Here is a 72089-nt window from a genome sequence, read left to right as displayed (position 1 = left end):
AAATAACATTCTGACTAAAGCCCATAATCACATCACTTTTTACATGATGAAATACAATGAGATGCCTGGAAGAAATCACTGTGGAACAAATGCACCCGATTTAATTCTATGGGAGAACAGTTCTTCTAGATGTACCCTAGAAATACATACGCTATCAAGGCAGCCAATACATTTTTGTGATCTACTAAGAAAACACATCTAGTAAAATGTGAAACAAAGCCAGTGATTAATATTTCCTTGTTCTTAGATGCTTGGAATCATGGCCCGCAAAGAATGCTCCAAAAGGCATTACAGTGAACAGCAAAGGGCTGGAGAAATATAGCAGTTCTGTGGTGTTTATGCTTTTCCCATTGGATATTACTTTTATATAATTCCTTATTTCAATTTCGTGTAAAAGATGTCTTCCAAGTTCAAGAAGGTCATAACACTAAATATGAAAAAGACAGACAGGAAAACTTATATTTTAAGTAGAACAGTGACTTTCACTCACCCCGTATTTTAATATTATATTATCCTTTCTAAAGCTGCAGTTAGCAAAAACTGAAGAAAAATGTGTGAATTCATACTGTTGAGGAACCTTATAAGCAGTAAAATATGAACACATTTATATTAAATAAGAGCCTTTTATGAATCATAATCCATCATGCAATGGCTTATTTGTTTATACAATTGCTGATACCATTTTTGTAGCTTTCTTGTTTGGGCTCTGTGGATTATAACCCCAGGTTATGCAAAGTTTCAGAGGGAAGTCAATCTCTTATCTAGCATTTAAATATGGGTAGGGACTTCCCTGGCGCAGTGGTTAAAAATCTGCCTGCCAATGCAGGGGACATCAGTTTGATCCCTGGTGCAGGAAGATCCACATGCCACAGGGCAACTAAGCCTGTGTGCCACAACTACTGAGCTCACATGTCACAACTACTAAAGCCCTCGCGCCTAGAGCCCATGCTCCACAACAAAAGAAGCCACCACACTGAGAAGCCCACGCACCACAACAAAGAGTGGCCCCTGCTTGCCATAACTAGAAAAATCCATGCGCAGCAATGAAGACCCAACACAGCCAAAAATAAATAAATAAATAAATATGGGTAGACAAGAAATAACGTTTTTCCCTTCTCCCATTCCCAATGAGCCATAGCCCCTTGACTCTATGAAGACTCTCATGGAAAATTTACTGTGAACAAACTCTGAGCTCTAAATTGGAAAATGGGTTTAACCAGGACATATGCATAATTATCGCATAGCCAAGCATGCACAGAATTTTGGAATAGTATGTGGTTGGTGGATACTTTACAAACATTATATTGGGTGCTATTACTTCTGCAATAATGGTAGTCAAGCACAGATCTAAGATATCATGGTAAACACAACTCAGAAAGTAGGAATCAGAACTCTTCCCATACTCTAGGCTTTACAATGAGTAGGAGACAGTGGTCATCTGCCATTGGAAGAGGGGCAGGAAATGACTGAGAGAGACTCCACTGGCACTGAGGACCTGGAAGACACTGAGTAGCAGCCAGTGGCCCTCTACTCCTGTGATGGGCAAGAGAATAAAGAGAGAACATCCCCATCTGCCAGGGTTCCAGTTTAGAGCCTGCTAAAGCCTGGGGTTAAGGAAGGAGAACAGAAACAAAGGGTCCAGGTATTCAGATTGAAAGCCCTGCTAAAGAGAAAGCTGTAATTCTGCTCTTAAATAAAGTGAAACCTATTGTGAATTGGACAGAACTACAGCAACAACAAAACTCAGCTCCAGATCAATCTAACAGTGTACTGAACCCAAACCAAATACTAATGGCCTAAGAGAAGAAAAGGTATTCCCATTTTTGGACATTGATATAATTTACCTCAGTTTCTGTTCTTTTACATATATAGTAACTTGTATTTGAATGGAAATTACATAAACAAACACAACAAAAGACTTACAAAAAAGGAAGAAAACAGGAAACATTCTCAAGAAATAAAGAGTCTATAGAACCAATCCCAGAGATGGCCTAGATGAAGGAATTACCAAATAGGGACTTTCAAGTAACTATGATAAATATTTTAAAAGATCTAGTGGAACAGGTGAGTAACGTGCATGAACAGAGATAGAACTTCAGCACTGAGATAGAAACTATGAATAGAGAAAGATGGAAAAGCTGGAAATAAAATGTAGACTATCAGAGATGATGGATTTGTTTTAAGGGGTTATCCGTTGACTGGCTATAGCAAAGAATGAAATTTGTGACTTGGATGCATATGACTATGAAGTATCTAAAAAGCAAAAGAAAGAAATAAAACAGCAAAAAAAAAAAAAGGAACAGAGCACCTGATATCTGTGGCACAATAGCAAAATCTGACATACGAGTCATTAGAGTCTCTGGAGAAGAAAGAGAGAAATGAGCAAAAGAAACATATGAGGTGATAGCAGCCAACAATTTTTCAAAATTTATGGAAAAACAACATCTTGACTATCCAAGAGGCTCAGAGAATACCAATCAGGATTAATACAACAACAACAAAAAAAACCCAGCTAGGCGCATCAGAGTCAAACTACTAAAGACACTAAGATAAAGAGACAATCTTGAAAGCATCCAGAAAAGAACAGAAATACTTCATACAGGGGAACAATGATAAGAATAACATATAACATCTCATCAGAAATGAGACAGAAGACAACGGAATAGCGTGTTATCCCCTCGCTGAAAGAAAAATAAAACCTGTCAAACCTGAATTACATAGCAGCAAAAAATATTTTTTAAAGATGAAGGTGAAATAAAGAAATTTTCAGGAAAAAAAAGAAGCTGAAAGAATTTTTATCCAGCAGAAATATGCTAAAATAAGCTCTTTATACAAAAGTAAAATTATATCACCTAGAAATCTAATTCTGTAAAAACAAATAAAAAAGCCAGAAGGAGTAAATATATTGGTAAATATAAAGAATCATTATTTTAAAAAAATAGTTATGTACATGATTATGTGTGTGTGTGCACACGCATGCATGCACACACAGAAATCACATCAAAGAATATTGACTGTTTATAGTAAAAATAATAGTAATGTAACAAGGGAGGTTATAGCATATATAGAATAAAACATATGAGAAAATGATCATAAAGGTTGTGAGTGGGATAACTGGAAGAATAATTCTGCAAATTTCTTACATTCTATGTGAAGTAATAGAATATACACTGAAAGGAGCAGAGATAAAGATGCTACTGTAATCTTGTGAAACTGCTAAAAATGCTATAAAGAATGTAATACAAAAATGTTTGATTCACCTCAAAAAGGCTGGAAAAAAGGAACAGGGGGCTGCAGAGAGATTGGACAAACAGAAATCAAGCACCCAAATGGAAGAGTTAAATCTGAATGTATCAATAATTATGATATAAATGGTCTAAAAACCCTAAATAAAAGGCAGAATTTGGGGACTGGAAGAAAAGAAATGACTCAATTATATGCTACTCAAAAACACACTTTAAACAACAGACACAAAGAGGATGAATGTCAAAGAATGGAAAATATGTATTTTGCAAACATTGAGCCTAACATTGGTGGTGTGGCTATACCAGTATCAGTTAAGGTAGGCTTGGTGGAAATGAATACCACCAGAGATAAAGAAGGAAATTTAATGATTATACAATGGTCAACTTGTCAAGAATATAAATTCCTATTTGTGTTTGCGCCTAACAAAGGTATTACATATCTGAAGCAAAAATTGATAGCAATAAAAGAAAATACAGATAAATTCACAATCATTGTTGGAGGTTTTAATAGTCATCTCCAAGTCAGATAGAATACATAGACCAAAAAGTCAGAGTACAGACTTGAACAACCCTATGGGTCAATTTGACCTGATATAAGCTTATAGAACACTGCACTAACCAATAGCAGGAAGCACATTCTTTTCAAGGGCACCAAGTAGGCTATGAGCTCAGTCCTCCAAATAGTTTAAATAAATGTCTAAAGACTAAAATCAAAGAGAATATGTTACCTGACTGCAACAGTATCAAGTTTAAAATCAACATCAAGAACATACACTAGGGGTTTCCTAGGTGGTGCAGTGGTTGAGAATCCGCCTGCCAATGCAGGGGACATGGGTTTGATCCCTGCTCCAGGGAGATCCCACATGCCGCGGAGCAACTAAGCCTGTGTGCCACAACTACTGAGCCTACGCTTTAGAGCCCATGAGCCACAACTATTGAGCCCATGTGTTGCAACTACTGAAGCTCACGCGCCTAGAGCCCGTGCTCTGCAACAAGAGAAGCCACGGCAATGAGGAGCCCGTGCACCACAATGAAGAGTAGCCCCCACTCACCGCAACTAAAAAAAAGAAAGCCCACGCACAGCAAAAAAAAAAAAGAAAGAAAAAAGAAAAAAAAGACCCAACACAGCTGATAAAATAAATATTTATTAAAAAAAAAAAAAAAGAACATACACTAGACCCTCCTCCCAAATTTGGAAATCAAATATCACATATTTAAATAAGCCATCGGTTAAAGAAAAATCTAAAAAGGAAGTTAGAAAATACTTTGAATTGAATGATAATTAAATACAATATATCAAAAAATGAAATAAGTCTAAAGCAGTCCTTGTAGGGAAATGTACAGCTGCTTTAAATGCCTTTACTCAAAAAGAAGAAAGTTGTAAAATAAATGATTTCTATTTCCACCTTAAGAAGCCAGAAAAATATCAAAAACCTTATTCTGGGTGAAAGGAGCCAGACACACACAAAAACACCTACTATCACGTTTCCACTTATATGAAGTTCTAAAGTAGCAAAAACAACCTATGGTGATAGAAATAAGTTCAAGGATTGCTTCTGGCAACAGAGGGGTGCTGACTAGGAAGGGGCATAAGGGAACTTTCGGGGGTGATAGAAATGTTCTCTATCTTGAATATAGATTACATGAGTGAATGCATTTTTCAAAACTGATCAAACTGTCTACTTAAGATTTGAGCACTTTACTGGATGAAAATTATACCTAAATAGCAAAAACAAACAAACAAACAAAAACTTTACAAAGTAATATACACAAATAATACACACTCAATGTCTTACGTATGGATGTGGGAGGCTGGTGAGGGAAGGACAACGATGGAGACTGGGAAGAGAGAAATGAGTGGAGAAGACTAGTTCCCGGAGGAATTCTCTAAGTGAGATATGTGTCTTCTTCCTGTTCCAGAATCACATGAAGTCCTTGTTAAAATGTATCAATAGATTCTTGGATTCCAACCATGTAAGCTGTGAATCGCCCATTTTAACCAGTTTCACAGAGGATACTGATGGCACACACTAAAGTTTGGGAACAGCTGGGTTACAAAATTTTCAGCCCAGAATACAGAATTTTACCATAGAGAACTAGTGTAGTTAGACAACACTGAAGCTAAGGCTCGAAATGTGATTTTGATATTTTCATGAGTGATGACTGTTATGTCAGCTTTCATATGTCTATAAAATCAGACTTTAATTTTATTGAGATGAGTTGACATTGTAATTTTTAGTGGGATGCTTGAAACTTTAGTTGGATGTTGAAACTATAACATTAACTGAGATTCTACATTTTCCTGTTATTGAGATGAATTGTCAATATGTATTCGTGTAAAAAATGTTTCAGGATAGTGAGTTACATTGTATCAAAACAATAATTTTGCTTCTATTATGCATAAAGCAGTCATAGAATTGCTATTGGAACAAAAAGACACCGGCTTGGGATTGATAGCAACCCAAGACTATCAGCCTCTGACATTGGCATTTTAAATACATAAAGATCTTGCAATCAGAATACTAAGAATCAGCCAATCAACAAAGCAATATTTGCTCAAAATTGATTATACCTGGGAAAGTACGGCATTACATGGACCTATTTTAAAGACTGGCTCCAATGTCCATGAAATGGGGAGCTTGGTCTCATTATTTACTTTCTCTGAGCCTCAGTTTTCTCAACAGTAAAATGAAGAAAATATTCACCTCCCTTGCAGGGTGGTTGTAAGAATAGAGTTATCACTGTACAGTATTTAAGCTGGGGGCTGGCCCACAGTTGATACTTAACAAATGGTAGCTGTTTTCTCTTGGTCACATAGCCTAACCACTAGGGTGATTATTTTAGCCTCTTTTTCTTTTTCTGCATTTTTTAAATTGAGGTATAGTTGTTGTACAATGTTGTGTTAGTTTATACTGTACAGCAACGTGAAGTAGAGTTCCCTGTGCTATGCAGCAGGTTCTCATTAGTTATCTCTTTTATACATATTAGTGTATATATATTAATCCCAATCTCTCAATTCATCCCCCACCCCACTCCTCCCACTTTCCCCCCAGGTGTCCATACGTTTGTTCTCCACATCTGTATCTATTTCTGCCTTGCAAACCAGTTCATCTGTACCATTTTTCTAGATTCCACATATGTGCGTTAATATACGATATAGCCTCTTTTTCTTAATGAGGAGGAAGAAAGAAACTGCTGATTAAGAACAAGGATCAAGTGGATCACATATTTAGAGAATGAAATAATACGGACAGGAAAAAAAAATAAGAGCCCGATTGGTTGTTTGTGGAGTGTTATGATCTATAGAGCAGCATCATGATGTGATTTAGGGAAAAGGGACCAAAAAGGTTTCTTGAGCGGCTACTAGACTATATATTCCATGGTTTGTACTGTACATCCAGAAGCCAGCACAGTGCCTGTAACATAGTAGGTTCTCAGTGCTTATCTGTTGAGTGAATGAATGAAAGGGGCCAAAAGGAATTGTCGCAGCTTGTATGCAGTCCAGGCTGGCTCAGCAATAGTGAATTTGACTAGTTGTATTCTATCTTGGTATTCTACTATATAGCAATGGTTAACTAAGAAGTCAAGGAATTCTCAGGACCCAAACAAAAGTTTTTTTGTTTTTGTTTTTTTTTCTTCACATAAACTACATTTTAAGTTACTATTGTGATTAGTCCTGTGCTATTGATTAGGGGGATAAAAAAAGGATTCAATATGAGCCTTGCCTCCAAGGAATTTATAATCCACTGGGGAAATGAGCACAAAGTTCAATACCAATGAAGGAGTCTAGAATGAGTGCCATATGACTGGTTTAGCCAGTAAGTCCTATGAGAGCTTTAGGGGTGAAAAAAATTGTATTTGTCTCGGGGAGGGCTTTGGAAAGGCGTCTCAGAGGACATGAACCAAGTCTCACACACATTCAAGTCCCTGGTTAAATTATACCTCCGCCGTGATGCCGTCCCAAATCCAGCCAGTAGAAGGCTGCTAGCCTAGTCCTGATCCCCTGTGGCTTTTTGTATTTCCATTACAGCACTTGTCACAGTATGTCTGGTGTTAGCTAGCTGGGCGACCAGCCTGTGCCTTCCTGGAAGGCAGGCCCTATGACTCTTTCATCCTGGCGCCTTACTCAGTGTGTAGCACGTCACAGAGAGCGTGCTGCGTGGAGAACACGTTAATGAACTGGACAAATTCCTCTCAGTGTAATGGAGGCGATGGGACTGATTGAAACAGGTCTTTTAGGTAAGGAAGGATGGAGATTGGACTGGAAAGGTATGCTGAGCCAGCCTGTTGTGGGCTTTGCTTACAGAATAAAGTCAACTACCCCCTGCCCAGAAGTGGCTGGCATACAGAATGAAGCCAGTGAAGGTTTTTCTAGAGAGAAGGAATATGAGGAATGTGGCATTTGAAGACCTCATCATGTTCCCTTATACTAGCTGGTATTAGAGCTGGAAAAATATCTTCTTACCCAAGTACACAGTTAAGCCCTAGTGGAACAATGAATAGTACAAAGAATGCCAGAGATGCGTGCACATAAGCATCCAAAGAAAGAGTCCCAGGAAATATCTCCAACTCCGACACCTCTGGAGCTCTAGTAATGCCTATTTGCCTAAATAACACCCATCTTGTCATGCAAGGAAAGGCTCCTGAATTAGAAGTCTTAGCCCTCTAAAAACAGAGTAAAGGATGGAGTATGTTGGGAAAGCGTTCATATTTGAACACTGCAGCTACGTGTTGAACCACACAAGGGAAATTGGCATAGGTGACAGATTAGAGCTTTGGGTCCAGGAGACACGCACATACCCCTCTTTAAATATGTAAATGACCATACCTGTTATTTACAACTCCCTTGAGTAAAGTTTTTAAAAAATTCTATTTTAGAAGGCAGCAGCATCATGTCATATCAGACAATTGCTGCTAAATCGCAGGAAATGCTAATAAATTATTCAGAAAATTGAAAAACAAAGTAAGCAGATTTAAATGCAACCATTTTTTAACATTCTCAAAAATGAGGCACCCTTAAAACACACTTTAGCAAGCCCTGGTCAAAGAATTCCTTCTTAACAGAACGTAGATATGTTTTCATTCTGGTATACAATATTCAGACTTGCCAATGGATAGATTAAAGAGTAATCCTTTCAATACATGTATTATTCGAGAAGTCTTCACTTCACAAAAACATACACCAAAAGGCTCCTTTCCTTACTCTACACCCCATGTGGATTTCAAATGGTACTTGATTTACATATAATTTTCTGGAAACAATTCAATGGTATAAAGCAAGACACACTTGTTCTGTAGCTTGAGATAGGCTTAAACTTATAGGCCATGCCAAGTGGCACTGCTGGAATTAGAAGAAACGTTATGGCATATTCATCTCTCTCCCACAGCACTGGTATTCCAAAGGGAACTTACAGAAGGTTTTCTACCCAAAAGGCACTTGCTTCCTGTGGATACTCTCCTCCCTTCTCAAGCACGATGCATTGTTCCACCACCCAAGATCTCTTCACTTCCAATAGTATTCATTCCCAACTCCAAGCCTCCAGTTTCTAAAGCAAATGGCAAAGGCAAATACTTTCACTATATATTTTAAAGACACAGTCTGAAGACAGTCTTTCTGGTCAGTTTTATAAGATCAGCTTAGATCGTTTAATTATTTGTCCAAAGCAAAGAGATTGAAATATTTTTGAGTGTTCTCTATGCAGCCATTGTCGAGATATTCATTGACTCAGCAAACACTGAGTATCTATTGGGTTGGCCAAAAAGTTCACTCGAGGTTTTCCATAACATCTTATAACATTCCATAACATCTTATGGAAAACCCCAAACGAACTTTTTTGGCCAATCCAATACTAAGCCCCAGGTCCAGGGCCAGGCAGGCAGAGCTGTGCATTCTAAGAAAGGCACTTTGAGGCACCGCCCCGGTAACAGTGAACTCAAGGTTTAAAATGAGTGATCTATGAAACAGCTGAAAGTACACATCTGCATCTCCTGAAAAATACACTAAGTGATCATTGATTAAAAAAAACACAACAATTAACATATGTCATTTCCTAAGTGCCTATGGATAAGAAAATGAAACAAATATACTGTTTCCTATAGTTCCCAACAAAGGGGAAATCTGTCTTTGTGTGTTCTACATTTTGGAAATTCTCACTCAACACGATATGTGGATGAAGGCATAGCCGTGAACAGAAGGCCCACAACCAGCTGGGCAAAGAAAAGAACACGAAGGGACCTTGAAAAGCTGAAAAAGTAGTCACGGGGACGAGCAGAAAGCAGCACAGCAAGCATATAAACACTTTGAGAAATAAATGGGTGAGCTACAACAGGATTGGTTAGACACACAACTTTTAATAGGCTAAAGACACTTAGAATCCTTAACGCCAATAAGCATGATCACGAGGCCATCCAAGCTGTGAAGGGTTACACAGAGCACAGCTACTGTCTGTTCTCTGGTTTCCCTGAGGACCAAATGAGAGGCACCAGACTTAATTAGAGGAGGGGGGATTTAGTGTTAATGTTCCTGCCTTGAGAGCTGTTGAAATGAATTCTTTAAAGAGCTTGTGGGCGTGGTGGCTGAAACAGCCTCCTCCGTATCAGAGAGATGAAGTGTTTTCCTGTCTAAAGGCAAAGAGATAAACTAACTACCTGACCTTTCTCGTCATTCTTCTGTTGCATAATCTTTTCTCCTGGTGTCATATGCACTGTGTTACCATGGACTCAGTGCTTACCCTACACCGCATCAGGTACTTTTAACTTTCCTTTCAAAGAGACACTGCAGCATCCTCGGTTACTGCCAATCTGTCCCTGAGTTTGCACTCATTTCTGCAAAGGGCCTTGGTTTGCCATGAACATACATCTATTTCAAACAGACACGTCTATTTATAACATTTCATCAATCAATCTAGAAGTCTTTTGTAAGCATAAAGTTGGTTTGTGCTTGAATCTAACCAAACAGCTTAGATGGCAATCTGATCGCTTCCAATTAATCTATGCACTTGTCAATGAAATAATTGTTTGGTGAAAATTACTCATGGCACAGACCTTGCTCAGCAAAGAATTAATGTACGCATTCCACTCAAATACTTTACAAGCAGAGCGATGAGTGTATATGTTTCTGCCACATGTACTATAAGGGGTGTGGAGTCCTTAGTCCCTTTAAGGATGATTATAAGCCATTTCCCATCGGAGTGGTGGAAACTCTGGTGGGTTTATCAGAGGCATGAGTTGTGAATACTCAGAAAATGAAATGCTGAATCCACCTCAAAGTCTATAACGATTTCCATCACTAATATTACCCGTGATGCCCTAACCGATCAAACAAGTTTTTTTTCTCCTTTTCATGAGCAGATTAATTGAAAATAACCAAACAAGCAATGCCCATGCAACATGACATATCAATCCTAACCTTCATCTGGAGATGCTCCAGGACCACTCCAAGTAGTTTGGGAGATCTGGCAAAGTTCTCAGAAGGGAAAATCTATCAGTTCTAGTCAATTCCGTGAATAAACACATACTACTCAGCAGTTTTTGAATGGGAGGAAGGATTTTGAAGAAACAAAAACTGCAAAGAGGAATCACTCATCTGGATGAAATGTCCTAGCAAAATAAAACATTTAGAGGGGTGAGCATTCTCCGGGGTCCTCTCGAGTTCAGTGATCAAGAAAGTGCAAAGGGATTGCAATGGAAGCGTAGCTTGATGAAGCTACTTTGTTCAAATAATATGAAGACTGGCAAAAAGTTTCCAGAGAAAATATGTCATTTTCCATTTAGTTAGTGTTAACATTTCTCATCAAAAAGTAGCCAGCGGAGAGACTGAAACCCTCCCTAAGAATCCCTGTCCTGCTATTTTCAGAGGCTGGAAAGTGGCCGCTCGGGCAACCTTGTCTCATCTTGTTTTCCTCCGTGAGCCGGAGGCTCTTGGGCGTTGGTTCCATTAGCTATCTGCCGCATCTCCCTGGCCGCCATGGAGGAACAGATCGTCTCCTAGTTTCGCTTAGATATGGAGTGCCTATCTTCTGTGATTTCCCTGAAGATACACCTAATAAAAATTCTCAGAATTAATATGTGATTGTACCCACCTCCCCTTAGCTCTATGTTGCCTTCTCTTTCCTTCCTTTCCTAAGCCAAAAGCAAAATACACTTCAAGCTGATTACAATTATTTATTCCCTTATCTTCCTGTAGAAATTCAAATGAATGTTTTGTGCTGTCTGCAGAGAGTAAAGGCAAATCTGGAGGTAGGAAATCTCTCTTGAACCAGCTCGTGTCATAGTTTTCTAAATACACACAGGGCTTTAAATAGACAAACATTCACTCTTCTATAACAATTAATATCTAAAATTCCTTAGGAAAAAAACCAAAATGAAACAAAGGAAGCATTTTTCAAAGAGTCTATGTTGAACAGCCACACATCATGGAGTACAGGGAAACTCAAGAACCCCTGTCCCATCCGGAAAGCAAAGATCTCAACAGAAAGCTCTCCGGCATAATTTTGTTAATTTCCACAAAGGCGTTAATGTCCAGGATAAGCTCTCAAATCTCTGTCCTTCAAAAACATTGCTTAAATATATCTTACCTGAATACGACTTCCTTAACAAAGCCATGCTTCTTTATAAGCTGGTACTACTCAGACAATTGCTGTCTACATTTGGAGCAGACACAGAGAGAGGAGATCAGAGAAAGTTTAAGGCATATCTAAAGTATTCTCCAAGGTACTGGCCAGAAACATCAAGCCCATACTCGCGGTATAGAGAGATCATTAATGGGCATTAGTGACAGACCATTATGACTCTCACAGATCATTAATGATTCATCATGCAGCAGTATTGTTCTGGCAATAATCAGACCATTGCTTGGACTCAGATATAAACTTTGCCCATACTATTTGCTTAAACTTCTTATTTCCAAGCATAAAATTTTATTTTGCCTTCTAGAATTACGAAAAATGGTCTGTAACAGGATCCCTCAGCACATTAGAGGAGTTTTTGGAGCTAGCTGCCTTCTTTGGTAGACGCTTCTCCCACGGTCAGAAATCTTGTTGTCTGAAAGGCTCCCAATAGCTTTTGGGATGTAGAAAATGTGTCTTTTGTTTGGAAATTCAATTACTGATGAGTTGAAAATGCTACAAGCAAAATCAACATTTATAAGAATTACAGTTGTTCAATCCTCTGTAACAATTACTTGTCAAATGTTGACATTTTACCTGAATTTTGAGTTTCTTGCCAAAAAATGCATTTTCATATTGAAGTCCTTTGTTAAAAATTCAGAGAATCTACTAGCAGCCTATGATGAGGCTTTCAGCTAATTATAACAAACAGCAAGACACACAGTCTATTTTAGCATGATGCCACACACGTTTCTGAAGCACTCAACGGTGTTAATATAGGAATCAAAATTTTAAGGAAAAGTGAAACCCCAAACCAAACTGTCATTCTTTTTTATTTCTGCCTTATGGAAGATCCACTATTTTGGTTAAAAATTCAAAGGAAAATGGAAATTTGGTTATTCCGGGAGCAAATGAGTCTTTCCTATTGAACAGATTGGATTCTCCTTCTGTGTTGCTCTGGGAAAATTTCCCTTGAGTCAGAAAGAAAGGAAATCTGTCTCAAGGTCTGAATATCATAACTATCAATGAATATTGAAGAATTACTGACACCCACAAGGAGCTATATTTATTGAGCCCATCACCCATACTCAGTGCTAGATGGAAAGGAAGATTATGTGTACCCCAAAGCATTCCATAAACTTACATAATTTTTTTCCCTTAAGCGTCTCTGCATAATCAAAATTGCCTTGTGCTCTCTCCCTCCACTTTTCCATCCAACACGAAGAATGTAACAGACAACAGCTGCAGACGGGAGCCCCTCCCAAAGGGATCCAGCCTCAAGCGAAATTGGTTTAGCTGTAAGGATGGGATTTCAGCAGTAGGCAGAGGATGGAGAAAATTTGTTCTGCCCTGAAATCAAGCATCCTCCCCCGCCCCCATCTGCCGCCCACATCCCAGGGGCCTGAGCACCAGGAGCCCTCAGAACCCACAGGGGCCAAGGAGTTGTTCCTCAGCAGGGAAGTGTGTCCCGGTTTCATAAGCTCTGCTGTCACTGTTGGTTTTTTTGTTTTTGTTTTTGTTTTTCTTTTTTATTCTTAACAGTTTTGGAACAAAGAGCAAACATTTTCAACATTTTCACTTTGCGCTGGGCCCTGCAAATTAGGTAGCCATTCCTGACCCTTGCCCGCCATTAGTCAGTCGTGCTAAGAGGGGCAGATGGCCAGCTTCAGAGTGTGGCCATGGGGTCTTCCCCATGGCTCTGAGTCTGGGAAGCTGAGCTAGTGCTCCGGCCACCACACACACACAATTGCCTACTCTCAGATCCCTGTTTGCAACCCAAAATGGCTAATGGAAGAATTTAGTCTTCAGTGAACTCCTTACACAGGAGAGATGCCAACTTCCTTCAAACAAAAATAGAAAACCCTAATACGCAGGCAGTCTCTCTTGGCCAATGGAAGAGCTTTTTTTAAAAGGCACTTCTCAAGGGGCAAAATTAAGTCATCTCCATCTGAGTGGTCTTATCAGGGCTAATCAAGAGAATCGGTCTTTCCTGTAGCTGTGCCACAGCTTCTGCTGGCCGAGCAGGGGCTGCACTGGTCAGTGCAGTGGAGAAGGAGGTCCCCTGGGATGAGAGCAACTCAATCCTCGGCTGTCTAGACGGCACAGAAATAAACAAAATGAGGGCTGACATGGAGCCAGATTGTGAGGCAGGTGAAATGTATTTCTGCTCTCCTTTCTCTCCTCCCCCCGCCCCCCCGCCGCCAACTAGTTGTCAGCCACTCAGGGCCTTGGTGCAGCTGTCCATCTGCTGGAACTCTACTGCAGAAGGAGACCCTGCTAAGCATGGCAGCCCCCTCCGTAGCCCAGGCCCTACCCTCTCTTGCATTCCATATCTCCCCAGCCTCCAGGTCCTCAATGTGGCTGTTTTTGGTCTGGCATTATGGAGAAAAGCATTCTGATTCAATTGATTTACACGAATTTGTGAATAAATGACAACTCTGACAAAGCTGCTTTCATTTAAAAAGGAAGTGTCTTGTTCTCTGATTGGCATACTCTTCGGTAGTGGGACCAATGGAAGGATTTCAAGCAACAGAAAGGTGCAGGGGATGCTACTGCTCACCTGTTCTATTTAGCCTTAAGTGGGGATGGACTTCGAAGTCTTCATCACTTCTTGGTTGATTTCAGTTTCTAAACCTTAGGGCTAAGGTCCTCTCGCCCTTTCAAAAGTAGCAAGGGTGGGGGAGTGGGGATAGGTTTGGGCTGTGGCTCAAGGTACCACTCCCAACCCCCCACGCCAGACTAGTTGAGGTCCCAGAATGCACCAGGCTCTTTCACACCTCGGCAGGTCTAGTTCAAGATCTTCCCTCAGCGTGGGGTGCCCTTCACCGTTTGTCTGCCTACTAATCTTTCAAGTAGGACATCTACTAGGAAGCCTTTTCTTCTGGCCTCTCCACACTTCTCAGTTGACCAAGGCCTCTTTGGTCCCTTCACCTTTCCCAACACAAATGGCTATCACTGGACTATTCAACTTGACCGCATTTGGCTGTTTACATTTACTGGCCTGTAAGTGGCTCGAGGGCAAGTGCCCCGTGTGACCTGACAAGCACCTGTGAACAAATGAAATCAACAGACAATGGGGTATCCTAAAAGGTGAATGCACTAGGAGTCTGAGCCTGTGTGGCTGTCATAATTGTGATAAACAGATTTGCAAGCTGTAGGGCCCAGTTTTGCATCAGTCAACTTAGGCAGGGGTTGCATGGGTGCCTTCACTTCCTTTACAAGGATTTCATCCAGGTAGAACTGATACTGGGGTCAGTGCTCAGTGCTGTGTCACTCACCCTCTTTTAAGAGATGCCATCAGCAACTAACTCTCTTTCTGCACAATGACTAACAGTACCCCTCCAAAGTCACAATCTATCATCTGCCCCTGCAGGCAAAGGCCAACTAAACAGAAGCTGACAAATCTAGTTAACTCTCTGGCGAGTGGCCTTTCATCCCAGCCCAAGAAGTTACAGATCTCCAAGCTTTCATCACATTGTGGTCCTGCAGCCCGAGTAAGCATCCTGCCTTCCTGGAGGCCCCAATCAATACTCTGCCCTCCTCTTAGAGCCCAGACACATCAAAAGCAATAATGCCTGATATTTAATCATTTCCCATTAAAATGCAAGGCTCTGTCTCCAGGCCCCCTTGACAGTTTAATTGTTTTAAAATGTCTGCAGAAGCCGATGTAAAGAGATTTGTAGTACATGGTTTACTTGCTGTGCCATCACGGCCTCTTGGCTAATTAATAAGAGCATCTTGCTGCAAATTGGGCATCTTGTCTGCACTGATGCCTAACGTTAGGGAAAAGTCATGGGAGAGAGAAATTTATGGGAGTAAGGACAGATATATTTTTCATTAAAAAGTACCAATGATTTGAAATTTTATGCCCACACGAAACCCTGCACGTAGATGTTTAGAGAGGCTTTATTCACCATTGCCCCAAACTTGGAAGCAACCAGGATGTCCTTCAGTAGGTAAATGGATAAATAACCTGTGGTACATCCAGACAATGATTAATCATCACTAAAAAGAAATGAGCTATCCTGCCACGAACAGACATGCAGGAACGTTCAATGCATATGACTAAGTGAAAGCAGCCAATCAGAAAAGGCCACATGCTGTGTGATTCCAACTCTGTGACATTCTGAGAAAGGCAAAATCTGACGACAGTAAAGTGGTCGCCAGGGACTGGGCAGAAGGGATGAACAGGCAGAGCACAGAGGATTTTTAGGGCAGTGAAAATACTCTGTATGATTCCATGATGCGTACATGTCATTATACATTTGTCCAGACCCACTGAATGTGTAACACCAAGAGCCAGCCCTAACCTCAGCTACGGACTTTGGGCGATTATGATGTGTCACTCTAGGTCCATCAAGTGTAACAAGCGTACCACTGTGGTAGGGGATGTGGATAATGGGGAAAGCTGTCTGGGGGAGGGGACGGGGTATATGGGGCGTCTCTGTAGCTTCCCCTCAATTTTGCTGTGAATCTAAAACTTCTCTAAAAAATAAAAATGAAAAGTACTGAGTACGCAGTATGTTCCGGGAGTGCATGTTTTCTCATCGAATTCTCAGGACAACTTGGGAAGGTTTTCTTTGTTGTGCTTTATGTAGATGAGGAAAGTCAGGCCAAGAGTGGTGAAGTTCCTTGCCCAAGGTCACATAGCGGGCAGCTGGCTGGAATCCTGGCTTGCTTGGTAGTTAAACTGGATACCCTTTATGGCTTCTCCCGAGCCAGAGTTTTCATGACCGCAAGTCCCTCCTCCTCCATAAAGCATTCTCCAGTGCATCGAACTGCTTGAAGTCCATCAGCAACTGCCCATGTCTCTCATTTCCCACGATACTAAAGAGGCCCAGGAAGGAAAGGAAATGCCCCACAGGCTGTCCCCACCCCCCACCCCCGCCTGCAGTCAAAATATAGAAACGGCTTCACTGCTGTCAACTGCCAAGGGCTGCACCTCCCTGTCAATTTCTCTGAGTGCAGCAGGGGCAGAGAGGCAGCCAGGGAGATGCACGCCTCCCTTACCCCCGTGAACACAGGAGTCAGCTTCAATAACTGCTCATTGTTTATTCTGCCCACCGCTCAAATCCCAATCAGCACCTGCACCGCCCTTAGGTACAAAAGGCGCAGATGACGCCTTGGCCACTCCCAGGAACGCCGCCTAATCGAGTATTTTCATGTAACAGTCACAACTGTGCAAAAAGCTAGGTGGTCGGATTGGGGGCGATAATCCTCTCTTCATTGGGCTACTGTAAGAATTAGATGAGAAATTCACGTAAAGCGCTTAGGGCTGTACCTGGCACACTGTGAGTGTTCAATGAAACAAGGTCTCTTCTCTTCCCCTCGGTCCCTTCTGGCCCATTTACTTGTATCCCCTGTAATCTCATCATTATCCTTGCTGACATTTTTGGCAGCATTTTTACGGAAACTGATCAATAAACAAGCAACCCATGAACACTGACTGAATCCTTACACTGTACCTTTGCCACGTGCAGGCGACACAGACGGAAAACACACATGTACACACGGAGTTGAGTCCAAAAGGATGAATACAATTTGAAACTATCACTCAGCATCCAAGGCCATCACGGATATGCTGAAGGCAGAAACTGGAGCTATGATGTTGAAAACAAGATTTGATTTGCCTAAGTCACTGGTTATACAAACTACAGCTTCTCAAATATTGATTATGCTGTCTGTGGTCCCCCATTACGGTCTTGTAAGAATCAAAACTGAACTACTGCACACAAGCTGGCACTGCTGTCTATGTGCTCTTAGTAACAAGAGCTGGCTGATACCCCATCTCGGACACTTGGACGGATCTTCTTCTAGAATAGTCTATTCTATGTCAGGGTTAAAAGCAACATTGCACATGCTTTGTTCTGCTCGATTCTGCTTCTGACATTGTAGTAAATAACACCTGAATTTGTCAATGAACAAATTCCAGATATACCACAAATCATACATTTTTAAACTTCATGCCTGATCTTTTAAAGGTGCTCCGGGGGGGTGTGTGTGTCTGTGTGTGCGAGCACACACATGCACGCATGAGCAGACAGGCACACATGTGCATCTCATTAGCAGGAAGACTTGTTCCAGGCATACGTGATTGTGAAGCATGATGGAAGAGTTATTCATTTCTTGCAAAACTGTATGCAATGCAGGGAAAATAGAAAAGTTATCTGGTTTCTGCAGTTTCTCTCTGAGGGAGAACAAATTAATGAAGTGTTCTCTTTGTGTTCATAGCACCCCCTGGTGGAGAGCTAGCATATTTTAGTTGCATGCTAATCCTCCCTGCTTCAATGATTTTTATTTTCCTCTCAAGATTTTATGGAGGGAGGGAGAAATTAAATATTTTGACTTTTCTAGATTCAGATCTCATGACAATAGGAATAAATGATAGTCCTCTTCGTTCACTTATTCTGAACATTCTCTAGGCTGAATTTAAAATTAATGTCAAATACTTATTTTAGGGAAACTTCTTTTTATTCACCACACATTTCCTGAGTGCCTATTATTGTGTGCTAGGCCTGTTCTGGGTGCTTGAGACACTACAAGAAGAAGCCCGGGTCACTGCTGGGGAGGAGCTTGTTCACAGCTGAGAGGAACCTTGGAAGGTCATTTTCAAAAGCACAAGATTGAGAGGCTGAACCGGGTCTGGTAAAACTCACAGACAGTGAGCAGGAACTAAAGAGGCTTCATAGGAAGGTGACAGTTTACCTGAGCATTGACAGTTGAATAACTGTTCGCAAGGCAGATGGGGTTGGTAAGGGAGATAAGGTATTCCAGGTAACATGGGCTGCAGTGTGTGGCATGTGCAGCAGGGGGAGGGTGTGGACACAAGACAGGGAGCTCTGGTAAGTGATACAGTGAGAGATGATGAGGGTAGAAATTGAAGTTGTAGGTTCCTTCTGAAGACCCCACCAAAGCCTGGATCATTGTCTATATTAGAAAACAAACAAACAACCCCACCCCCCCAAAAAAAAACCCACAACAAAACAAAACCGTAGTTCTCTTCACTACAAAACAATTGATTCTTGGGTTGGGGGAGGGAGCAGGCAGTGATTACTTCAAATAGTCATCTAAGCTGCTCTTCGATTTGGCCAACACCAGGCAGATGGGCTCCATTCCATCCGTAGATTTACAAGAAAGTGAAACCAAGTCCCCTTAAAACCAAGTTCTTCTGCCGAGTTTATGATTAACCTCTCTACCCAAAACATTATTCCATTTCTTGCCCCACCTCTGCTCTGCTCAGGATTGAGAAGAGTCAAAGAAAAGGAGGGATTGAAACTGAGCAGGACCCTGTGGGGTCCTCCCAGGTACAAAAGCTTTTCCATGTCCCTGGTTTTTTGCTTGTAGGAAAAAGGCTTCAGCCTCCTAGACCTTGCCTGAGTTCCAAAGGACAGATTCAAACAGTTATAATTAGAGGAGTGAGGGAATGCAGGAAGAAACATAGTGCAGCGATGGGGCAGGGTCCTAGTTCCTCCTGAGGGGTGTGCAAAACAATCTGATACATATCTCTGAGTTCTTCTATGGAACTAAGACCCCCGCCCAGGTGGAGGAATGGTAACTGCAGGCTGAGCACAAGCACATGACCGCAGATGGGTTAGAATCAGAAGGCTGATGACTGAGATTCCTAAAACACCACCCTCTTACCTCACCACCAACCAAACAGAGGAAGGCCACATACCCTACAGCCTGCTCCCCACCCACCACCAAATTTTGCATATAAAAACTCTTTCCTGAACACAATCAGGGAGTTTGGTCTTTTGGGGCACAAGCTACCCATTCTCCTTGCTTGGCCCTGCAATAAACCTTTCTCCGCTCCAAACTCCACTGTTTCAGTCTGTTTGGCCTCACTGCGCATCACGGCGAAGCAGTGAAGAGCACGGGCTCCAGGGCCAACATACAGAGACCTGAGTCCTGGCTCTGCTCTTCACTCAAAGCTATGCTTCCTTTGGCCTGTTTCCTCATGTCTCTGAGTTTCAATTTCCTCCTCTGTAAAATGGATGTAATAATTGTCCCTATCTCTCAGGGTGGTTATAAGAGCTCGATTAGGTAATGTATGTAAAGCACTTATCACAGTGCCTGGCACATAATAAACAGTTGATAAAGGTTAATGTACTTCCCCTTTCCCTTTCTCATTCAGCGGGCCCAGGGAAATGAGTCTTTTGTAAGATGCCAGGTATGCAAGTCCCATAGTACCTGCCTCGGGTAGTCTACCTTGGGCTGTCAGGAAAACCTCTATTTGAAAGGTATCTGATGAATTCAGCAGTTTGTTTCCTTCCTAACTAGGACAGACTCTAAGCTCCACAGGGAGAGTTGAGAACAAGCCAGGCTCTCTTGGTCCAGAGAGCCTGGTCTGTATACCTGCCAATTCTTACTGGAAAGCATGGAGCCTGGAAAAAAGGCTGGCAGCAGAATCCTATGGGATTTCTAAGTCAGCCAAGAAAGAGACAGGTGAACAGGAAAAGGCCCAGGCAAGATATGAGGACAAGTGGATGTGGCATTACTGGGAGCCGATGCAGAGAGGGAGACAGCACGGCTAGGCATGGAGGAATTCCTTGGGTCAAGGTGTGCCTCCCACAGTGGCTTTTTACATGACTCTCCCAGAGTTACACTCCTAAGAGTGAGTCCTCGGGAACAATAATCTGACCAAGACTCTGACTGAAAAGATCCTGTGATCAGTAAGTTTGGATAAGGCTGTTCACCATGCCCTGCTCTTGGGAATTCATATTATACATTTGGATGGCTGAAGGTTCTCATAAAGAAACCTATTATCTGTGAGAAACTCTGCGTTAAACATACTACTTTGCCCGCAGAATCCTCGATTTCCCACAATAACTACTAATGTTCCTTAATACTAGTGTTTAGTGAAAAACAGAGGACATGCTGGGCTAACATCTCCATGGCCATGAGCCTCTTTGCCAGGGTAGAATCACTCAGGGCGCCCCTGTGAGTGGCTCCAAGGGTTCTAATCCTACACTGGCATTGTATTCTCCACCTATGCATCAGATGACCCTAGAGGGATGGGGTCGGAAAGTGGCCCTGGATGGGGCTGCCTCCACAACTTCTGTTATTTCTGGTTTCAAGGTGAGGGCTCCCTTAAGGAGGTTTTGAAAACCTGGTACCCAGAAAACAGTAAAACTGAAGCCCTTGAAGAAGGCAGTCCACTTGACCTAGAAGCAGTGGAGCTTCTGGGCCGGCCACAGTGATTCTAGGCTTCTGAGGTAATGAAGGGTTGGAAAAGGGAAAGAACTCAAATTTATCATTTCTCCAGTCCAAGGGTTCTCTGTCGGCCCACCTGCCCCCATACTCCTCCCGCAGCAGAAGCTCCCTCCTTTGACACGCAAGGTAACAGAGACTCAGGAAGTTTGATCACAGGTTGAGGTTACAACCAATCCTGCTGCTTTTGTTTCAAGGCGATTTAAATATCGTGTTTCAGACTTCCTAGGTGGTGCAGTGGTTAAGAATCCTCCTGCAAATGCAGGGGACACAGGTTCAAGCCCTGCTCCAGGAAGATCCCACATGCCATGGAGCAACTAAGCCCACGTGCCACAACTATTGAGCCTGTGCCCTAGAGCCCCTGAGCCACAACTATTGAGCCCATGTGCCACAACTATTAAAGCCCACACACCCAGAGCCCGTGCTCCTTAACAAGAGAAGCCACCCCAATGAGGAGCCCATGCACCGCAATGAAGACCTAACACAGGCAATAAGTAAAATAAATAAATAAATTAATTAATTAATTAATTTAAAAATATCATGCTTCATGGAATTGCACAAAATTTTGATAACCTTGGGATGTGATACTTGCTGTGGACTGAATTGTGCATCCCCCCCAGAATTCATATGTTGAAGCCCTAGCCCTCAATTTGGATACAGGACCTTTAGGGAGGTAATTAGGGTTAAATGACATCACAAGGGTGGGGTCCTAATCTGACAGGACTGGTGTCCTTATAAGAAGAGGAAGAGACACTCGAGCACTCAGGAAATCTCTTTCTCTCTTTCCCATCGCCCCTCCCCCAAGACTATGTGAGGACATGGCGAGAAGTTAGCCATCTACAAGCCTGGGAAAAAGGCTTTACCAGAAACTGACCATTACATCACCCTGATCTTGGACTTCTAGCCTCTAGAACTTTGAGAAAATAAAATTCTGTTGTTTAAGCCAGGGTTTCTGGTACTTTGCTATGTCAGCCCTAGCAGACTAACGCAGTACCTCTTTCTTCTAAAGCATGTATAATTTTGCATTTCTTTTCCAAACAACCCCACCTAGAGGACAAAATAGTCCAAATTTGTTACAACTATATAATGCTTTGTAACACTTTAAGATGCAACCAGGAGCAGTTTAAAAACGGGAATGGAATTTTAATGAAATAGAAATGAGGCAAAATCGCAATGTCCAAATGCAAAAAGTGAAATCAGAAAATGTTTACTGAATAACTAATCTATACCTGGCTCTGTGCCTGACTATAATAGGTGGCTGAGGTGGGAAACACGATGTCGAGTAAAATCTAGTCCCTTCTTTCAAGGGATTCTGCATTTAGTGGAGGAGATAGAGAAATAAACAGTTGTTTAAAAAGCAAAGGAGAACTTCTGTGTTAGAGAGGAGGGACGTCATTGGTTGGGGTTTGGGAGGTTGCAGTCAGGGAAGGCATCCAGAAGAGGTGATATTAAGTGGAAACTCGAAGCAGAAACAGGAGGCAATCAGGTGAAAACAGCAACTGCTCTAGGAACAGGCAGAACCCAGAGGCATCATACAAAGTCTTTACGCTAAATGAGCTCTTAGCTCCCAGGAGAGAGTGACAAACATACATATAATTACCTTACAAGGCAGTAAATTTAATGACAGAGACGTGGCACAAAGCATTAAGAAAGCACAGAGCGGGGCACCTACCAAACCTAGCCTTGGGGGTGGTCAGGGAAGCCCTTCTCAGAGCAGGTGGTGGGAGCTAAGTTTTGAAGGCCAGTGGTCATTAGTCAAGTGAGTTGGGAGAGAGTGGGAAAATGTGTGGGGATTAAGAATTCGGAGCAGAGAGAACAAGTACACAGACATACAGGCTTGAGACGATCGGACCCAGTTGAGAAATGCAGCCAGATTTGTAGGAGTGGGATGAGACATGAAGATATGAAAGCTGCTAGTAGGCTGGATCACGTGGCACCCCATGGACCACAGAAAGGGATTTGCTACAATCCTGTATTCCCCAGGGGAAATATGCAAGCATTCTAAGTGAGGGAGAGACCTGACCCAGCTGGCATTTTAGAAAGAGCTCAGTGGCTGCAGTGTGAAGACTAGTGTGGTGGCTGCAAGTACAAGACTAGAGGCAGAGGATAACATCTGAGAGGATGTTTATCCAGGGAGCAATGTCAAGAGTCTAAATTAAGGCAATGACACTGTGAACAGAGAAAAAGCAGACATCGGAGTCACTGTGGGTGCAGAATTGATAGAACTTGGTTATGGGCAGGAGATGGAAGGTAAGGAAGAGGCAGGTGTCAAAGAGTACTCTAGGGTTTCTGACTTGGGCAACTGGATGGTTGGGATGTTGTCGTTCATCAAGATAGGAAACCTTGGGGAAATTCCCTGGAGTTCAGTGGTTAGGACTCTGCACTTTCACTGCTGAGGTCCCGGGTTCAATCCTTGGTCGAGGAACTGAGGTCCCACAAGCAGTGTGGCACGGCAAAAAAAAAAAAAAAGGGAATCTTGGAGTTCATTTTCCCAATTTTCTGTTTTTACAGGTGAGGAAACTCAACTTGCCCAACATCATTCAAAAAGTGAGTGAAAGCTGGAACTACAAGCCAATATTTTCTGATTCTTTGCCAGCTGTTTTGTGTGTTCATATGCACATATGCACACATGCACAAATTCAGTTTTGGATATGCCTGAGGGGCAGTGGAGATGATCTAGAATTAGTAGGTCTGGGATATGGAAGAACGGCCTGGATTGGAGATAGAGATTCTGAAGTGAAGAGCAAGGAGACAGTAACTGCGGTCCTGGGGGGTAGGGTAGATGAGATGAGATGCCCGAGGAAGGATGCATAGAGGGAGATGAGAAGGAGGAAGAGGAGGGAGTGATGGACAGGAAACAGCATTTTTATACTAGCATCTTTTCTTCAGTTTTCGTAACCTATATTATTGAAAGGTACCACTTTTGGAGATGTGCTTAAAGAGAGTAACCACTTCTTCCCTTTTTGCTTTTTTCCATGTCCATTAGCAGGAAATTATGTCCACAAGTTGCAAGAGAATTTTTCAATAGGAACAGATCCTACATCAAACCCTATGACAGAACACATTGTTATCAAGTAGAATATGTGAGGGGTATCCATGGTCAAAAGTAATGGTGTCATGAGGGTGCAGCCTAATTAATGGCATCTAAGAAGTGCGGCGCTAACCATGTCTGCCACTGTTATCATCAACATCATCAACAAAGCAATTATTATTTACATTTACCAGAATAGTTATTCTTCACAACCACCTCAAAATGCAACTACTATTAAGTTATCCTATTTCATGAATGACAAAATGAAGGCCCAGATTATGGACAGCAGAACCTGCTCAGGTTCACACAGTCAGTAGAAGAACTTAGACCTGAACACATTGAATAATTCAACAAATATTATTATGAATTGAGCACCTATGATGTGGGGAGAACATACTGGAACTTCAATGATGTGTATTTCATTCATCCTTTTTTATTCATATGCTTGTGTTTATTTCACAATATATTTAGAATGTAATTAAAATATATTAGTAGACAGGTACATATACATAATTTGTACATAAACAAATATGTACACTCAGGTAGAGGTGTGTGATCAAAAGGTTTATAGATGACCAGTGTAGAGACAGTGATAAACAAAACCTCACTAGCCCTGACCTCCTAGAATTTACACATAACACTGTCTGTCTCCTGAGCCCATGTTCCCCGAGTCTCTCTATTTTATACCACTTTGAAGTACACAAATCCTCTGTATTGTTTGGACCAAAGCACCAAGCATGGATTTAATTTAAAATAGAGTTTTGTGAACAATTTATTTTCCAGACATTTATCCTCGGAGGCTATTTCTCATTGTCAGAAAAAATCAGAGGTATCTATGTTCGAATCAGCACCTTCCATTACTCATTTTTATCGATGATGATTTTTTTTTATAGTTGAAACATGAAAAGAATTTTAAAATTTGAAATACGTACCCAGATAACTGACCATATTACAGGTTAGCTTCAATTTTCACACATTCCCTAAGCATTATTTTGCTTTTATATATTGAATCCATCCATTCTTTCAGACATTCATCAGATATTTCGAGCATCCAGGGTCCCCAGCACTGTTCTAGGCACTAAGGAATTCAACTTGTATGCCAGCATCTCTACAATTTTTGTCTTTTCCAAAAGCTAAATGCTAGAGAGAGCTTTACTTATGTGAAGTGTTATTTTTTCCCTTGCTCTGAGTTACCCAGCCACCTACAGCCAAACGAAAGCCCTGTCAGGTACTCAGTTTTAATCGTCAGATAAGAACAGAGCAAATATGTAGGAATTTATTTTATTGATAAAAATGAAGTCACAGTTCCAAAAGTGGTTTCCCTTTTGATAGCTGTGAGCTGCGCTTTGAAAGTTTAGACTGCAAAGATCAGGATGCGTCTGAATTATCAAGCATCTGCCCCGTCCCTATGTTAGAGTTTCAAGAGAGCCTAATTCAGCTAAGAATCAACAATGCCAAACGGTAACATTCCTGGAACCTCTGAGACGAGACTATGAATCCTATAACCATCCTGACTTTCTAGTTGTGTGGCCAAATCTGGGCACTATTTGAGTCTAAGATTTAACTCTGTGAAAGTAAACTCTGCTTGCATGAAATGTCTCAAGTTGAGCTCAGAGTTAAGCTCAGTGATACAATATGGTGACAGGATTGAGATGGCTGGCTGCTGGACTAGGCAATTAACAAGCATACTTCAGTCTGTTCAGTAGTGGTATTCTTGCTGACTTAATCAAAACTGATCCGATACTAGGCTTCTAACTGTACTCTTTTGTTTGACTGAAGCTGATGAATGTGTTTGGGATTGGTTGTGTCTTGCTGCTCTGAATAGCTAACAGATTACTTCTCACTCTCGTTATCACCACCATTACCATCGCCACCAACAAAATCATGCTGCCAACACATAAATGGATTCAGATTATGAGACTCACAACTGAAATAATGCCAACGTCTTCGATCACAGCAGTGACAAGTGGCTCCCAGTTTAAAAATCTATTTTATCAGCATTTACTATGTACATGTAATAGGTTGCTTACCCACAGGATTTTACTTTATCCACTGGAATTTTGGATAAAGTTACCTTCTTGTGTTTCTTCTAATGAAGGATCATGCCAAACAGATTTAAATGTTCACGGTCTGCTTAAAACTAGAGACAGAATTTCCAGTAAGATGGATGTGGTGTGATACAGCACATGTAGATAATCGGCACTAAAGCATAGGCTCTGTGAGCACAGGGACATTTGTTTGGATTCCTGTCATGTCCTCAGTGCCTCACAGAATACGGGGCACATGGTAGGTGCTCAATAACTATTTTTTTTGAATGAACGAATGAATACAATTATCACAAAGAACGTCCACTTGATTAACCTGACTCCTTCCCCTGTCCCCTCAAGGCAGATAGAGGAGTTTCTTTCGGTTTCATGAATCAGCCATGCTCCCCCTCCCACTGGGACTCTGCATCTTTTGTTCCTGCTCTGTGGAATGCTCATTTCCAGAAAATTAACCCCTTGGTTCCCACCCCCCCCCATTACCTCACCAACTTAACTGCCCTGACACTGCTGTCCTTAGAAAGGCCTGCTTGCACAGTTGGCCCCTTGGCTGGTGTCTGCAACTCGGTTGGCAAACAGTTCCCTACACTGATATGAAACTTGCACAAAATGATAAATGTGATTCACTGCATTTGAACAATTTCATACAAACAAGGTGGTTGATGCTGAATACCTATCCATTTTCCTTCTGAGTATCTGGAATTTTAGCATGTACCAGGCAGATGGTGCCTACATGAGCAGCCCTCAATAGAAACCCTGGGCACTGGGTCTTTGAGCTTCCCCGATAGACAACCTTTCACATGTGTTGTCACGCTTTTTGCTGGGGGACATAAGCGTGTCCTGGGTGACTGCACTGCGAAAGGATTCTTGGAGGCTTGTGCCTGGTTTCCTCCAGATTTCTCCCCATACACCTTATCCCCAGGCTGACTTTGCCCTGTATCCTTTTGCTGTAATAAATCATAGCCAAGGGCATGACTATATGATAAACACGTCCAATGAATCACCGACCTGGGGGTGGTCTATGCAACTCCCGACATATCTTCTACTATATACTCATCACATTTCATGAAATAAACAATAGCCTCAGATCCACCCAAGACTGTAAGCTCTGTGGGGGCAATAACCTTGCTGGTTTTGTTCACCACAGTATCGACAGCACCTAGCACAATGCCTGGCACACTGTAGATATTTAAAGTATTTGTGAAGGGACTTCCCTGGTGGTGCAGTGGTTAAGAATCCGCCTGCTAATGCAGGGGACATGGGTTCAATCCCTGGGCCGGGAAGATCCCACATGCAGTGGAGTAACTAAGCCCGTGCGCCACAACTATTGAGCCTGCACTCTAGAGCCTTTGAGCCACAATACTGAGTCTGCGTGCCACAACTACTGAAGCCCGTGCACCTAGAGGCCGTGCTCTGCAACAAGAGAAGCCACCGCAATGAGAAACCCACACACTGCAACAAAGAGTAGCCCCCAATCACAGCAACTAGAGAAAGCCCGCACACAGCAATGAAGACCCAATGCAGGTAAATAAATAAACAAATAAAATATTTGTGGAACACATGAATCAATGAAAGAATAGAGAGCTATGTATGGGAAATTAAAACCTTAAGACTACACGTACCAACTCATTGTTAAAGGTAGAATGATTAAATCCAATATTGGTTCTGATTTTTATACCACAGGGTCCAACAATTTCTTGCAGAATACATGTCTAAAATTATAACAAGAGCTAATTAGAAAATATGATCTAGTAGATTCAGCTTTTTCCTCTTGCCTTTAGCACAGAGCCTGGCATATATAAGACACTAAAATATAGTTATTTAATAAACAAATTAATAAAGATATATATCGAGTTCAAACTCTACAATGAAATTGCTACATTAGTTTGCTCTCAGAATAAGAAATCAGTCTGGACTGTGAAAATCCATTTGTTAGCGAGTCATCATAAATTTGCATTTCTTTTCTGGAAAACTCAGCTGTACTTCATAGACTCACTTATTTGTGGACAAGATTTCTAAGCTTCTAGATCTAACCCATGTATCATAAAAATCCAGAGAGGGAAAGAGCTTACTCAAAGCCTTCACTGTACGAGGAGTGTACGGCAGAAATGAATTTTTACCCCAAATTTCTACATCGAAGTCCTAACCCCTCCAACACCTCAAAATGTGACTCTATTTGGAGGTAGAACCTTTAAAGAGATAATTACATTAAAAAGAAGCCATTAGCATGGGCCATAATCTAAACAGAAAGGTGTCCACAGAAGAAGAGGAATTTCGACACCCAAAGAGAACCAGAGATGTATGCACATGGAGGAAAGTCTGCGTGAGGACACAGCTAGAAGGTGCAAGTCAAGGAGAGAGGTCTTTGAAGAAACCATCCCTGCTGACACCTTGATCTTGGACCTCTAGACACCAGAACTGTAAGAAAATAAATTTCTACGGTTCAAGTCACACAGCCTGCAGTATTTTGTTATGGCAGCCCAAGCAAACAAATACAAATGTCATTCTTCAGATGACAACCTTTGCTACGCACCCCCATCAGACCAGAGAAAAGAGAAGGCAGCTGTCAGTCACAGACTCTGGGAGCCCTGGGCAACTTATCTCTCCCTCCTGCTGCCCAGTCAAATTTCAGGCTGGAGAAGCCAAGCCAGCCGGTGGGGGCTGGAGTGGGGGGCGGGGAGGAGCCCGCGTGGGCTGACAGTTTGAAGCAGGCTGCTGGGTGCTGGTCATTAGCAAGCAGGTTCCTGGAGATGGCAGCATTAGCTAATGATTACTCCTTCAGGCAGGACAGCTGCCTTTTTGCTTTTTCCCTAGATTTACAGCAAGGGTAGGATAAGGAATGGATCCAAATAAAGCAAGGACCCTTGCCAGAGCCATATGTTTCTAATCGGGGTGGGGAGCCCTAGTGAAGCTTATAGAATTTCTTTCTCTTGGCTAATTTCAATACCCGCCATGTCCCATCCCAGCCCTTTAGCAGAGCACAGCCTCCACGAATGCCAGGCTGCCTGGGGGATAATTATACCATCGCATCACTCAGTGTGGGCTGCAAATTTCCCATTCCAATCATCCTGCCCATTCTCCTACCCTCCCCCCAGCCCTCCTCCCTGCTACCTCGGGGCAATGTGCCATGCATATTTCTGGCTCCAGGCTTGTGTTCCCACTGTATCCTCCATCTGGAATGCCCCCCTTCCCTTTGTCTAATTCCAATCCTTTATCTACTTCTAGGCTGAACTAAGCCCCTGCCATCCATGATGCCTTCCTCGGACACCACGATCTGCAATCAGGTCTCTCTCCCTGAGTCACAATAATGCGGTGTGATGAGCGTCCTATAACAGAGCCATATATGAGAAGCTGTGAGATGGGAGCAGGGGGTTGCTGGGGGCAGGACACAGAAGCTAGGAGAAACAACCCTGTGTGTACACCTAGAGTGGCACTTACTGGCTTGGCACCTGATCGCATGCTGCCCTAGGAACAAGTATGACATCATGCTTTGCCTCCCAGATCACATTACATCTTCTGTATGTTGATCATTGCTACCACTGCTACCTCAGGGCACCCCCTGCCAACACTACCCCCTCCTCATCCCCTCCCCCATCATTTCTGCTTCACCTACCTTGTGTCACTGGCTATTTTCCCAAGCTGCTTACCACTCTCTTAGCTTAGTAGGGGTTGAATATACACGAAGAGGTGAACTTTAATCCAGCATGGCATCTCACTGAGTTTCTGAGAAAAGCTAAAAATAACTGTCTTGTGATTGTTTTCAGTCATCATTCAAATGTCAGGCAAGCACCAGAAGGAAGAGCTAGCTGCTCTCTGCGAACTCTTCTGTGCCTAGAAATGAGCATGAGCCAATACTGAGTTGGCAAAGGAACAGAGGCTGCAGGCCACCAAAAAGTGCCTAATGCAGGATCCCTGACCTTGAAAGGCTCAGATGACTGAGGAGGACCATGTACTGAGTGCTGCAGTGAGGGGTGGGCAAGGAGATCTGGAAGCTAGAGAAGACAGAAGGGGTGGGGGGTGAAGAAAATTGGTTGAGGACCAGCTCTACACCAGGTTCTGCGAGCGCTGCTTGACTCCCATTATCTCATTCAATTCCTTTGGCAACGCTGTGAAATTGGTACCATTACCCCACCCATTTCTGACCTGACAAAAAGTAAGGTTAATTGACTAGCCCAGAACTGCACATCTAAAAAGTAGTGTTACCTTGTAGAGCTAAATCAGACTCCATGTTAGATCTGTTTGACTTTAACCTTTGCTTTTTGTTCCTTTTGTTATTGTAATCATACATGATGGCCTGCCTCAGGGAACGCTGCCCCTCTGCCTGAATGTTAAACTAAAGGGCCTCCTTTCAGCTCACAGGCAGACAACCTGACCCGCCCACCTATGTGAATGGCTGAAATTAACATATCCCCTCAGGGAGGCTGGTTATTCCCAGAGATCTTTTGTAAGACTGATGGCCCTTTAACTTTACTTCCTCACAGCCACTCCCTTTCTGATTCTACAAAACTGGCATCCAGATCCCAATAAGATGGTTTTTTAGGAGACATTAGTCTGCCATCTTCTCAGTTTGCTGGCTTTCTGAATGAAGTCGTATTCCTTGCCTCAACACCTCGTCTTCAATTCATTGGCTTGTTGTGCAGCAAGCAGAATGAGGTTGGATTCGGTAATAGTAGTAGGGGCGAGATGTGAACCCAAATCAGTTAGACTCCAGTGGGCTATACTTTCGACCCCTGGGCTGATCCTACAAAAGCAGCAATGAACACCAATGCCACATAATGCTTCAGCTCTTATACCTTTGGAGGAATAAGAAAGCTGTGTCTGCTCCTCCAAGTCAAGGTGAAGAGCAGGAGCAAATGCAGGAGAAGTCAAAGCCACGCCTGAATGTCACCATCTGGGTACTTCCTCCTCCCATCAGAGCCTGGAGGTCCTTTGCCAGCTGGTCCTCCCTGCTCAATGTAGACACTGAGGGAACTGTGCCAAGAGGTGGGGAAGGGGCTTTCCCTGGGTTCACAAGGCCTTCTCCAAAAAAGGGTTAGGGTCAGGGTTAGGGTTAGGGTTAGGTTAGACCTTTCCATGCACAGTCTTTCCCAGATACAGTCAAGGGAATCAACAGCCCAGAGGCCATCTACTGGGCCCCTGAACTCATCCTGGGTCCTAGTGCCTGGAACCTAAGCTCTCAACTTGGTTCTGGCTCTCAGACCCCCCCTTCTCAGTTACCACCATCTAAAGGCTGAGATGAATGGGCCTTACCCTCCCCTCACACAGGAAATGCAAATCCCCTGGCACAGCACGTGCTCCCTCCTTAAACAGCCACCCCAGGCCTGCCCTGACGCATTCTGTTCCTGCAGTTCTTTTATCTTTGTACCAAGTTTTGATTACAAAAACTCTCTGAACTAAAATCATTTATCCTTGTTAAAGGATGCAGCCAAAATCAATATATGCATTCTATCTTCTATAACAGTCATTTCATATATGCTAATTAAATAATAGATCCACAATCAACTATTTGGCTATTTACTAATGGAAAATAATGAGAGCGGCTCATATGATAAATCCATGCCCCCCTTTTTAATCATCTTGGGATGGTCTGCACTACTTCACTTTAATACAAATGTGCTCACACGCCAGGTCTGCAGGAACAGCAGGCTGGTCTCTTGGCTGCACATTAACTCTTTTTTTTCTTTGGCTGCGTTGGGTCTTAGTTGCGGCACGTGAGAGCTTTCGCTGGGGCATGCGGGATCCTCCACTGCGGCATGTGGGCTTCTCTCTAGCTGTGGTGCATGGGCTCTGTAGTTGCAGCATGCGGGCTTAGCTATCCCAAGGCACATGGGATCTTAGTTCCCTGACCAGGGATCAAACCCACATCCCCTGCACTGGAAGGCAGATTCTTTACCACTGGACTGCCAGGGAAGTCCTGAGGCTGCACATTAACTTTCTTAAGGCCAATGGGTAGTCCCGGGCAAACTGCAGCCCTTTCATAACATGTGGGAATCCAGAGGGTAAAAAGGTTTACTACACACAGCCTGCAAGCAGTTTTCATTGCAGGTTGGTCAAAGTCATTGTTGGCTTTTGGTTCATAAGAAGCAAATTTCTGGTTGACTGAAGATGCTGAGACCAAGGACTTGGGATGACGTCATGAAACTGATGAAACCACTTGAGCTTCAAGATCTCAACACTCCTAAATTCTTGCAATAGATTGGGGACGCTGCAAACACCAACTGTATATTGGTGCCCTGACATCTCCTTAGGGCTTATTTCAAACTGGTCACCTTCCCTGTAAAATGTCATTTATGGCAACTGGCTGAGAAGGACCTATTTATAGTAAGCAAAGCAGGGCACTGCTCCTGCAGACACCTCAAGTGTGCTTTTCTCATCACCTGGTTCTCTGGACTAGCAAACAGGGGAAAAATGAAGTTCTAATATGGGCTGAGGAGAAAGAAAATGTGTGGAAGCTGAGCTTATTGATCCCAAGCCCTGGGTCACAAGGGGAACTGGATGACCTTTAACCCTGCTCTCTGCAGTCCTGCTGGCCTCACTCTGGGGCCTGATCTTGGCCTCCTCATCGTCTCCTTTGTCCTACTTCTTGAGTGCAGAGTGCATAAGTGGAAAGGGTACAGCCTCCAGAGTCACAGAGACCTGGATGGACTCCAGCACATAGGGGCTGTGTGACTTGGAGCAATTATGTCACCTCTCTGAACTTCAGTTCCTCCTCTGTAAACTGAGGTTGTGCAGGGTTGTCAGGAGGCTAAGGGGAGATGATTCAAGTAAAGCAGCTGACACCTAACAAGCCTTCAATGAATGGCAACTGTTTCTGCTAATGCTGAAGGTCAGGATCCTGTGTTTCCCTTCTTCCCTATTGCTAACAATGATAAGCACAGTTACTTCATGAATAAACACAGCCTTTGATGAGTCCTTGCTATGTGCCGGGAACTGTGCTAGGAGTTCTGTATGCCTCTTTGGGGCATGTGAAGATGGGTGGGGGGAAGTGGGGAGAAGATGGTTATAATTAAAAGATCAGTCTGATTCCTGAACTTCTGCCAATCTCAGCAAGCATTATTCATCTTGGAGATGCTCCTGTCAGAGACGCCAAACAACGCACAGTTAATCCATATGAAAGTTATTTGCATCGTAGTTCCCCTAACACATCTGCCCTACTTCAGCAATTCCTCGTGTCCATTTTAAGCTGAACAGGCAGAAAGGTGCTGCTGTGTGGTTTGAATGTCTGTGTGTGTGTGCATGTGTGTGCACACTCATGCCGAAGAGACAGGCAAGGACCAGAAAGACCTTTGTAAGTGACAGTGGTTTCTTTACATTAACTATCCCATTCCAGTGTTGATTCTTGCAAAGAGGGACCAGGCAGCCATCTCAAGCCTACCTGGGTGTTAGCTCCACTTTGCAAGGCTGCAGCCCCCTTAGGAAACTAATATTCCAGAACCCAATGTGGGTGGGATAGGGTCTTGGGGGATGTGGCCAAAACAAAGGAAGAAATTAACAGACAACTCATCGCAGATTATAAGACTGAGGGCTACAAGGCTTGCCTTGGCCCACACCACCCCACCTCATCCTGGCCTCCACTTCAGCTACTGTCAAGGCCTCCAGTTTACCTCCTGTAAACTAATATACTAGAGGGACTTCAGCAAGAGGTCACTGAGTCAGCAGCAGAGCTGGATTAGAACCCATATCTAAACTGTGTGAACTCCGGCCCTCTAACACTCCACCGTAAGTGATGCCTCAAAAGCTACAAGGAAAAGAAATCCTGGCACAATTGAACAAGGACAGGTCAACATGAAAGCTCAACTTTCTTCCAGCTTCTAGGAACATGTGTCTGGACATACATCGCACTATCACAGGCACTGGGTCAAAATCCTGAACATGCAGATTTATGTTCCTCTCTGGCTCTGATCTCAGCAGAATCATCATGTTAAGTGTGCCGGAAAGAACCCCAGGGGATTCATTTAAGTCAACTCAAAGGGCCCTTGCGCATGCTTTTTATGACCCTTGAGATTTAATATTCTCTGCCATGCTGCCTGGTCCTCCCTCACCTGCCATTCAGTTCTTATTAATGATTACTTATGAATTTGACAAAGGTCACAGACACGATTTTTCACTCTCATTACTGAACTCAGACATAACTTTCAAATGAAATAGGACAGCTCTCCCAGAGTTCTGAGCACTTCACCACTTCACCTCAGGGCCACTGAGGCAGCAGGCTGGTCAGGGGTCACACTGCTGTCCATACTGTCAAAGCCGGTGGCAAGTCAAGCATTCAAAAAGCAAATGAACACAGGAGTGCACTTCTGTGTGACGTCTGCCCCACTGCACTTGGGGGCAGGGGCTGGGGCTGGGGCCCTCCACTCTCCAGCATGGTATCTGTCATAAAGCAGCCCCACCATCAATGCCCACCAAGATGGCACCAAGTGTCCTCATATTTATCAAACCCAGAGGGTATTTTTCAACTCCACTTCAAAAGATCTGTTTGCCAGCAGTGGATATTGAGAACCACACTTTGCTCCTGGATATTCCCCCTCTCTGAGCTTTCCTTACCCCACATTATCTTATCTTTCCAGCTTCTCCATCTCCTCTTTTCTCTCCTTGATGGCCTCATTTTCTACTTCAAACTCCTAATCGTTGGTAGTACCCAAGATTCTATCAACACCTCTCCTCGCTTCTTCCTTCCTTTCTCTCTAGATCAGTGTCTGTCCAATGGAACTTTCTGCAATGATGGAAATATTCTATAACTTTGTGGTCCAATATGGTAGCCACAAGTTAGATATGGCCATTGAGCAAGTAAGTATGGCTAGTGGGATTGAAGAACTGAATTTTTCACTTCAATTACAAATAATTTAAACTTAACTAGCCACACGTGCCTATGTGCCTATGTTTTTGGATAGCTCAGCTCTAGACACTCGCATGTGGCAGTCTCATCCCTTCACACAGCTCCAGATAGCACTTCTGCGTTCATGACTCCTCCATGTCCTTTGACTTGATAACCAAGAGTACGTGGAAGAATTTCACTGATGCTACCTTCAATAAAATCTCTACTTACAGGCCCAGCACACACAAGAAATATTTGTGAAATGAGAGTCTGAACAAAGGACAGTGAGTTCATTTTAATTTCACCCATTCTTGTGAGAACTAGATTTTTGGAATGAGAGCAAGACTTTTCAGATGAAGAACAAATGACTTGAGCTGGCTGTTGAAAGACAGAACCTATGCTCTTCTCCAAATGTATCCCATTCCTTCATCACCTGTAGTACAGGAAAAGCTCAGATTCTGTCCTCTGAGGAGGCAGTGTGGGGTTGGGGTTAAGATCTTGGTATCTGCTGTTGGACTCAGTATGAATCCTGGCTCTACTACTTACAAGATGTAAATGTGGGCAAGTTACTTAACTTCTCAGTGCCTCACTTTCCTCATTATAAAATGGGGATGATAATCATAGCACTTACTTCATGGACTTACTGTGAGGATCAAATGAAATAACGCAGAAAAGTGTACCTAATGCAATGTCTGGCAGAGAATAATGGTAATAATAGTAGCTAAAATTGACGTGGATCACAAGCTTCCTGAGTTCACTCAGTGTGCCTTAGACATGGCATCCATTAGGAAGTCCAGGTCTAAAATGAGGGCCCCCTTAGGGAGGTCCTCCAAATCTAGACACCTTTAGTAGCAGAACTGCCTAGTAGGCCTCGTCCTGTACACTCACTTCTGGAGTACTCTCAGTCCCTGGGTTTCCAAGTCTCATAAGGTTGCTCACAAGTTAATAGAATTGTTTTTATAGCTGACTACAGAATTCTGGAAGATATTCTGGGTTTATAAAGGGATAGTTCCCAAAATGGTTGAGTTTTTAAACATATCTCATAACTAGAGACAATAGAGCCCCATGCTTGGCTTACAGCCATCTTGGGGAAAATATGTACATGTATATATAATGCACAATACAAAACAGATATGTATATATATGTTACATTGCATATATATATATTTTTTTCTAGGTTCACTAAATTTATTTCAAACATCATAAAACGTTTCTTACAAAAGAACATTACATTCTGCACACTGCTCTGAATAGATGGCAGGGACGTATGGACTATTATTACTTTTCCTCCCTGTCCCACCCCTCCAAATGTTACAGGGACCACAAAGCAAAGTGTTCACAATAATCACATGGGGGGATTTTTTTTCAACCACCAACAGTGAACAAAAATTAAAATTCACTCACTCTGCTGCTGTTTCAAAATTTCAATGTTAGTTTTTGCACACCCTCCCAGACCCCCAACCCTGTTTGTAAAGAACTAAAACATTATACCTGCTGAACAGCAAAGATTTCACTACCCCTCAAATGCAGAACACCTATGAAGCAGAGGAATGTTGGCTTTTTAAACAGAAGCACATAAAAAAAAAGAAAAAAGATGCAGGACTCCTTCAGTTCTTCACTAGTCGTAGAAAAACTTTCCAGAATACTGCTTCACACTGTTCTGCAGCAAATACTGTGCATTCTGTACCTGGTCCTGTGTTCCTGTAATGCTAATGATCTGATCTTTGGACCCTTCTAAAGGCTCATCAATTTTGATCAAAGCTCCTGACTCACGACGGATTTGTTTAATCTGCTGACCACCTTTGCCAATAATAGATCCAGCCAAATCTTTGGGAATAGTTACTTGTGTAGTAATAATAGGTCCACCAAGATCACCATATGAGCCACGACCCCCTGCATAGGATTAATCATATCCAGAGCCACCCTGTGGTTCATAAGCCATCTGCCACTCTGATGGGCTCCATGTATCTATTGCAGAGTCCCAGGTTTCATCAGCACTGAAACCAACCATGCCATGATAACGGTCCCCAGGTCTTCCTCTTCTGTCATAGGCCATTAGATCTCCTCCTCCAGGTGGTGGTGGTGGTGGAAGAAGAAGATTCTGAGCTCTGCTACCACCCCTGCCACCTCATCCAGGAGGAGGTGGAGGAGGTCCTCGACAAGGGCTCATATCATCATAATCTCTTCTGGATGGAGGCATGGAACGCCCACCCTGACCATGAGGCATTCTATCAAAATCACCTCTTCCCCGCATAGGAAATCCCACGGGACGTCCACGGTGGTCATCAAACATCATTGTAAAACCACCGTAATCATAGGTTTCATCATAAAAATTGGGATCATAAGGCTGAGCACGTCCTTTGATGGGAGACTCTGATATAACATCCAGGGTGAGCTTTATGCACTCTACAACCCTATCAGGGTTTCCTCCAATAAGAACGACTCTGTCAGTGGATTGAGGACAACATTCCTGGAAAAGCTTGATTGTTATCTGAGTGTTCTCTCGAAGTTCTTTGATTTTAGCACCTTTGACCCCAATAATTCCTCCTGTTAGACTCTGATGAATCAACAGTCTCAACTCGCAGTCAAAGTCACTTCCTTTATAGTGTTGGTAATATAAGCTTCCACAGCATCAGATTCATGCGGGAGCTGGCTGATTGCAGTGGGTGATGGCAACTGCAGGCCCTCTTCCAAGGTAGGGATGATTTTCTTCAGAATTTCTCCAATTGTTTCAATATCAGCACTGATACTCAATATGCGCTCGGGGCCACTGCTGTCTCGGACTGAAACACTGGCAATGTAGTCTGTATGGAGAGCCTTAATATTTTTGCCTCCTTTTCTAATCACTGCCCCAGCATTCTTGTTCTGAAGCAGAATGAGTAATTCAACCATCTCATCAGTGTTTCTAGATCTTTTAAAAGCTTGTTCCTCTTCCATATCTTCAGCAGGGCGTTTACCAAATTCGCCATTGGTTTCGGTGTTGGGAAAGGTTTCCTCTGGATGGTCAGTTTCCATTTTCTTGTATTAAAGGAACACACCAATCAGTTATTAAATATATCCTTGCAGGGCAGAACTGAAGTGTTCTGGGCGGGACCAACTGACACCCTAGTGCTGCAGTAGCCTATAGGCCGCAAATAAGCGGGAAGTAGGCAAGACGTCAAGGTTGGTGCAGTGGAGAAACAGAGGATAAGGGCGTCTGTAGTGCTTTCGCCTGGAGCGCCCTCCTCCTTTCTCCATATATATTTTATACAACATACATTGCATAAACATATACATATGTATATATACATAATATGCATATGGATATATATACATATCCTATTTTTCCTGAAACTTGCTTTGAGCCAAGCAGAGGGCTCCATTGTCTCTAGTGCTAGTCTATCTTCCTAGATGTATAATATAAATTGTATTATAAACATCCTATAATATACGTAGTATATATTCTATCTCATACATACATACACATCCTACATAATGGAGGGCTTTCTCCTATTTGAGGTGGTCCTTAATACTTAGAACTCTACCTGGGAACCTCTGTGTCCTTGCTGGTTTGGGGACAGAAACATGGCTCACTCCACGGATATCTGCAGTCCTTCCACATCACATCCACTACATTTGCCTGTGCACAAAAGCATGGCTGTTGTATCTGTAAAGACTGTATCTCTTGCACAGTGTACAAGATAATTGGAAGCTAAGACCTTAAAGTCAACATTTGTTTGGGGAATGAATGTTCTGGTAACAGTTAATTAGCATCCTCATTCATAGTGTTATCCTCGATCCTAAGTCATGAACCTTAACACAAGGGGCTGCTTTGGCGGATACTGAAGAGTTGGCATCCTTCCCTTGATGCACCACCCCATCCCTGCTTTCAATTCACCAGCTGTCAAACAAGGCCTTGCATGCTTTCCCCACATGGTAAATTGCAGTTCTGTGCTCCATTCAGTGCAAAGAATACATCCCCAGCCACAGGAGAGCATGTCACTCTTGCATTTATATACTGGTCAGAAGAAAAATAGAGCTGGAGAAGTGGCCGAATCAGGGCAGCAGAAGTACAGTAAGTGCTCACACCATCAGCAGGCCGCTCTTTAGAAAGAAGCAAGTGGTTACCAGCCAGATACCTTGCTTCCCACCCTGCACCCGAGCCACAGAGGAAAGGAAGACACTGTCTGTTCTTCGGATCCAGTTGTCCCAAACCAGCCTCTTTCCCCCTGCATGAGTACCATTTGCTGACTGCATTTCTAGCTTGCACCGTGAGCTGAGAAGCCCCTTCTTTTGCCCCGGGAGCCTCAGATCCAGGCCCGACAAGGACAGCCCAGCAGTGCAGGAACCAACTATGATTAGGAAGCGTGTCAACCCTGAACCTCGGCCAATGGACTCTTGGCAGCTTTTCCAGATGAAAGCATGTGTAATTAAGCCTCTGATATGCTAGTGGAATAAAATCAAATTCTTTTGTTCTACCTGAAATAAAATTTGGGTATAGGGCAAAGCTCTACTCTTGCTGATGGAAACATATAACTTAAAAAAAATAGTACAACAGTTCCTAGGTGGGCACCCTTAGGCCTGCTGCTGGACCTCTTAGTGCAGCCCCCTGCCATCTGTTGTTGCCTCGCTACAAGTTAAGAATGTTTTTTCCATTCTTAAATGGTTGAAAAAAAATAAAAAAAAAATATTGCACAATACATGAAAACTCTGTGTGAAAGACAAATATCAAGGTCATTGAGCAAAGTTTTACTGGAACACAGCCATGTCCATTTGTTTCTGTATTGTCTGTGGTTGCTTTAGAACTACATTGATGAAGTTGAGTCATGCAATCAGAGGCTGCAAAGCCTAAAATATCTACTGTCTAGCCCTTTATGGAAAAAGTCTTCCAACCTCTTTCTTAGTGTTCCAATAGTCTCTCTTAGAAACTGCTGTTCTTAACTATACCTTTATCTTAAGACTTTTGTAGGGATCAAATTAGATAATGGGTTTAAATGCACCTTCTCGGGGATTGGAAAGGCAACACAGAGATTGGAAGGCAATCTGGGGTCCTATGAGAGATGGCTGCTACTCCTCTTTTCAATCAGTTCCTTCACAATAACAGCAAGGATCTACTTAACACAATGAACATGTACTAAGCTTCTGAATGGCAAAAAAAAAAAAAGTTAAGAACTCAAGAGTTGGAGGGACCTTGCTTTGGATATCAGTTCCACCACTTGCTTAATATGTAAGTTGTATGTCCTGTGACCTTGCTGAACCTCTTGCCTTATCTGCAAAATGAGTTAATAACATATCATCCCACAGCAGTTCATTGTGAGAAATAATTATGTAATAGGGAGGAACAACTCTGATGCCATATTGGATTTATTTCTTTTAGTTTAATCTTTGTTTTCTATTGCATTTAGTATAAGTTAATCACTAAAAGGATGTTGCTTATAGCTTAAAGTATACATAAAAGCCCATCTCCGGGAACCCTGCCTCCCAAGTTTGAGTGTTAAGCTAAAATACCTTTATTTAGCTCACAGGAAACATTCACCAGGCCTATGAATGGCTGCAGGAAAGAAGAAATTAACATATCTCTTTCGGAGTATGGCCAGAACCAGGAAATATTTGCAACAAATTATTGCCTTTTATACTTTACCTCCTCTCCCCGCACCCCCACTCCCATCCCCCGCCTTTGTTCTGTGAAAGAAACTAGCATCCAAACATAGGCAAGATGGTTCCTTGGGACACTAGTTCACCATCTTCTTGGTCAGCTGACTTTCCGAATAAAGTTGCTATTTCTCACCCCAACACCTTGTCTCTCAATTGATTGGCTTGTAGTACCACGAGCTTGGACTCGGCAACAATTAACTATGTCAAAGTGCTTTTTAAATGCAAAAATAAAAATACCTTGCATGTCAGTGTGATGATTATTACATGTACTTTCTCTCCCCTATTCACTTGCTGAGTCACCTCTTCAAAACTGTCAGCTCTATTGAGCATGGCTTCCTCTTACAGAAACTAACTACACATGTTGCGTTTGTCCAGGTAGGATTCTGTGATCATGTCCTCTAGTATATACTCCACCACCTTCTTTGACATGGAAAGTCAGATGCTCTCATCTCACTGGCATCATGCCAGGCACCCTGAACCCATGCCCAACTGTCATACAGCAGAAATAACCCAAGACATATTTCAAAACAAATCAAAGTACACAATGTGAGTTAGAGATGCCCTGAAGAAGATTCCAGAAAAAATGTAACCACATGAAAATAGACAAGTGCTATGTTGTCATGGTTCAGAGAGCTGGTTCAGGAGTCAGATGGACTTGGATTTGAATCCTCACTCTGCCCCTAACAGCTGAGAGGCTTGGAACTAGTCATAATCTCTTTGAGCCTACTCAAAACCCTTCCAGGTCTCCCCATTGCCCCAGAGACAGCATCACCATCCCCAAGACGACTGTCAAGACCCTGCATGATCTGGCTCTTATGCAACTCTTTCTATCCTCAATCCTTCTTAGACTTGTTTCAGATCCATAAATGTTCCATGTTCTTTCCCACCAAAGGGACTCTGCACATGCTATTTCCCCAGCTGGGAATGAAATGCCCACCCCCATTCTACTCTTGCCCACTTCACCTAATTAACACTCATTCATCCTTTTAGGTGTTTGAGGTCTTCTGTTGGTGTTCACAAGTTATTCTGTGAGAACTGTCCCATTTGTAGATGTATTTTTGATGTATTTGTGGGAGGAGGTGAGTTTCATATCCTACTACTCTGCCATCTTGATTCTCCCTCTCACATTCATCCTTCAGACCTTAGTTTGAATGTCACTTCTCCAGAAAGTTCTTCCTAACCCCACCCCCATGTCCACACAACTGGTTTGTGGACACCCCCCCACCCCAACACTGCATCCTGTGCCTCTGCAGACTAGCATTTAACACCAATACTTACATTTTTAAAAGTGTAAGGTGGGTATTACTTGTTAAAAGCCTGTCTCACCCATGAGAGAAAGGATCTGGTCACCATATTGCCTAGTGCATAGATTTGTGTCTGCTACAGAATACTTATTGGATAAACGAATGAATGACTCTGGGATGTGCTCTTTCTTAGAGGATATCAATGTTATCATCTCACAGAGAGGAAAGTTGCAGAAGGCTAACATCTGCACAGTCATCAGTTCACTGATGACAAAAGGACTCTGAAAGCAGGAAGAACCAATTCAGAGTAGCAGTTCCAACCTCCCTGCTGAGATAATTTCAGGGCAAAACTCTTTCTCTGTTGCTAGCCAGAATGCTATTCGAAGCCAAATAATGCAGCCCATGTTAAGGGAATTTAAAATATCTTTTTGACGTTGCACATGATTTATAATGTCTGCAAAGGCAGAGCTGAGATGGCTGATGTTTCCTCATACTGCAACAAAAATAAGGTGTCTACTTTCCCCAGCAGGTGTGTGAATACTGTAAATCCAATTAATGCTGATGAGAGCACGTGCATGCAAAGAGAGCAAAGTGAATGAGGGAGGTTGTTCCTCTTATAATCTTCTCGCAAATTCCCACTGCCTCAGTGAGGAGCAGGCAGCTTCCTTTTCTACCTCTTGAAATGAGAGCAATAATCTCACTCTTATTTTCCATGTCTTTTACCCAAGACACATATAATGGATTTATATCCCTATAAATCCATTTTGAGCAGAGTACACTGAACATGGTGTTCTGGCATTCAACTATGCTTCTCAAACTTTCATGTATGTACAAATCCCCTGGGTACTGTGGTAAAATGAAAATTCTCACACAAGATACCTGGGATCCTTCCTTTCATGCTGTGGGTTTGCAGACCAGACTTTGAGAAGCGAGGTCCTAATGGACACTTTAGTCTTTTTTGGTATCATTGGTAGTAAATGATGTGCTTAATGATCATTCTGATGCCCTGAAGATTCCTTCAGAATCATCCCCAAAAGAGCAGAAATTCAAGACATCAACTTCAAATTTCGGTGGTCAGTGATTCTCCAATAAAGCAACTCTCTGGAAGGCTAAGGGGTGTTTCAAGCTTGGAGCAGGATAGCTACAAGCAGAGGCTCTAGTCAGAACAGACGTGGACATCCTGGTCCAGCCATTTACTAGCTGTGTGACCTTGGCCAGGGCATTTATCCTTACTGAGCATCAGCTTTGTCACCTGTGAAAAGGGAATAACAATTGCTGAGGGAATTTGGAGGATTAGAGAGTAGAGACACAGTACAGAGCCTGGCAGTGATTGTATTAGCACAGCCAAGGGTCATCTCGGCCCCATAAAACCTGGTTGCATTTAAGACCCACGCCTAGCCGGCCAACTAAGCTTCCTCATTGGCAGCTTCCTCTGTGGGAATACCTGCTCAGAGAAGGGGGCTTCCAGAGGGACTGCAAAGCTACAGGGATTTGGGACTTGGTCCATAGCCCTTTGAGATCATGACTGCCATCGGCCCCATTAGGAATAGTGTCATGGAAACCCGGCATCACCTGTCACCCCTCTCCAGTGCCAAGGCTACCCTTTTGGGCCTGGCTATTTAGGTATCTATCATTTTACCTTCAGACACCATTAAACACTTTCTTAAAACTAGAAACAGTCTTCTATGAAATTTGGAAAGTTTTGTAGTTTTTTAGGTATGTATTATCTGATGTATAAGCCCTGGAGTCAGATGGTCCAAACTTCACGTCTGACATTTAGTTTCTTTTAACTTCTATGCTGTTCAGAGTCAGGATAGAGGTTACCCTTAGAAGTGAGTGACCAGAGTGGCTCTTCTTGGGGGTGCTGGTAATGTTCTGCTTCTTCATCTAGGTGGTCATTATTTAGGTGTCTTCAGTGTGTAATCATTAATTATACGCGCCATCTTTTGTATATGTATTACGCTTTACTATAAATTTTAAAACATGCCATTCATATTAATTCATCTACAAAGACTAGGCAATGATGGGAATAAATGCTTTTATGTTCAAAAAACAAGAGTAGGTAGGATAGTTTAAAAAAAAAATCTTGTAAGTGGCCAGTCTCCGTGCCAACAGCCTAGGAGGTGACATCTCATTAATCCTCCCCGTCAGCCCACCTCCTTTTATTTTGGTCTATGTGAAAAAAGGCATGAAGCAGATTGGTGGAAACCTAGGACTCCTGTGGGAAGAGTAGGAAGGACTGCACAGTCTGGGGTCCAGCACAGCAGTGCCCTGACTTGCTTGGTTTGTTTCTGTCCCAGGTGGTGTCTAATTGCGTGACACCGCGGGAGCCAACATCCTGCGTCAGCTGCAGGTATGATTCAGTGTGGAGCAGCAGGACTCAGCTGACTGTTCCCATCCAATAATGCTGTCACCAAGCTTATCCATCACGTAGAGAACAATGATACATACTCAGTCCATGGCCGCTTGGCAAGCAGTCAGAAACGGATCTATTTCATGGTAGTTACCCAGGTTAGGACTTTTCTTCAAGATATGTTTGTGTGGACACAGGAGCTGCACTGCAAAGGAATTATTGGGTTGGCCAAAAAGTTCGTTTGGGTTTCTCCGGAAACCACTGTTTCAGAGATTAGCATTGGTGGTTTTCCAGAAAACTCGAACGAACTTTTTGACCAACCCAATATATATAGTAGCTCTGACAGTAGTGTGCTGGGGCGGTTGAGCAAGTGGCTTTTAGAGTAAGAAGGACTCAGGTTCAAGTCCTTGCTCTGTCACTTACTACCGGTGTGACCTTGCACTAGTTACCTACCCTCACTGTGCCTCATTGTTATTAGAAATGGATCAGGTTGTTACAAGGCATGAATGAGGTAATGTTTGTAACGCGTTTAGACCACTGCCTGGCACAGATTTAAACACTCAATAAGTAATTGTTACTGTCCCATCATCATGCCAGGGACTGCCATGGAAAATCAATGAGATAAAATGTACAAAATGCCTGATACAAAGTGAGTGCTTGATAAATGCTAACTGTGATCGATCATCTCTTCATCTAGAGACCAGTGTTTCAGAGATCAGCATTGGTGTGGCAACATTTGGCCCATAGGGAAGCCAGGTATTTTCCTGATTAGCTGCAGGATAATCTGACTTGCAAATGAAGGAAAGGAAAAAGTGAGTATGAGTTATCGTCCCTGAAAAGGTCTTGCAAAGCCGCCTGGTCCCCCATGCTGCCCCCGGGCAATCAATCATCCGCTTACAGAGAAAGTTGACCATCATTTTTCCTAAGTGTAATCCCTGAAAGCTTACCCTGGATTTCTCTCACTTTATATGCATTCATTTAGCTATTCATTTGCAGGTGTCCTTTAGCACATGATTTCCCCAAACATGTTCCAAAACACAACAGTCTTTGAAAATGTGTTATTCAGTGAAAAAAAGTTATGTGGTCAAATACGATGGAAACTCTGCATACTATACCCCATTTTTGAGATCTGCAACATACATTGGCCTGTTGAGGGTTCTGACAAGTCCTACCATTCATGCAATCACTTGCTCACACATTCATTTAATAAAACATGCACTGAGTGCTTACTGTTTGCCACTCACTATTCCAGGCACTGGGAAGAATAGAGCGAAGAACAAAACCACCCTACAGAGCACTGTTTAAACCAGTGTTTCCCAACTGCATTCTTTCTGTAGAGACCCGCCATGATTTGGCACCTAAACCGCCACTCTCACTACAGCTGACATGAGTATCTAGAATTTCCAAAGCCTGGCATCTGATCTCACACCTCTGTGCATCTGCTTTGCCCTCCTCCGCCTGGAATGTCTTTTCTCCCTTCAAGCCGCTCGTTCCTCGCTAACCCCGTTCTTCCATCTGGATCCTGCTCAAGCCGCAACTTGACTGAAAAGGACTCTTAGTTCATGCCTGCAGGCTGGAAGAGCACCCCTCCTCTGCGCTCTCATCATGCGCAGTGCACACCCCATATCGTGGCACCTTCATAATGATCTTTTTACTGGTCTGTCCTCCACCAGACTCTGCATTCCTAGAAGGAAGTGACCACGCGCCACCCATCTCTGTATTCCCAGAACTTAACTTGTGTTTGGCTCTCTGTATGACTCTGCAGACAAGTGTTAAATGTCTGCGGGAATCAGGGCCAACAGTCTAGTGCCATGCAAATTATTGTCCAAAGGCACCTGCTCTTAGCAGGCTCAGCCTGGGAGGGCAAGAGTTGGCAAGTGCAAGGCACATATGGGGGTGGGGGTGGGGGGGGTGCCCTTTGCTCTAGGTGCAAGGCTTGGGAAGCAGAATAAGAGTTGGACTTCAGCCCCAACTGACCCCTTTGGCCTGGCACCTTTTTGCCAGCAACTCTGGAATGGAAGAATGGGCTTCCCGGCCGGGGTAGGGGACCTTTTAGGGAACATTAGACTGATTGCCCTGCACAGCCCTTTCCGACCTGAAACACTCTATAAGAAAACTAAATAAATAAAGAGACCTTTTATGCAAGCCAACATATAATTAGCACGTGTCCTTTCTCTTGCTTAAATGATTATACAAGTTGGCTGTACTCAGCTGACGGACCATTAACCAAATCGGACATTCTGCTGCTCGTTTGATTCTAAGGAAGTTAAAATTGGCCTTACTGCTGTATTTCATTTATATAACTTGGAAATTATAAATAACATTGAGGACGGTCAGATAAAATATAAGATGCCCAGTGAAATCTGAATTTCAGATAACAATTTTTTTTAGTATAAGTATGGCCCACGCAATATTTGGGATATATTTAGACTAAAAAAAAATATTTGTTGTTCTTTATCTGAAATTCAAATTTCACTAGGCATCCTCTATTTTTATTTGATAAATCTGGCAACCCTATATGTGATGCTCTGCTATAGGATAGTCAAATTTTCCTGGTACTGCACCTTGAGAAATAATTACCGGGCACTTGAGGGCAGTAATTAGTGGATAAACATGGGAACACTCTCTCATCCTTCCCTGTCATTCAGGAAGGAGTAGACAAGGAGAAAGGAGACTATCATGATTCTGGAAGAGAAAGGAAGGGAGCAAACTCAGTTTAAAAGGATTTAGAACATCAAGGTTGGGTTGCTAAATTCTGTGGAGGCTGTGATAACCGATCCCTTTCAAGTGAAAAGTAGAGAAAGCCTTCATTTTTGGCTATTGATTGGTTAGGTTTTGTCTCTGTGCTTTCAGAGAAAATATAAATTGATTTCTTTAAAAGGAAGTTTATCGAATATTACAATGAGGAGAATAAAAGTACCTACATGTCAGGGCTTTAGCAAGAACTAAACCTGATAACACATTTTAAGCACCTAACCAGAGTAAAGGTTCCAGAAATTAGAGCTGCTAATATTATTATCATCTCTATTGCTGGTATTATTTCTAAATCTGGAGCAATCTTCTATGGGCTTCCCTTCTTCCAGAATACAACGGGATGGACTAGAACACAGGAATAACTGTCAGGTGAAGGGCGAGCATAGGGGGCTTGATACCTTACATCTCAGTGTCAATGCTGAATTTGTACTCTCAAATTATAGCACCCCCAACAACAGCAAAGGTTTTATCCGGACAGGATTTTTTTGGGGGGATCTTAGTTCCCCGACCAGGGATCGAACCCGTGGTCCCTGCAGTGGAAGCACGGAGTTTTAACCACTGGACAACCAGGGAACTCCCCCCAGACAGAGTTTTGATACTGTTTATTTTCAATTATTATTTATTTTGTGCATCAGTCCTTTAACTCCATGCTGTTTTCAACCATGTTTAGCACTGGCCTTGAGCAAACTTTGCTAGCTTCGTGAGTTGCAAAGATGTAAAGATGGCCAGAGGTTGGGTCTCATTTTCTATTCAAAAGCATGTTCTGATGGCTGGATTGTAAATCAGAATCTCAAGTTCTACCACAAATTGATCTCCTATGGTTTTGGCCACTTTAACCTCTGTGATCTATTTAACAGGTCATCAGCTTTAGAAACTTTTAAAATCCATGAAGTACTCTAAGTACAAATATTATAGATCTTGTGTTAGACTGGTGTTACTTCTCATACTATTCGTTCCTAACAGGAATCTAGACAAATTGTTATTGATTGAGTCCTGCTGGCAAAGCTAGTTATGAACGTATATATAGTGGGCTCTAACCACAGCAGCAGAGAAGACTATTTCTGTACGGAGCTAACTGCTGTGTCATTGTAAGTTCAAGGTGATGGCTGGTCTATATTTAGTCCAAAGAAATGGCTCACTTAAAAAAGAAACAGGTGATCAGTTGATACTCAGTAAAAGCAAATGATAGTAGCCACATAAAATTTAAAGAGGGACCAGGATTCCAGGAAGCAAGTGAATACAAACACAGCAATGAAATGAGGTAGTCCCCCTTTATGGCCCGTGCTCCCCGCAGTCTGTACTGTGCCTGGGAATTGGGCCTGATGATGCACAGTGCTTTTCCTTCCAGCGAGGTCACATGCGGGCCTTCCAGAGAAATCCCGATCTCACTGGGCCCTTAAGAGGACAGAGGAGCAAAGCTGGACTCAGTGATGAGCTTCCCAAGTTTCTAGGACCCAGTTGGTGGCGATGGGGGAGGGGAACAAACATGTCACTGTTCCCACCTGTACGTTTTATGAAACATTAAACATCAATAACAACTGCCCATTGGCCTAAGAACTCTGAAATACTGAACGGTCAAATGATGAACATTATCCACGTTTCATAAAGCCATGCTACAATGTATTGTTACATGGCTAAGGCATTACACCACAGTAAAATGTGCACTGTCCATATTCCATAACAGTTACTGTTTAAAATCCTACTTCTTAGCTGTCAATCCTTTTGCTATGCCACAAAAATTAATTGAGGATTAAGCAATTTAATTAGAAAATATATTTCACAGAGGGCTGATATCACAACTTGAGAACACAGACTATTCAGCATCCAACAAGTGTCTACAGAACACACTTAAGGTACTATATACCAGCAGTGGGACACACCCTTGCCTTTATTTTGTTAAGATTCTTTCTAGTTTTTTCAGTTGATTTTGTTAAAGCCAACCCAGAAGGGGTTTTACCTTTACAAGTGTGTACATGAATAGGTTCAAATAATCTAGGCCTTGGCTTACTCTTTCATATGCTTAACACAAGCCCTCATGTACCATACAGTCCAGTGACACCAGTACTACTGCCCTCTGTCCTTTCATTGTCCCATTCCTTCGCTCCAGTCCTGCCTCAGGCTCAGACTTGAAGTGGATAATAATCTAGTAGAAAGGTGGAGACAATGGTTTCTACCCATTCCTCACTGGAACTAGGAAAAGTAGGACCTTAATGAGAAAGTTAGTCTTAAATTTAAAAAGTAAAAGGATAGTGAAGTTTAGCTCACCCGACAAAACCCACCTCAAATGCTTCCTCTGTACCAATAGAGATGATGACGACGATGGTGACGTTGAGAGCTAAAACTTACACAGCGCTTACCATATGCTTGAAGCTAGTCAAAGTGCTTTGTACATATTAAATCAATTAATCCAGACTTCATTCGTATGAAGGAGCACTGTATTCTCCCAATTTATACATGAGGAAACTGAGGTGTAAAGAAGTTTAGTACCTTGTCCAAAGTCATCCAGCTGGTAAGTAGCAAAATTAGATTCAAACCCAGCCAAATTGTTATGCCTTCCTAGAGCTCCCGTAGCAATCCCCCAGATTTTGGCTTAATCTAACACTGTTGGCACTTAACAGAAATGATTAGAACACGAGGCATGCTATCTAAGTGTCCACTTACTCCACTGAATGATGAGATACTTGAAGACCCATGTCTTATTTGTCTCTGTTTGCTCCAGGGCCTTGCACATTATCTAGACCTATCATATGTCCAGAATAAATTTAAGTGAACTAATTTGAAACATTAGGCTGATCCATACGAAACTGACATTGTTACAGGTCAAAATAGTTCATTGTCAATTTCATTTAGTGCAACCTTCTAGAACGGAGACAGCACCTACCAGCTCTAAAAATAACCTATTTTTCATGCTCTTTCAATGCTTTATTAATTTGTAGCACACTGATACTTACAGAAAGACAATAATACCATCAGATAGTCTACTCATCTACCACTGCCAAGACGAGAACATGGAAAAGTTGGTTGCCTTTGATTTATTTATGCAAACATTTTACTTCTCATTTTCCTCTACGGCAGGTACATATTAATGCCTCAGGATACCCAGCAACACCATTTTTAAAGGTCTCCAAACCAACAATGTCCATTGCATCAGACATTTTATCAAGGTGGCATCCATCTCATCAGTAACTTTCCAAAACAAGTCTCCACCTCATCCCTATCCCCTTCTCTCATTCATTCATTTCTTCAGCAAGTAATTTTCAAGCATTTCTTCCAGGCTGGGTCTTGAGGATATAAAGAAAACACACTCAGCTCCCATTGGTAGCTTTTTGAAACTCCTAAGTGGTAATAACAGCTCGCTCCACAAGATGGCACTCCTAATTCTTCTTTGTGTTCCTTTTCTACCATGATGAAAGATCTTATGATTTTTTCCACTGTTGCAAAACAAATAAAACCAAGAGGGTCTTTTTCACGATTGATGTAGCTGCATGCTCACATGAACATATTTCACACACTTCCAAATGATGGTTTTCTCAGCTACTTTCAAATGTTACTTTGGGAGAGAGTGTATGTTGCAACATGGAGGGCATGCTGTGTTGTGAAGAGGTTGGAACCTTCTCTTATTGCTGGTCCTGACCTTGAGAGCACGCAGGCTTGAAGAAAAGAACGGCAGAAAGTTGCATAGAACACTGCAGGCAAACAGCACTGCAGCAGAAAGTGCACTGAGCTAAGGGTGGGGGTGGGGAGCTCAGTTGGCCCCAGGCACTTACCTAGAGCTTCCCAGGGAAGCAGATGCTCCAACAGCATCTTGGAGTTCCTGATATTCAATTGCTCCATCCCCACTATTCGTTACCCACACTGGTTCCAGATGCCTATGCCCACTCTCACCTTGACCCTCTCAACCAAAGGCACACGATTGGGCTGAGTTTGGCAAATTTTGACCAATGATTTTAATTCAAGAAAACAGCTTAAGGTTGAAAAGAATAAGTATGAAAATGACAGTATATTTATTGAATGATGAATACCGAGCAGTTTGATAAGCAAACATTTCATTTAATACAAGAACCCTGAGAGAGTTCTATGTACAAAAACAAACACTTATGTAATAGCTGATCCTAAGCACTTCACAAATATTAATTCATTTCAATTCACTGTTATAACTTTCCTATGAGGATATACGCTATTACTTTTTCCCTTCTATGGGAAACTGAGGCATATAGGGATTACACGACTTGCCAAAGGTCTAACAGCTGGTAAGAAGCACAGCTGGGGTTCATAGCCAAGAATGTCAGACTCCAGTGTCTGGGCTTTTATCCTGCCTCTCTGTTTCACAGAAAATATATTAGGTTCATCAGATGAGAATGCCTTAAATTTCCGCTATGAAACCTATAAACTTACTTGAATCTGCACCTTCTCTATTTGGCTAATATATTGGCCAAAATGTCCAGGACACAATAAAAAATCACCTGTCATGCCAAGAATCAGGAAAATCACAACCTGAATTTAAAAAAGATAATCAATTAATGTCAACACTGAGATGACTTTGATGTTGGAATTATCTGACAAGGATTTTAAAGTAGCCATCCTAAAAATGATTAAACGACAACCAGAAATTTTCTTGAAACAAATGAAAAAACATAGAATCTCAGAAAAGAAATACAAAATATAAAAAAGAACAAAATTGAAATTATAAAAGTGAAAAATACAATAATATACATTTAAAAATCACTCAAAATCAATAGTACTGTGATGGCAGAGGACAGAATCAGTGAACTTGAGAATGGATCAACAGAATTCATACAATATGAACAACAGCAATTAAACAGACTATAAAAAAAAAAAAACATGAACAGAACCTCAGAGATCTGTGGAACAACAAAAGATCGAATATTCATATCATACAACTCCATGAAGGAGAGGAGAAAGAAAATGGAACTGAAAAAAAAATATGTAAAAAAATAAGGGCTAAATACTTCCTAAGTTTGGTGAAAGATGCAGACCTATAGATTCAAGAAGCTGAGCAAACTCCCAATAGTATAAACCCAAAGAAATGCATACCAAGACACATTATAATTAAACTGATGAATAAAGACAAAATAAGAAATCTTGAAAGCAGCCAAACAGAAACAACACATTTCCCAACGAGGATACCAATTCGAATGACTGCAGATTTCTCATCTGAAACCATGAAGAACAGGAAGGAATAGCACAATCTTTCAAGTACTGAAAGAAAATTCTTTAAAGTCCATGTGAAGAGAATGAAAACACAAGCTACAGTCTGGGAGAAAAGGTTTGCAAACCACATATCTGACCAAAACAATCTAGAGGATCTAGAATATATAGAGAACTGTCAAGCTCAAGAGTAAAAATTTAAAAATCCAACTGAAAAAAAATAAATCAACAAAAGTCATGAACAAATATTTCACCAAAGTGGATATATAGATGGCGAATAAGCACATAAAAAACATTCAAAATCATCAGGTATCAGGGAAAAACAAATTAAAAGCACAATAAGATTACCACTGTACACTTAGCAAAATGGCTAAAATAAAAAATTATAACAACAGAAGGTTTTGGTGATGATGCCAATGACTGGATCAATCATCTATTGCTCGTAAGAATGTAAAATGGGGCCGGAGACGAGACCAGAGGCCGAACTCGGGATCTGACAAGATGGCCGGGCTGCCCCGCAGGATTATCAAGGAAACCCAGCGTTTGCTGGCAGAACCAGTTCCCGGCATTAAAGCAGAACCAGATGAGAGCAACGCCCGTTATTTTCATGTGGTCACTGCTGGCCCTCAGGATTCCCCCTTTGAGGGAGGGACTTTTAAACTTGAACTATTCCTTCCAGAAGGATACCCAATGGCAGCCCCTAAAGTACGTTTCATGACCAAAATTTATCATCCTAATGTAGACAAGTTGGGAAGAATATGTTTAGATATTTTGAAAGATAAGTGGTCCCCAGCACTGCAGATCCGCACAGTTCTGCTATCGATCCAGGCTTTGTTAAGTGCTCCCAATCCAGATGATCCATTAGCAAATGATGTAGCGGAGCAGTGGAAGACCAATGAAGCCCAAGCCATAGAAACAGCTAGAGCATGGACTAGGCTATATGCCATGAATAATATTTAAATCGATCTGATCATCAAGTGTGCATCACTTCTCCTGTTCTGCCAAGACTTCTTCCTTTTTTGTTTGCATTTAATGGACACAGTCTTCGAAACATTACAGAATAAAAGCCCAGACATCTTCAGTCCTTTGGTGATTAAATGCACATTAGCAAATCTATGTCTTGTCCTGATTCACTGCTGTAAAGCATGAGCAGAGGCTAGAAGTATCATCTGGATTGTTGTGAAACGTTTAAAAGCAGTGGCCCTTCTCTGCTTTTATTCATTTCCCCCATCATGGTTGAAGTATAAAGCACTGTGAATGAAGGTAGTTGTCAGGGTTAGCTGCAGGGGTGTGGGTGTTTTTCTTTATTTTATTTTATTTTTTTTTGATGGTGGGGGGAAGGTAGTTTTATTTTAATTTTATGAGCTCCTTTCCCTCCTTTTATGGTGATCTAATTACATTGGTTAAAAGCAGCTAACCAGTTCTTTAGAATATGCTCTCTAGCCAAGTCTAACTTTATTTAGACGCTGTAGATGGACAAGCTTGACTGTTTGAACCAAAATGGGAACATTAAACAAACATCACAGCCCTCACTAATAACATTGTGACTTTCCTGTCAAATGTAGAATCCTCCCTTCAAGAAAAAGCTTGTGACCATTTTGTATGGCTTGTCTGGAAACTTCTGTAAATCTTAAGTTTTAGTAAAATATTTTTTGTTATTCTACTTTGCCTTTGTACAGTTTATTTTATGGTGTTTATTTCATTTTCCCAATGTGACAATCATATTTAAAAATTAAAACTGATAGAACATTCAAAAAAAAAAAAAAAGAATGTAAAATGGTGCAACCACTCTGGAAAATGGTTTGGCAGTCCCTTAAAAAATTAAACATGCAACTAACTGTCAAATGACCCCCAGTAATTGCAGTCCTGAGTATTTATTCCAGAGAAATGAAAACCCATCTTCACACAAAAACCTGTACACATGTTTATAGCAGCTTTATGCGTAAGATCAAAAAACCAGTAAGTAACAGCTCAGATGTTCTTTAATGTGTGAATGGTTAAGCTAAGTGTGGTACATCTATGTCATGAAACACAGGAATAAAAAAGAAAAAACTATTCATATGCACAATACCTGGATGAATCTTAGGGAATTATGCTGAATGAGAAAAGCCAATTCCAAAAGTTTCCATACTGTGTGATTCCACATATATAACTTTCAAGAAATGACAAAATTATAGAAATGGAAAACAGATTAGTGGTTACAAGCAGTTAGGGATGGGGGGAGGGGTGGTGAGAGGGATGCAGGACAGTGGTGGATGTGGTTATAAAAAACAAACATGAGGGATCCCTGGGGTGTTGGAACCGTGTGTAGTCCTAAGATACACACATCTTGCACAAGTGATAAAATTGTATAGAATTTAATATGTATACATACATGCAAGTGCAGGTGGTGCTGGGGAAATCTGGATAGGATTGGCATCTTATATCAGTGTCAATGTCCTGGGTGGGATATGGTACTGTGTTAATGCAGGATGTTACCACTGGGGGAAGCTGGGCAGGTCGTGAAAAAAAATCTCTGTTTATTTCTTGCAACTGCATGTGAATCTACAATTATGTCAATAATAATTTCCATTAAAAATAAAACAGAGTCAAGTGTTGCTCAATCACTTAAGGCTCCATATTCCTCTCTAACAACCACCTATTTTTTTCGTTTCACTTCACAAGCAACTTATGATTTCTCTGTCTCAACTTCCACATCTGCAATCAATTCTCAGTCTACCACAATGGATCCTATCATTCCATTGAAAAGGCTCTTGCCAAGGTCAACAATGATCTTTTTGTCATTTTATCCCTATCTTAGTTGATGTCTCACCCTACTGACTGATCCTTCCTTCTGGAAAAATTCTTTCCCTCTCCTACTTCAACAGTCACTCCTTAACTCCCTTTTGGGCTCCCCTTTCTCTATTTCTCTTCCTTCCAGATCACCTGCCATACTAATCTCATTCAGTAATTAACTTCATCAAGACCTGAAAGGTACTGCAAGATACTCACCACCTTCTCACAGTTAATCATCTACCCTATGCCTTCTGTTAACTCTAACCATACCTTTGACTCAACAATCCATCATTATATTCATTCTCTTGCAAACAAGATTACCTCACTAATTTCCCTCTCCTATCACATCTGCCTTGCAAAGTCCCAACTGCAGTCAACTCTCCTCTCTGCCTACTACATCCCTGTATTTTAGCAGCTGAATAGTGTCTGAAGAAACACACAGGTGTGTTGGCAGATTTCATTTTTAAATCAGGGTCATAAATTTCAAATGAGCCCTCTATGTTGCCTGAACATTCCACCACTTGCTTTAATGTTCACATCCCTACTGTCCAAAACAACTATATCACAGCTTTCTCTCCCTTCTCAAAATTACAAACAAATCCAACATCTAACCTTTCGCTCACAAATGATGCTTTTGCCACCCTGAATGCACAAAGCAGGAGCCCTAGAGTGAAATGTCCCTGCTTCTCTTTGTGGCTAACTCCTCCACTTGTGCCCAGTGTTCATCCCATCCTCTCTAGCCTTCTCAGGGGTGCCCGTCCTCTCTTTATGCCCTCTCTTCGTCCCATCTCAAATTCCTCCCTCTCTCTCTCACCATCTTCATCAGCAAAGAGGCATGCCTGAGGTATTGCCCACTATTACCAAAAATTCCTTTTACCCTACATCTCCATTCCAACTGCCAACTCATTTCTTCTCCACTTCACAACAAAATCACTTGTATAATTAGTCTATAGTCGCCATTTTTACTTTTCATCTCTCGATTGTTCCCTCAACTCACTCTAATCCAGTTTCTGTCTTCACCACTCACTCTAGAGACAGTTTTTGCAAAAGTTATCAATGACCTTTGTGTTATCGAAGTCAGTGGTCTCTGCTCTTAATTTACTTGACTCCCAGCAGGATTTGACACATCTGACTATTCCATCCGTTTTAAAACCTGTTCCTCCTTGGGCTTCCAGAACACTGCCTTATCCTGTTCTATTTCTATCTCACTGGCCTCTCCTCAATCTGTTTTGCAGCCTCCTTTTCTTCTCACCGTAAGTGACCTCATTCAGTCCTATAGCTTTAAATACTGTCTATGTGCTGATGACTCCCAAGCTTACGACACTTCCATTCATATCCAACTGCCTCCTTGACATCACCATTTGGATGTCTAATAGGCACCTCAAAACGAACAAGGTCAGACGCAAACTCATGATTCTTCCTGCAAAAATCTACTCTCCCAGCTATTCCCAGTTGCTCATGTAAAAAAATCTAGGACTGATTTCATTTTTTTCTCACCACGTGTTCAATTCTTCCACAAATGCTTCATATTCTACCTCCAAAAATGTATCCTGATTCTGTCTACTTCTATCCATCACTAATATTACCATCCTCATCTGATCTACCATACCCATTTGGCCTAAAGCAATTGCTTCTGATGTTCTTTTTTTTCCCTTAGCTTTGATAACTCCCTGCCATCCATTTTCCATTCACACCAGAGTAATCTTTTTAAAAAAATAAAGATTTCAAAATAGCCCCTTGACCTCCCCCTTCTATGATGCCCAAGGGGATTATTCTTTGATATTTACTGTGGGAATATGATTGAGCTCCTGCAGGTAAATCTCACATTTTACAGGGGGCCCCTTCTGATGGGATCCCCCCCGATTCTATAACTCTCACACTTGTCCACACTGAGCCTCCAGCAATTCATCAGCAACAGTTGAGTTTTTCCTACCCTAGCACTGGGCCCCACACGTTCTGCTCATCAGTCTTTGCCCTGTAATAAATTAAAAAAAGAAAGAGTGGCCAAGAGGGCAGAGTACAAGAACTCTTAAGCTCACCTCCTCTCACAAACACACCCAAATCACAACAATCTGCAGAACAACCATCGCTGGAATAGTCTGAAACCTACCAGAAAAGATCTTTGACATCTAGAGGTGTAAAGAAGGAATCAAACCACAGTGAAGCTAGTAGGAGGGTCAGACTTGCAATATAATCAAATCCCATACCCACCAGGTGGGCAACCCACAAACTGGAGAATAATTATATTACAGAGGTTCTCCCAGAGAAGAGTGAGTCCTAAGCCCCACATAAGGCCCCCCAGCCTCGGGGTCAGACATTGGGAAGAGGAGCCACCAGAGCATTTGGCTTTGAAGGCCAGTAGGGCTTGGTTGCAAGAGCTCCACAGGATTGGGAGCAATAGACACTTCACTCATAAAGAGCACACACAAAGTCTCACATGCAGCAGGACCAAGGGGAAACGCAGTAATTTCATAGGAGCCTGGGACAGATCTACCTGCTGGTCTTGGAGAGTATCCTGAGGAGACAGGAGGGGGAGCTGTGGCTCAATCTGGAGACACAGGCACTGGTGGCAGAGATACCTGGGATAATTCATCAGCATGAACTCTTGTGAAGGATCATATCTTGCTTGAGTCACTAGCACTGAGACCTGGCCCAACGCAATAGCCTGTAGGCTCCTCTGCTGGGACGCCCCAGGCAAAACAACTAACTGGATGGGGACACATCCCCACCCATCAGCAGACAGGCTGCCTAAAGACTTCCTGGGCTCCCTAGGTGGCACAGTGGTTGAGAATCCGCCTGTCAATGCAGGGGACATGGGTTTGATCCCTGCTCCAGGAAAATCCCACATGCCACAGAGCAACTGAGCCTGTGCGCCACAACTATTGAACCTGTGCTTTAGAGCCCGTGAGCCACAACTATTGAGCCCGTGTGCTGCAACTACTGAGGCCCACGTGCCTGGAGCCTGTGCTCTACAACAAGAGAGGCCACGGTAATGAGGAGCCCATGCACCACAACGAAGAGTAACCCCCACTCACTGCGACTAAAAAAGAAAGCCCAAAGCCCATACACAGCAAAAAAAAAGACCCAACACAGCCAATAAAATAAGTAAATAAGTAAATAAATAAATTTACTAAAAAAAAAAAAAAAAAAAAAAGACTTCCTGAGCCCACAGCCACTTCTAGACATGCCCCTAGATATGATCCTACCCCGCAGAGGGCCAAGACACAGCTCCACTCACCAGTGGACAGGCACTGGTCCCTCCCACCAGGAAGCCTGCACAAGCCTCTAGACCAGCCTCAACCACCAGGGGACAGATACCAAAACCAAGAAAACTATGGTCCCGCTGCCTGCAGACTGAATCTGCAAATGCAGGCCAGACACTACCCTGGGACCAGCTGGCCCCTGGGACCAGCTGGCCCCTGACCCTTGGGTGATGAGAACACTGCTGGGACACATAGGAAAAGGGCCACTTATCCAAGTTCAAAACACATAACTAACTTACCATATATATAAAACTACAGATAGCAGTTTAGACAAAATGAAGCAACAGAGGAATATGTTTCAGATGAAGGAAAAAGAAGAAGAACTAAGTGATGTGGAGACAGGCAATCTACCCGAGAAAGAGTTATGATCAAAGAGATGATCAAAGAATTGGGGAGAAGAATGGATGCACAGAACAAAATATTAGAAGATTTTAACAAAGAATTAGAAAATACAAAAAACAACCAAACAGAAGTGAAGAATACAGTAACTGAAATGAAAAATACATAAGAAGGAATCAACAGTAGACTAAACGAGACAGAACAGACCAGTGAGCTGGAAGAAAGAGTAGTGAAAATCACTGCCACTGAACAGAAAAAAGAAAAAAAAATGAAAAGAAACAAAGATAGTTTAAGAAACCTCGGAGACAACATCAGACGTGCTAATATTTGCACTGTAGAGGTCCTAGAAGGAGAAGAGAGAGAGAAAGGGCCTGAGAAAATATTTGCAAAGATAATAGCTGAAAACATCTCTAACCTGAGAAAGGAAACAGTCACCCAAGTCCAGGAAGCACAAAGTCCCGTTCAGAATTAATCCACAGAGGAACACACCAAGACACGCTGTAATCAAAATGACAAAAATTAAAGATAAAGAGAGAATACTAAAAGCAGCAAGGCAAAAGCAACAAATAACATACCAGGGAACTCCCATAAGGCTCTCAGCTGATTTTTCAGCAGAAACCCTGCAGGCCAGAAGGGAGTGGCACAACATACAAAAAGTGATGAAAGAGAAGAACCTACAACCAAGAACACTCTACCCAGCAAGGATCTTATTCAGATTTGATGGAGAACTCAAAAGCTTAACAGACAAGCAAAAGTTAAAAGAATTCAGCACCACCAAACTGACTTTACAACAAATGCTAAAGGAACTTCTCTAGGGGGAAAAGAGAAGGCCACAACCAGAAACATGAAAATTACAAAATGGAAACACTCACTGGTAAAGGAAAACAAACTATTAAGGTAGGAAATCATTCACACACAAAGCTGGTAGGGAGTTTGGAAGAAAAGTAGTAAAATCATTTGTATCCACAATAAGCTGTTAAGAGATACACAAAACAGATGTAAAATATAATATCAAAAACAATAATTGTGAGGGGAGGAGAGTACAAATGCACAGTATCTAAAATGCATTTGAAATTAACAGATTAGCAACTTAAAACAAGTACATTTATCTATATAGCTATATATAGACTGCTATACAAATACCTTATGGTAACTGCAAAACAAAAATCTAAAATAAATATATACACAAAAAATAAAAAGGAATCCAAACATAACACTAAAGATAGTCATCAAATCACAAGAGAACAAAAGAAGAAAGGAGGAAAAAAACCCTACAAAAACAAATGCAAAACAATTAACAAAACTGATGCAGCCACTATGGAAAACAGTATGGAGGTTCCTTAAAAAACTACAACTAGAGTTACCATACGATCCAGCAATCCCACTCCTGGGCATATATCTGGAGAAAACTCTAATTTGAAAAGATGCACGCACCCCAGTGTTCATAGCAGCACTATTTAAATACCCAACACATGGAAACAACCTAAGTGTCCATCGACAGATGAATGGATAAAGATGTGAGTATCACTCAGCCATAAAAAAGAATGAAATAATGTCATCTGAAGCAACATGGATGGACCTAGAGATTATTATACTAAGTGAAGTAAGTCAGACAGAGAAAGACAAGTATCATATGATACCACTTATATGTGGAATCTAAAAAATTAATATAAATCAACTTTTTTTACAAAACAGAAACAGACTCACAGACATAGAAAACAAACTTATGGTTACCAAAGGGGACTGTGGGGTAGGGAGGGAGAGAAACATTAGGAGTTTGGGATTAACATATGCATACTATTATACAGAAAATAGATAATAAACAAGGACCTACTAGGTAACTATATTCAATATCTTGTAATAACCTATAATGGAAAATAATCTGAAAAAGAATATATACATATATATATATATAACTGACACTTTGCTGTACACCTAAACTAACGAAACATTGTAAATTAACTGTACTTCAATTTTAAAACACGGTTAAAAAAATCAAGTCATTCATTTCCTTACTTAAAATCTTCCAGGGACTACCCAAGAGACTTAGAATAAAATCTAAACTCCTTTTCCTATTTTCCCAACCGGTCCTGTGGGAAAAGCCAGGGAGGGATTTCAGCCTCCACTTCCCAGAAAAAAATTGGGGAAAGGGCATGGGAACTAAGATACAGCCACTCCACATCTGCACTGGAAGAGGAGAAAACTGTTTAATTTGTAGGAAATTAAAAGCCCTTGGCAGTTGTTTACCAAGCATGGGTCAATTAGTCTGACACCTCCAGGGTCTTCCCCGGGGGACGGATTTCCACGTTTCTCTAATCTGAAACCGGTTTCAAATGGAGTGGGCTGTTTTCTCCAAGGTGTTACAGTGAGCCAGAGAACTTCCTGCCTCCAAGAGTTTCTTAGAATTCCCCCATCTACCTCTTGACCTCACCTCCTACTATCCTTTGTCACCCTCCAGCGAAATGCAACCATCATTCACTACTGTGGCCAGAGGGCAGCACTGACAAAAGGAAAGGTAATGAAAACTTTGACCTTCTGTCTTCTGGTCCAGCTAGATCTGCCACTAACCAGCTGTGTGACTCTGGGCAAGCCACATAACCTCTCTGAGCCTTAATGGTATTGAAATGGTCCCTAAGATTCTATAATCAACTGCTAGTTTTCAAGTTGCAACACATCACCAATTCTACTAGCACCAGGTCAAAGAGAGGAAATGTAATCGTTTTATAAGAAATAAACAAACAAAAATCATTGGGACTTTCCTCTTTTTCCTTGGAAAACCCTCATGGTTAACCAATGATTCAATCTTTCTTTTGTGAGACAGAGATATCTTAAGCTCCTGAACCAAACTGCCAATATCTGCCCACTTACTAGCTTCCAATTTGCAACACTTTGAGACTAATTAAAGTGGTGGGACCTGCTTGACTTTTCAAAGCAGAAGATTTTTCCTCATTATCTGCATTGTGAAAATGTTTTAAAAGAAATTAAAAGAGGAACGATTAATTGATATGTGAATTAGCCCTTAATCAGCCAGATGAGGCTGCGGGAGCCCCAGGGACGCACTGTCTCTGGTGGCCCAGGTTTTGCAGCACAGAGAAAGTACGCCGCGCAAACCCGAAATGCCTACCCAGTGCCCAAGCCTAAGTAAGGCTTCACAGCCTTTCAGCCTCCACACCCTCTTTCCTCTCCTGTATCCTATCCATCGTCTGGTCCTGGTGAATCTACCCAGAAACGCTTCCCAAATAGGTTCAGACCCAAAGAGCCAGCCTTTCCCCTTTCACCTATCTTAACGCTTTATTTTGTTTTCACATCTACGTGCCTTTGTCCTTTGCTTTTAGTAAAATCTCTGCCTCTGATATGCAGGCTTAGTTCCCATCCCATCCTCTCAGGTGTAACTGACACAGCCTCTCCTCTGGGAAGTCTCCCTCGCCCTCTGCCCTAACGCTTCCTAAAACGAGCAGGAGTGTGTCACCACAACTTTTAGAGACTCCCCGTTAAGGCCGAGTCTTCTTTCTCTCCGTATTACCAGCACAACGCACAAGGCTGGTGAATTTGCAAAATACAGGTGACCCTTGAACAACAAGAGTGTGAACTGCGCAGGTCCACTTACACACGAATTTCTTTTTCACTAAATACACAGTACAGTACACGGTACACGATCCAGCACTGTTTGAACCTGCAGATGGACGTGCAGAGCCGGGGATACAGATGGCCAACTGTCAAGGTCTAGGCAGATTTTCGACCCTGAGGGGGGATCAGTGCCCCTAACATCCACATTGTTCAAGGGTCAAGAGCACTTAATCACTTGTCTATTGAATAAACGAGCATGAGAATGGATCTTCAGAAACTGGATTTGCACATGCAAGAAACAAAAGTTGTACTTCCTTGACTCCATGCTTAATATGATGGCAAGGCCCGCCTTTAGTATGTCACTGCTCATTGGCTGCTTTCTTCAGGGGAAGTCCTTTTCCTCTACCACTGATTGTGGTAATGCATTTGAACTGATGTTGAAAGACTTAGCAGCTGTTCTGTACTTAACTGCAATCAAAAGAGGCAGGAACCAAGCTAATGTGGACAGTTGTCCTGGAAGGCTCCCTCAGTGGTCTGAATTGTAATACCGTGATGTCTGCAGCAACACTTTAACTACTGTATAAAGCAAGATATTTATGAACAGTCAAGCTGGTTTTGTCACTCTAATGACCCTAATTGGAATTCGCCAGTAAAACAAGAAGAGAATCTCCATGAGCATTCGGCCAGAAAAGTGAAATGCAATTAAAAAGGGTTCATTTGTTAGTCGTCTACATTTCTCAGCGAATCCCCAGGACATATTTAAAATCTATGAATTTTGACAGAAAAGGCATTAGCTTTGATCTGTGGTCTTGATATCAGAATGTTCACCATAGTGAAAAGGTTTGCTCGTTAAAACGTAATTCACCCTCAGCTCCTTCATCCCTTTCTCAACTCTTCAAATGTATGCAATTTCACCCAAGAGCGGCGATGACTTAACTGTATCCCAAGGAATTCATTTGCAGGGGCATACGCTGAGTGGTGTTTCCAGTTTCTCACAATCATACCATCTTTCTCCTTCTAAAAGTTCAGCCTTCTCTATAGGAGGACCAAGATGCATCTTGGCATCACTCCATAGTGCATGGCAGGACGTCTGGCATAGAGTCTGCCCTCCATAAGTTGTAGATGATGAAAACAACAACAATAATAGTAATAATGAGGGGCTTCCTAGGTGGCGCGGTGGTTAAGAATCCACCTGCCAACGCAGGGGACACGGGTTCGAGCCCTGCTCCAGGAAGATCCCACATGCCACGGAGCAACTGAGCCCGTGCGCCACAACTATTGAGCCTGCACTTTAGAGTCCGTGAGCCACAACTATTGAGCCCATGTGCTGCAACTACTGAAGCCCACGTGTCTAGAGCCCATGCTCTGCAACGAGAAGCCACAGCAATGAGAAGCCACAGCAATGAGGAGCCTGCGCACCACAACGAAGAGTAGCCCCCACTCACCGCAACTAAAAGAAAGTCTGTGCACAGCAAAAAAGACCCAACACAGCCAATAAAATAAATAAATAAATAAATAAGTTTATTAAAAAAGTAATAGTAATAATGAATATAATAAACATGCATTGACACCAACTATACTTTCTGTTGAAGAGGAAAATTAGAAGTTTGCGTTCAGCTAAAAATAACTTCATGCTTGCTCTGCTCCTGTAAAATCTGCTTGCTGCGCAGAGGTAAGAACAAGATGACCTAGCAATCAACTGTAATCTTAAGATGTTCTGATAAGTATGGAATGTTCTGCTCCTGCTCCTGCAAGTTTCTGTTTGGAAACCCCCTGCACATAACCCATAGCAACTCCCACGCTCTGTAACTGCCCATAACCTATAGTAACCAGGTAACCAATCAACCAATGCTAACTCTAACCATGTGCACTGACCCCTATAAAAGTAAAGCTCACCCTGAGCTCGGGGCCCCAGAACTTTAGAGCAGTTAGCTCGTCTGGGACCGCCGGCTTAATAAACCTGAGTTCGCCAACCCTCTCAACCCTCGGAGAGTGGTGCTTGGTTTCTTGACAGACTGATTCGATTTCCGCAACACTGTAACTTTTATTATTAAATCGTAACATCTCTGTAAAATAAGGGGTATTATCCCTATTGTGTGGATGAGGAAACTGAGCTTTAAGAGATTTTCAGTGTCTTACCCCAAATTGTGGGTAGTGGGTGGCAAAGCCAGGAAACAAACCCATGTCTCTCTGTCCCCAAAGCCAAGCCATTTTTTTTTTCTCTCTTACAGGAGCCTCTGACCAAAATGGATTTCTTCATCTCATTTCTGTTTTGCAGATAAGGAAACTGAGTCCAAGAGAGGGTCAATTAACATGTCCAACGTCACATCAAAAGGAAGTGTTAGACTAACTTCAAACCCAGTTCTGTCAGATTCCTGAGTTCTTGCAGTCTCTCATATCCTATGCTGTTTACACGAATGAATAGACCTCGGCTGACCTGAGCCTGATCGCACGGGATGTCAGGATAGCTTGGGGACTGGAGGGCACAATGGGTGAGTGGCCATATTTAAAAAGGTAGGACGGGAGGGTAGCCACCATCCTATCTTCCTATTCCTAGTGACTTAGTTTGGCCCTGGGCAGCCAGATTCCCTGTGGTTCAGAGCACTGTTGGGGGATGTTGAGCTCCCGGTAGTAAGTTGAATGTTGACTCCCCCAAAAGATATATACACATCCTAATCCCTGAACCTGTGAATATTACCATAATTGAAAAAAGAAGGTCCTGGCAGATGTAATTAAATTAAGGATTTTGAGATGAGATCATCCTTAATTATCTGGGTGGGCCCTAAATGCAATTACAAATGTCCTTATAAAAGAAAGGCAAGGGCTATTTGAGAAAGAGGAGGAAAAGACACGGTAGAAGAGGAGGTGATATGAAGATGGAGGCAGAGATTATAAAGTGATGAAGTTGCCCCAAACTAGAAGAGACAAGGAACAGATCATCCCCTAGAGCCTCTGGAGGGAGGCAGCACTGCCAAAACTTGATAGTGGGTTTCTGGCCTCCAGAAACGTGAGAGAATAAAATTCTGTTGTTTTAAGCCACCACGTTTGTGGTCGTGTATTATGGCTGCCACAGGAAACTAATACACACCCTGAGTGTGGTTTGAGGTGCCTCCATCTGGAGACACACAAAAAGAGAGCTCTGTCTACCTCTAGGACTCAGTAGTTTGATCATGTGAAACCCCTAACCAGGAAATCCAAGACACTTAGAATGCAGGGTGCAAGGCAAACTTAATGGGATGTAAGGTACAGGGAGTAAGTGGATGGCCATCAGAGCTGAGCAAAGGCCCTGTGATTGGAAACACCTGGGTTAATACAAGTGCCATGAAACTCTTGATAGGTGTGACAGTGAGGATTCTAACAAACTAGGAATCAATACTACTAACCTATAAACATGAGGGCTTCAGTGAGGCTTCAATTAGGACAACTTGGCCTGCCTTTGATCTTCATCTGAAGCTATGTGATGTGGAGAAATGAGAACAGACTTTGCTGTAAAAACCTTGGGTTTGAGTTCTGGCCCTATCCACGGTCAGAGAGTCATTGAGCTGACAATGACTAGAAAGTTTCTCAGTTTCCTTATACGCAAAATTGAGACACTGCCAGGAACAATCGCATTGAGATGGTGTCAGGAGTGAGTTAAGTATTAGAAGTTTACATGCAGTATCGTAACAGGGAAGAGCCAATATAGACACCACGCTGGATCTGTTTCTTTGACACTAGCCTTTGCTTTTTGTTGCTTTTGTCACTATAATCATTCATGCTGGCTTGCCTCAGGGAAGCCCGCCCACCTGTGGATGGCTGCAGGAGACAAGAAATGAACACATCCCCTCCCCAAAGCTGGCCATTCCAGGATATACATCACAAGATTGATGGCCCTTTTTACTTTACTTTCTCCCTGCCTCTTCCTCTCTATTCTGCCTTTTTACTTTACTTCCTTCTCTGATTCCATGCAAGAAACTGGCATCCAGACTGCCATAAGATGGTTTTTTGGGGACCCTAGTCTGCCATCTTCTCTGTCTGCCAGCTTTCCAAATAAAGACTTATTCCTTGCCTCAACACCTTGTCTCCTGATTCACTGGAGATTCACTCCTGATTCTCCTGTCATGCGGCAAGCACAGCGAGCTTGGACTTGGTAACAGTATCACTGACACAGAAGAAGTGCTCACTAAATGGTAGTTGTGTTCTCTTCAGTCATGAGACCTCAGCCTGCAGCTCTGTCATTGCCATCTTTTCCTTGAGCTGGTTCAAGAGTAAGAGGCAAGATCTATTCTCACGCCCAATGCTCTAACCTAAGTGTAAGATGGCTCAGAGCAAAAGCCTCCTCTTCATTCTGGACTCAAGTCTTGAAACGGTGAAATCCCATGGCCTTCATAGCTCTGAAAAACAGCGTATGGCTTCTCACCTTTATCTGCTATTTGTTTCTCAGATCTTATAGCAGAATTCCCTGGGTGAGGTATGTGACTGCTCCCAAGCATTGTTTATCTGTAACTTAGGATAAAATTTTAGTCACATTTATGAAATGAATAGTTCATCGAGATTACATTTTCACAAATGAAATCAACAATACAATACAAGCTACCATGACAGCTACCGGGCTAGACTCTGATGATATTTTGTGATGGCAGTCACTTGAGTGGCTGGGAAGATTGGATGACACAACAGACATGCCATTAGGAATGAGTACTTTCTATGAAGTCACACTTCATTTACATTGTGACATCAAATGACTGAATTTATTTTCATCTGTTACGCTCAGTTCTCAGGTCTTACCTGGAATCGAATCCGTCAGATCCTTTTAGAGGTGTTGCCAGTGAAATCTGTCAGCATGACAAGTGGTCTCTTTTATTGATAATGTTCAGTGTTCCTGCGTTCTGGGATTCTGACAACTGAGAAAACTCGTGTAACTTCTTATTTAATCATGGGAAGCCTGAGAGGTGAAGAAACTGACCTATTATCTGATAGGCAATAATTTTGTTTTTAAATATTCTCCAGGGAAAGGAGAGGTCAGGATGGAGTAAGCAAAATTCAGTGTACCTTTAATGGTCTCCATGACTGCTACCAAGTCACAAGTCAACTCTGCTGTAGGGGATCAGTCATTTAAAGGAGGTAAAAACTCGAGGGGTGGGAGTCAAGGAAGGGAGGGAATATGGGGATATGTGTATAAAAACAGATGATTGAACCTGGTGTACCCCCAAAGAAATAAAAAAATAAAAAATTAAAATTAAAAAAAAAAAAAAAAAAAAAAAAAAAACAGAATGGTACGTAACTCCAGCCAGGAATAATACCATGCATGTATTTGTCCTTAACCGAAGAGGGATTCTGACATCCTGTGCTGGGCCTCACATCTCGGAGTTTCTCCACAGAAGTACATGAAAAATCAAACTCAGACAATCCAAGTGTGGTTTGCTTCATTCTGTTGGGAGTTCTCTTTATAACTATAAACACAGGGTATAAGAAGGGTCAAGTTATTCCCTCAAGAAGCTAAACTGTAGGTGGAATGGAGCCAAATTAATTAACTCCTACATAGGTTTAAGTTATTTATAAACCTGAGAAATAAGCACAGCCTGGATTTCCAAGTGCCTGTAGCTAACACACTTAACTCTTTATGAACCAGCTAAAAATACTCCAATCCTCATTTCTACACTGGAGAAATTTTGGTTTAGCCAAGTCAGTTCTGCCATCCTCACTTATTCTTCACACCACACGATTTGGCAAAGATGCCTGCAGTCCTAAAATAAACACAATGAATCTAGGCTAGTTTGTACCGTGAGTTATTTCTTGTGAATAACTGACAGACCCACTCTGAATCATCAAGATCCATCCAAATTGAATGGCTGTCATGGGTTCTTGGCAGACAACACATGAATGGCAGTTCTTGGGCAGGTGAGCCTTAGGAACACACTGTCTATGTTGTAAGACACCGTATACATGCTGTAAGATGTATGTTTGGAAATACACAACGTGTGTTGTAAAGAAAATCGGGGAATGATTCTTTTCATAGACAACACGGCACGCATAGGGGTCCCATTCCAGCCGAGTTCAGAACCTTTGTAGAGGCAAAAAGAATTATAGAACCGGTCTAGACCACATAAGTCTGGAGATGTGGACCATAAGTAATAAATATAATGTATTGTCCAAATCAGGACATTTCTGAAGATGAAATGAGGAGCTATTAATAATCGCATCAAGACCTAGCTCTAAGGCCTGGGGAGGGCAATGCGAATATTATAACTGAAATTGGCAACAGAGAGAGAACATCTTGCAAGATGCCTGGCATGTAGAAAAGTTCAATAAAGGTTTGTTGAATGAATAAGTTAATACAGTAAAATTGGATCACTTTACTTCTCCAAAGTCTTTTAGTCAAAGTCAAAGATCCATTAGGGTGGTTATTCCATTATTAAGAACTTCATGGCAGCCATGATTTTGATTCAATTTTGTTTTAATAAAGGGAGAGAATGGAGCCACCTCCAGTGGCTTTGTCTCAGCTTATATCCTCCTTGATCTTCTGAAGACTCTAACAGTATTGGCCACCCCCTTACCTTGGTTTCCATGACATTGTGTTGTCCTGGTTCTCTTCCTACTTTTCTGACCACTGCTCCCTGTCTTCTTTTCCTAGTTTCTCTTTGCCTTTTTCTTCCTCGGCCCTGAAACCAGGTATCCACAGGGGGGCCATCCTCGACTCCTTGCCCTCTCTTTCTACCTGTGTTCCTCAGTGGTCTCATCTAGTCTGTGTACTCCTCACACAATTCTTAGATTTTGGCCTCCATTCAAAGCATCCATTCTGCAATGCGATGCTGCAGCTGCACCTCAGACTCATCTTTTTGAAACAGAACTCCACATCTTAAATCAACTCTTCCTTCTGCTCTCTTTCTGTGAAAGGCACCTCCATTTCTCAAGGGACCAAGGCTTGAAGCCTCAAGCTCATTATTTTTTTCTTCACTCTGGGCCATATATCCAAGACAACACCAAGTTGTCCTGGACCTTTTTACCAAATTACTCCTATGTTTGCCCAACTCTAAATGCAATTGCCTTGGTTCAGGCTTACCATCTCTTTTTTGCTATGATGTATCAACCTCCTAATTAGCCTTTCTACCTTCATTTCTAGCTTCCGAATCCAAATCACTAGGGTTTGAAGTTTCCTCTATTTCGATGTCAAGGCATGACCTATCTTAGCTGCATAATTGCTACTGGGGAAAAGCAAGAGGGGTGATTCAGAGGCCATCCAAACACCAGAGAACGTGAATAGCTGAAAGGGCAGGTAGGAGACAGGGGACTGGAAATTGAGTCAGCACAAACATCCAGACTACTGGCGGGTAGGAGCTGCTTCCTATTTATCAGGTGGGGTCCATTTGGTGTCATCCATCTCTACTAGGGCTAGTCTAACTCGGCTGTCCAGTATAAGCAGACGGAACTGCAGTGCTGCTTCCTGGACAGCTGAGTGAGTCTTTTGATTTGATGCCAGGTAGTGGGGGATCACCGAGTCTGATTTAGGAACAAGAAGCAAATGAAGGTAAGAATCCACCCCTTGAAAAGTAGTACCTACTTTGGTGCAGTCGGTGCCAGAAAGGAATCAGTTCTCTGGATGACCCTTCCAAACAGAGGCCCACGTTATTTAGACCTATTGTGCTTAATAAAACCTGACACACATTCCTCCCACAGAACTTAAGAATTTCTTCTTCGATCACTTAAAGTATCCTCAGCTCCCTAACAAGGAAAAAGTGTTGAAGCTACACGGCAAGCCCTCTGCTTCTCATCTATCCTCTCAACCCCGTTTCCTTAGCTTTTTGGTACCACTCACTTCATCCTCATGGACAGACAGATTCTTCAAATGTGACATTACACTGTCTCATAAAATGCCCTCTATCTCACTGTCACAGCTCCTTCTCCCACCATCATTCCCTGTCACGTCACCTGCACCTGACTGATGCAATGCACTGTGGGCCTGAAAGCATCACTCAGAAACCGAGACACTTATTTTCAATATGCACCTATACGCACCCAGGGTGGGCAGACACAATCATTAGTTGGAGCCAATAGTGCTTGACCAATGATGCGCTGGACCAGAATTCTTCATTGCTAATTAGTCCAATATTATACATATGTCTGTGGGATGCATATACACACAGATGTATGCACGCACACTTGAAACCACACACAGTATCGAGCTCTTCCTGGTTCCTAAAAGGAGAATCAGTAACACGATGTATCACTCTAGCTATGCCCATCTTGTGGCTTTTCTACTTTGTCAACTTGACTTAGGTTCTTTTTCTACACACACATCCGATTTTTAAAAGGCTTCCTGGCAATTCAAATCTCTGTTGATTAAGATTATCAGAAGAAACCGTTCAATTCAGTCTTGCTTTGTGCTATATTGTGGGTAAGTTTTGAAGGAGACAAATATTCAAGTCTTATCTTTCCCACCAAACTACATCCAACTAATTTTAACTCTGAAAACTGATTATCTACAGTTTTATAAGTTCACTTCAGACTATGGGATACAAAAGGCTCCCAGACTACTTTTGAAGAAATATTGAAATAGCAACTTAATAGTAGGGTAAAGGTTAGCAATCTTATTTCATTCTACCTAATGTTATAATGACTCATTTGAGATTAAAATGAAAGACTCATAGTAATTACTCGATATCAATTAAATGAAAAGGCAGATGTTTCAAGTAGGTGCAAAATTAATGTCATATATCAAGTTGACATGGGTTTCTGTATGTTATATAAAAACAAATTAGTGTATCTATAACTTCCTATACATTCAACTTGAAATAAATGCACTTGAATATGGATAACAAAAACATCCATGGTGACTCTGGGGAGGTAAATATACAAGGCAATATCAAATGCCAAGTTATTTTCAGATATTGGTGTCTGAGGAAAGCTCTTTGTTTTGTGTCCTTAAAATCTTTCAAAATTCTTTGTAGTGTTTTCAGATACTTGACACTCCACGTGAAATGAAGTGAACTGATATAATGCATAACACGTGATAAACATAAGCGTCCACATACACTGAGGAAGAAATCTAAATATTATGTCTGATGCTCTTGTTAATGGCTGGACTGTATTTTGTAAATGCAGTATTTGATTGGATTTGTGATCCAGCAATCTAAAGTAGAGAGGTAGGGGTGGAGGAATCTGTTAGGGTCCACAATCCAGTTAGTCCTGTGCTAAGTGGCTGGAATGAAAAAGCAAATCAAAATTTCATGATTCGAAAATGTGTAGGGCCAGTTGAATTCTGCAAATGTTAGGACCTAAGCACTGTTAATGCTACAGGGCAAGGGGGAATGTTGGGGCACTATTAAAAATCTGGGGTGGCTGATGATGGGAATAAAAAAGTCTATGAACTCTGTCCATCTTTGTGGCTCTGGGATGAAACACGGTGCTTGGCACATACTAGGTACTCAATCGACGGCTATTAATGAATGAATAGATTAATGAAAAAAGATCCTTAAACAACAACACTGTTTTCCAAAATACTCTTCATTATTTCATTCCATGGCGAGTACTGGATCTACACTTCTCCATGCCCATCTTATTGTAGTCGTTATTCTTGTCGAAGACATTCTCCCCTTAACACTCATATTTTTCTTGCTTATCTCACCAACCTAATCACTGAAATTATCATGTTCTTAGGTTGACCAGAAGTAAGAAAACAATTCTGAAAATGATCTGCTAATTTAATGAAGGAACCTAATCAACTCCATTGTGTGATTCTATTATTTATAATTTTAGAACGGCGAATTTCAAACTTTATGGAAATGAAGCCATTGGTAGAACTCAAAATGAGAAACAACAGCAGAGCTGGGATGTATGGAGAGGTGGCCTTTAGTCCCACCCTGAATATGTCTGACCCCTAACTTCATCCTCTCTCTCCTAGCATTCCGCAGTTCAGAAGCCTTAGGGTTTTGAAAGGCAGAGTTTGAAAACTAGTGCCCTAGGACAAACATGCCTTCAGCAAGAGTAGGGAAGGGAAGCCGAATTCTAACTCAGCGTGAGGATGGGAGGCAGGAATTTGGAGTGGGACAACAAGAGATTGACT

The 72089-nt window shown here is 42.1% G+C and overlaps 1 protein-coding gene and 1 pseudogene across 1 annotated transcript; one reads left to right on the top strand and one right to left on the bottom strand.

The window, feature by feature from the left end:
• Positions 1–36567: 36567 nt before the first annotated feature.
• Positions 36568–38086, bottom strand: LOC130841372 (heterogeneous nuclear ribonucleoprotein K-like; annotated as a pseudogene).
• Positions 38087–52566: 14480 nt separating this feature from the next.
• LOC130842204 (ubiquitin-conjugating enzyme E2 N-like) lies at positions 52567–53757 on the top strand. The gene has a single exon (XM_057718848.1). The coding sequence runs from the start codon at positions 52605–52607 to the stop codon at positions 53061–53063; it is 459 nt and encodes a 152-aa protein (XP_057574831.1). The 5' UTR covers positions 52567–52604; the 3' UTR covers positions 53064–53757.
• Positions 53758–72089: the final 18332 nt, after the last annotated feature.

This window comes from Hippopotamus amphibius, chromosome X (genome assembly GCF_030028045.1).
Source record: "Hippopotamus amphibius kiboko isolate mHipAmp2 chromosome X, mHipAmp2.hap2, whole genome shotgun sequence".
Taxonomy (NCBI): Eukaryota; Metazoa; Chordata; class Mammalia; order Artiodactyla; family Hippopotamidae; genus Hippopotamus; species Hippopotamus amphibius.
Note: the sequence above shows the minus strand (reverse complement) of the source record. Positions and strands in the feature narration are given on the sequence as shown.

Excerpts from the sequence above, each read along its gene's own strand:
- LOC130842204 (XM_057718848.1), top strand. The coding sequence starts at position 52,605 with ATGGCCGGGCTGCCCCGCAGGATTATCAAGGAAACCCAGCGTTTGCTG.